The 72,089-nt window shown below is 37.5% G+C and overlaps 2 protein-coding genes across 12 annotated transcripts; one reads left to right on the top strand and one right to left on the bottom strand.

The window, feature by feature from the left end:
* The first annotated feature begins 18,792 nt into the window (after window positions 1-18,792).
* On the top strand, window positions 18,793-32,217 carry LOC149812900 (RNA-binding motif protein 25-like). Of its 11 annotated transcripts, XR_016428352.1 has the most exons (12): window positions 19,207-19,341; window positions 19,509-19,585; window positions 19,741-20,378; window positions 20,517-20,607; window positions 20,867-21,144; window positions 21,247-21,399; window positions 28,152-28,569; window positions 28,671-29,351; window positions 29,499-30,091; window positions 30,790-31,044; window positions 31,170-31,230; window positions 31,914-32,217. XR_016428352.1 is itself a non-coding variant. In XM_089992115.1 (8 exons), the coding sequence occupies exons 1-7, from the start codon at window positions 18,825-18,827 to the stop codon at window positions 31,039-31,041; spliced, it is 2,889 nt and encodes a 962-aa protein (XP_089848241.1). In that variant the 5' UTR covers window positions 18,793-18,824; the 3' UTR covers window positions 31,042-31,044; window positions 31,914-32,217. The 11 variants fall into 11 exon arrangements, 5 of the variants coding, with proteins under 5 accessions (XP_089848241.1, XP_089848237.1, XP_089848239.1 ...); XR_016428349.1 differs by lacking the exons at window positions 19,509-19,585; window positions 19,741-20,378; window positions 20,517-20,607 and having other exon boundaries at window positions 18,793-19,341; window positions 29,502-30,091; XR_016428350.1 differs by lacking the exons at window positions 19,509-19,585; window positions 19,741-20,378; window positions 20,517-20,607 and having other exon boundaries at window positions 18,793-19,341; window positions 29,502-30,091; window positions 30,790-31,049.
* Window positions 32,218-32,458: 241 nt separating this feature from the next.
* On the bottom strand, window positions 32,459-35,284 carry LOC149812899 (transcription factor MYB8-like). Its single transcript, XM_089992116.1, has 3 exons — window positions 35,152-35,284; window positions 34,069-34,198; window positions 32,459-33,173 (listed from the first exon to the last, which is right to left on the bottom strand). Exons 1-3 carry the CDS (start codon window positions 35,282-35,284, stop codon window positions 32,687-32,689), a joined length of 750 nt encoding a protein of 249 aa, XP_089848242.1. The 3' UTR covers window positions 32,459-32,686.
* Window positions 35,285-72,089: the final 36,805 nt, after the last annotated feature.

Genomic DNA, 72,089 nt, shown 5'->3' with positions numbered 1-72,089 from the left:
TTCAAAGTACCCTTAACCAATGAAAAATATATTAAACAAAAAGAGTTCTCTGATCAAACTATTTTTAAACGTATGAAAATCAAATATCTGCCTCCTTTAAACTTTGATCAAACTGAACCATTTGAACCATCACTCTCTGAACCCTCACCATCTTCTGTGACACCTTCATCTCAAGCAAAACGAAAAAAATTCTCTACTAGTCAAGACAATGATGAAGTTTTGCAGCGAATGGAAGCTTTGGAGCTGCATCAACACACTTTTCGTGAAGATGTGACTCAACAACTTTCTTCAATTCAGAAAGATATTGTTGAACTCAAGGAGATGATCAAGCAACACTTCTCTTGATCTTTGTTTTATGTCCTTACTGAACTTTGATACTTTATGGGTTGTAATATTTTGAACTTGAATTTGCATTTTGCTTATGCTATTTCTGCCCTTATTCTTTTTTATTATGACAAAGGGGGAGAAAAAGACAAAAATTACATAAGAAATTGCATCACATGGAAATGAGAAAAAGATAGAACTTGCATGAGAAATTACGAGAAAAAGATATAAATTGCATATTGCATCATGACATGGAAATTACATCATGTGAAAGCATTGAAAATTGCATTTATGAAAAAGTTTTAAAAATGCATGAAGTAATGATGGAAATGCAAACCAATCAATATGTGATATATGTGCTTTGAATGTACTAACTTTTAATGTTTTGCAGCATATTGATAGGGGGAGTAAAATCTCCATCTATGCATCTAAATGCTCCATCTTTGATTAGTTTGTCATCATAAAAAAGGGAGAGATTGTTACGACAATGAAGTCGTATATGATACTTCAAGTACAAGGTTTTGATGATGAACAAGTAAATCAACTGCATTTCAGCTAAGGCAATGAAAAAATATGACAAACATTGAAGAATTCGATGAAGAATCTTTGAAGACTAGTGTGCAAATGTCAAATTCATTAAAAGTCTTAGATTCTTGTAAGAGCCTTACTTAGAGTGCATATTTCGGTTGCATTTCACCTAAAAAGTCTTTAGAAAAACTTTTCTAAAAGAACCCTTCACGAAAATCTTTTTAGAAAACTCTTTATTTAATTTTTCATGTTTATTAGTCGACCAATAGACTCACCAGTCGACTAATCCTTTCGCGCCAAATTTTTTAAACAAAATGTCATTTTTGTCAAATTAGTTAACCGAAGGTTTTATCAGTCGACCGGACAGAATGTCTGTTTTCTGAAAATTTAGCAGCAGACGACTAATGATTTTATCAGTCGACCGGACAGAACATGTATTTTCAGAAAAATTTAGCAGCAGTCGACTGAAAGATTTTTCAGTCTACTGATGATATTATCAGTCGACTAACTTTTTCTCTAGTCGACTAAGTTTCAAAACTTTAGATTTTCAAACAGCTTGATAAACACATTAGTCGACTGACGATAATTGTCAGTCTACTAATAGCTAATTATCAGTCGACTAACTATTGTTCCAGTCGACTAATTTTACCATTTTTTCTGAAACTTTAAAAAGGTGTGTCTTTTCATTTTTTAAGCGTTTTGAACATTCAAATAGACTGTTTTGACACTCTTTCATACCCTCAATGTATGGAATCTATCAACTATAAATATGAGTGCATTCTACACTCAAAAGCAATCAAATCCAATCGAATTACATTGAATTACTCTTTGTTTTTCACTCATATTCGTTTTCTCACTCACTTGATATTTTTCACTTTAGTTTTTCACTCAAATTCCTTTGAAAGACAGTGAATTCGTGAGTAGAGTATTCCAACAACCTCAAAAGCCAATTGCATCTCATTTGCATTCATAAGAAGGGCTCGTAGGTTGTTTTGTAAGTTGTTACTTATTTTATTTTTCTGTAAAAGGAAGGACTCCTTGGTTTAAAGGATTTGTTTGCTTTCAGTAGGGTTGTTACTGAAAGTGGGACCGGATTTGGTCTGTATGATCTTGTAGTTACACAAGGTTGATAGTGGAAATCTCAAGCGGGTTTTGCTTGGGGACTGAATGTAGGTCGGGAAAGACCGAACCAGGATAAATTATTATGTTCTTTGTGTGATTGCTTTATGAATTTCAAAAGCCGTCAAAATTCTGCAGACGATATTTAAAAGCACTATTCACCCCCCCTCTAGTGCTCGTTGCCTTGATCCTACTGCACTTTCATTTTCTAGTGTCGATTTATGAGATATTATTTCGGTTGTTAATCTTGATTTGTAATATATTATGTTGAATTGTCGTATATCAATTTGTAAAATATTATGTGCTTTTCAGTGTCGATTTGTGAGATATTATTTTTTTTTGTTAAGATCGATTTGTAATATATTATGTTGAATTTCCGTACATCGATCTGTAAGATATTATATATTTTCTAGTGTCGATTTATGATATATTGTTTTGTTTGTTAATCTCGATTTGTAATATATTATGTTGAATTGTTGTATATCGATTTGTAAGATATTATGTGTTTTCTAGTGTCGATTTGTGAGATATTGTTTTGTTTGTTAATATTGATTTGTAATATATTATGTTGAATTATCATATAGTGATTTGTAAGATATTATGTGTTTTCTAGTGTCGATTTGTGAGATATTATTTTGTTTATTAATATCAATTTATAATATATTTTGTTGAATTGTAGTATATCAATTTGTAAGAGATTATGTATTTTCTAGTATCGATTTATGAGATATTATTTTGGTTGTTAAACTCGATTTGTAATATATTATGTTGAATTTTTGTATATCGATTTGTAAGATGTTATTTGTTTTCAGTGTCGATTTGTGAGATATTGTTTTGTTTGTTAATATCGATTTGTAATATATTATGTTGAATTATTGTAAATGTATGTGTTGGCTAACGCAAATTGATATTTTGCTCATGACAGTGTTGAGCATATCAACTAGTTGCAGTGAAGATGATGTGTCTCAATCACTGGAAAGTCATGGAGCAATGGACATCTGTACTATCAACTCACCTGAAGAAGTAAATATGTTCACTAATGATGCACATGATAAGAAGGGTGCAAACATTGGATTCACTCTAGACTTGAATATTCCAGTAGAAAAAATGCAATTCAATAATGATATTCCATCAGACGAAATGCAATTCGATAATGAGGTAGACGATCATGACAGTGCACTTGACAAAGTTGCAGGCACCTCAAGTCTACATGATAGTACACTTGACTCTGTTTCCGTAGAGGGAATGTAGCTTAATAATGAGGAAGTTGCATACAAATTTTATAATGATTATGCCTTAAAACTTGGCTTCAGTGTTAGAAGGTATTTTTGGGCGAAAAATGCACAAGGTGTCATAGTGAGAAAGGCATATGTTTGTTCTAAGCAAGGTTGAAAGAAGTCAAGTGGAAATCCAACAAAGAGCACGCCAGAATCAAGATGTGGTTGTCCAACGAGAATGGTGTTAAGAAGACTTTCAAATGGAAAATATGTAATTCGCACTTTAATCAATGATCATAACCATGAATTAGCCCATTCATTTATGACTCATGTGTTAAGGTCACATCATAAAGTAACCAAAGTGCATGCTGCAATTGCTGAAATAGCTGATAGCGCCGACATTACACCAAGGAAGACATACAATTTGTGCGCGCACATAGATGGTGGTCGCGGGAATGTACCATTTACACATATAGATCTAAGAAACCATTTAAGAAGGAAGATGTCAGACAACATGAAGAATGAAGAAATATGTTCTTTGGTTTATTACCTGCAGAAGAATTTAAGCAATGACCCTGGTTTCTTTAGTGCAATGCAACTGAATGAAGATGAGTATGCTGTGAATATGTTTTGGGCAGATTCAAAGTCAATAGTAGATTATGAATGCTTCAATGATGTGCTTGTTTTTTATATGACAGTGAAGATTAATACGAAACAGTGGTCATTTGCACAGTTTGTCAGTGTGAACCATCACTCACAGAGTTGCATATTAGGCGGCATTTTTTTGTATGACCAGACCAAGAAAATCTTTGAGTGGTTGTTCAGAGTATTTACACAGGCAATGAATGAGAAGCACCCTGAAGATGTACTTACAGGTGATGATCATGCAATTGCAGTTGCAGTGTCTCATGTATGGCCATATGCACATCATCGTCTATGTTTGTGACATATCTTTCAAAATGCAGCAAAGAACATAAGAAACATTTTTAATCAGAAGACAAGGTTTGATAAAATATTTAGAAAGTGTGTACTTGAGAGCATGGGCGAGGTCACTTTTCTGTCTAATTGGGAGCAAATGATTCAGATGCACGACCTTGAAAACTGTGTGTGATTACAAAATTTATATGCAGACAAAGAAAAGTGGGCATTGGCATATGGAAGACAATACTTTTGTGCAGGTATGATAAGCACACAAAGAGCTGAATCTATGCATGTCACACTGAAAAAAAACTTGTATTCATGTTTAATAATGTTTCACTTCATGGAACAATATGGATTATTTATAGACGGTCTTAGACAGAATGAGCTTAAACAAAATGTGAAATGCTTCAACACCCGCCCTGTAACTTTGGGCATGAAAATATTAACGTGACTTGCATATCTGTATACACTAACTGTATTTGAATGAACTAAGAAAGAGGTTATACATGCCATGAATTGCAACATAGAAGGACGTATGCAATATGGGAATATGCACAAATACCATGTTGTATGAGAGGGCAAAGAGCAACCAAAAAGAAAATAAGAACATGTTATATACAATATTGACAACAGAACAGTTAAATGCACGTGCAAAATATTTAAATTCAAAGGTATTTTATGTCGTCATGCATTAAAGGCACTTAATCAAGAGAAGATACAAGAAATACCTGAGTCATATATAATGCGAAGATGGACAAGGCATGCAAAGATTGAACTGCTGGATAGAAATAATGTCAGTCCATCTGGTGTTGATGAGAAATGCCACATAGCCTCCCGTTACCAACAACTATGTAGGTAACTTATGCATGCTGCAGATTTGACATCGAAAAGCGAAGAAGCCTATGTATGTATGAGAAAAATGTCAAGAGAATTACTTGAAAAAGTGTAGTTAATTCACCATGAGTCTATTGCAGCTCATGAAGACCAATCTAAGAAAATAAGATCAAACAGCGCAGGTAAAATTCATATTTTCCTTGACTCTTATGATAAGTTGCATTGAAATGTCAACATCATCTTCGATAAGTCAGGAGTAAACCTTGTAGATTATAACAGAAATATTCACTTAGCAAAGGGTATCAAAAGGAAACTTGCCTCTGATCGCAGTCGTCGAAGGACAAAGGGTGCACTGGAATTAGTTTACAAGAAAATGTGTAAGAAACAACCAACCTTTAAGCAACCAAGCCCTTCGCATGAACAGGTATGTAATACAGTATAGTGCTTTACATGTAAATTGTATTACGTGCAACTTATCAATATCTAACTTGTGTAATTTCCAACATGCAGCAACACCCTACAGACGTGTATTACAACGTTGAAACCTACAATCCCCCTGACCTGTTTGAGTGGAACAATGGCATAAGTTTGACAAGTCTTTTGGTATGTAACATTTTGGGGATGATGTTTGCATTTTTTGTTGAACTTAATGTAATGCTTGATATTGTTCTGTTTAATGACATGCTCAGTTCAATTCAAAAGTGAGCAACACAACACAGGAATCACGTGTAGATTCTTCAGCTACAAAATAGTTGTAGCATTTAACTTTCATTAGTGTAAATCGTTATAATGTTTAGCATTCTGTAATTATTTATTGTAATTCTATAATTCTTTGTTGTAAATCGATAATTCTTTCTTGTAATTCTATAATTTTTTGCTATAAATCTATAATTCTTTGTTGTAATTCTATAATAAAAATCATACTACAAATATCATAAAACTCATACCTAGAAAATACATAATATCTTACAAATCGATATACAACAATTGAGCATAATATATTACAAATCGATATACGGCAATTCAACATAATAGCTTATAAATCAATATTAACAAACAAAATAATATATCTCAAACCGACACTAAAAAATACATAACATCTTACAACTCAATATACGACAATTCAACATAATATATTACAAATCGATATTAACAAACAAAACAATATCACCAAATCGACACTATATTGAGAAGCTTCATTCTCAAAAAGGCAGGTTGCGGAGATGGTTTTGCCTCATTCATTTGCTCGAGAAAAGAGAAGGTGTGCTGACAAAAACAGTAATCAGACTGACATTAAGAAGCTAAAGATTAAACTCGCTGATGAACCTTTCCCTATTTCATCAATTAATGACAAAAAAGTTTTCATTTCTAAGAAAGGTGGTAAGAATTTTCACTTCTCTTTGTCTTGATTACTTACAAATCGATTTACGGCAATTCAATATAATATATTACAAATCGATGTTAACGAACAAAACAATATCTCACAAACCTGCTTGTTCCAAGAAAACACATAATATATGATTTGTCGTCTCGATGAGTTTCGTGTAACTATGTGTTTTTATGATTTATGAAGTTACAATTTCTCGTAAATCGACATTAGAAAACACATAATATCTTACAAATTGATTTACGACAATTTAGCATAATATCTTACAAATCGATTTACGATAATTCAGCATAATATCTTACAAATCAATATTAACAAATAAAACAATATCACTAAATCGACACTTGAAAATATATAATATCTTACAAATCGATATACGACAATTCAACATAATATATTACAAATCGATATTAACAAACAAAACAATATCTCACAAATCGACACTAGAAAACACATAATATCTTATAAATCGATATACGATAATTCAGTATAATATATTACAAATTGATATTAACAAACAAAACAATATCACCAAATCGACACTATATCGGGAAGCTTCATTCTCAAGAAGGCGGGTTGCGAAGGCGGTTTTGCCTCATTCATTTTCTCAAAAAAAGAAAGGGTGTGCTGAAAAAAACAGTAATCAGACTGACATTAAGAAGCTAAAGATTGAACCCATTGATGAACCTTTCCCTATTTCATCAATTAATGACCCAAAAGTTCCTATTTCTAAGAAAGCTGGTAAGAATTTTCACTTCTCTTTGGCTTGATAACTTACAAATCGATTTATGGCAATTCAACATAATATCCTCTAAATCGATATACGACAATTCAGCATAATATATTACAAATCGATATTAACAATCAAAATAATATCTCATAAATCGACACTAGAAAACACATAATATCTTACAAATCGATATACGATAATTCAGCATAATATATTACAAATCAATATTAACAAACAAAACAATATTACCAAATCGACACTATAAAACACATAATATCTTACAAATCGATATACGACAATTCAACATAATATATTACAAATCGAGATTAACAAACAAAATAATATCGCACAAATTGATACTAGAAAACACATAATATCTTACAAATTGATATACAACAATTCATCATAATATATTGCAAATCGATATTAACAAGTGATATGTATATAATTTTGTAAGATGTTTCGATTTATAAGATATTTGTATTATAATTTTGAAACGCGTGCCTACAGAATTAACATTGTTGCGATTTGCGTGCTTGAGGTAGCGATTTGTGTATTTAACACACATGTGTCAGTGCGTAATTTTGGTTTATTGATCAATGTACATTTTATACACAGTCTTACAAAATTTGTATACACAGTCTACAAAATCTGTTACAAATGTCTATACACAAAAGTTTTGTCATGTTCAAAAAATTGAATGTTGAACCAAAAATTGTTCTCTCTCTCAGCAGTAGAACGTAACCCTCTTCACGTTATCCTTGAGAACAGGTAGACGTTTAAATGGATTCCACTTACTCCTAGGGGCCTCATATCCTTCGTTGCTTTCTAGATAATTTTGCAGTCTAGAGTTTTGTATCTTTTGTAATTAGAAAATTCATTAATTTTTTGCATAGTTCTATGTAGAATCCAGAAATATCATCTTGAAAAAAAAAAACAAAAGTCAGACCAATATAGAAATGTAGTTAGCAATAATATAGGATAATAAAACATGTTTAAGTGTACAACATACAACGATGAATTCTGGTACTCGTCCATAGTATATTGCTTCAATATACTTCATTACAAAGAAGCCACAATCGACACTATTATTTTGTAAAGGAGCATCCTCAGCGACGTGAAGCCTCCACGGGTCAATGTCGACACCCAACATGTCTCTGAAAAATCTAACTTGTGGATTATGCAAAAGCAAGTAAATTTTGTGCCATGATAGAAGATACGGTAATCTTATAGATAGAAAATTACCAAATGCACAATGTCAAGGTCTACACCAATGTTATAGTCCAAGGAGTTGTATAATCATATTTTTTGTTTTCGTACATCCAACATGTATAAGACCCAATGCTTTTCTAATTGCCACAATGTAGGAATCAATATCTGAAAATCGATGTTAAGAATCAACGTATAAATCGATATTAAGAAACAAAACAATATCTTAAATCGATATTAGGATTCAACATATAAATTGATATTAAGAATCAGAAAAATATCTTAAATCGATATGTAAATTCCTATTGATAGCTTAAAATAGATATTAAGAATCAACATAGAAATCTATATTAAGAATCAAAACAATATCTTAAATCGATATTAGGAATCAACATATAAATGGGTATTAAGAATCAAAACAAGATCTTAAATCGATATTAGGAATCAACATATAAATCAATATTAAGAATCAGAACAATATCTTAAATCAATATTAAGAATCAACATATAAATTGATATTAAGATTGAAAACAATATCTTAAATCAATATATAAATTCCTATTGATAGCTTAAAATCGATATTAAGAATCAACATAGAATTTGATATTAAGAATCAAAATAATATCTTAAATCGATATTAGGAATCAACATATAAATTGATATTAAGAATCAGAACAATATCTTAAATCGATATGTAAATTCCTATTGATAGCTTAAAATAGATATTAAGAATCAACATAAAAATCAATATTAAGAATCAAAACAATATCTTAAATCGATTTAACATCTTGCAAATTGATATGGTCATAAACTTTTTCACTTGACGAAAAGTCTGCCATTTGGTCATCGTCACCCCAGTATTGTAGTCCATCTAGAAATCTAGTCGTGTATGGCTTCGGCGGACGATACTATGTTGAACGAAACAGTAATAATAGTAAGTTTAAAATACGAAAGTACATTAGTAAATCAAAAAAGAAAATAAACATATAAGATAACCGATATACCCTAAAATAATGGGTGACAACGCGGACCAGCATGAATAATCCCTTGCTTTGAATATATATGACGAAATCATGTATAGTTTGTTTACAACAAATATACACTTGTTAATATACATGAACACGACATACGTAAATATATAACTGATAGTGGTTTCATACGTACAAAATTACTGATAGTGTGTCATTCTGCAAATTCATCTCGCAACCGGTTGATGTTCTCTTCGAGCACTTTGTTGAGTTTTTTGGCACCTTGTTTTGTGGATGTTGCACTAAAATTAGTTGAATATTCAGTAAAGAAACTGTTGCATTATATTCAGTAAGCGGACTGTAAACGACATAAAAAAGACAAAGCATGTTAAAGAAATCAAAGGTACCTCTTTTTGTGGATGATAGACTGAATCGTAGCATCCTTCTTCGACATCGATACAGTGTTTACGACGACGATGGTTAACTGAAACGCCAGTTTTTCTGTTCATTGCTCACGAAGCAGGAAAATGAAATATCACCTATGCAAGTCCTTGCTCTTAAAGGAAACGTCTTGTGTTCCTTGCGGAACACACTACTGAAGTTAAGCGACATTTCATTTCACGTCCCACCAATTTTCAAAAGTTATGCCCAAAGATTATAATAAATAAATAAATTACATTTCGCATTCATTAAAAGACGTCGTTTCATTTGCTAGTATCATCAAAATGACGTTAGTACGTGTAAATGAATGACACATCTTATAACATCAGTAGTGTGTCAGATGACGTTTACCTAAACTCTAGACCCTAAACCCTAAATTAATCTTATGCAATGTTCCTTGCACTTAAAGGAAACACTACAAATAATAAACCCTAAACCAGAAATTGCGTAATGGTTGAGCAAACCTACGCACAAATCATGGTAACTTCATAATCGCTATACCTAGTAATTATAGGAATCGCTATACATAATAAACTCAAAACTAGTAATCGCTATACAATTTAGCAAATGTAAGTACAATTTGTGGTAACTTCATAATCGTTATACTTATTAATCACTATACTAAGTAATCGCTATCACAGGAAACACTATAAATAATAAACCGTAAACCAATAATCACTATACGATTTAGCAAACGTAAGTACAAATCAAGGTAACTGCATAATCGCTATACTGAGTAATCATTGTCACAGGAAACACTATAAATAATAAACTCTAAACCAGTAATCACTATACGATTTAGCAAACATAAGTATAAATCATGCTAACTTCATAATCGATATACTGAGTAATCACTATTATAAGAATCAGTATAAATAATAAACCCTAAACCAGTAATCGCTATATGATTTAGCAAACGTAAATAGAAATCATGCTAACTTCATAATCGCTATTACAAGAATCACTATAAATAATAAAATCAAAACTAGTAATTGCTATACAATTTAGCAAACGTAAGTACAAATCATGATAACTTCATAATCGCTATATATAGTAATCGCTATACAGAGTAATCGCTATCACAGAAATCGCGATACATAATAAACCCCAAGCCAATGATTGCTATACGATTTAACAAACATAAGTACAAATCATGAAAGAATTATATAATTACAAACCTAAGTTTATGTATTCTTGTCGATTTTTCATTGGCAATTCTGTGTTACACTTATTAAGGAAAGAATTATATAATTACAACAAAGAATGATAGAATTACAACATAGAATTATAAAGATACACAAATCAAATATATTTATTTAGTGGCACTTGATGACTCAGATGGACATACAAATCATCTCTTTACTTGCCTTGGTGAAGTCTCTTTATTTGGTGGCCTCTTTGTTCCCTTGATCTTATTAAATCCACTGATAATCATCTCAACCAGTGACCCAATTTGTCTCCCCAAATTCTGCATGTCCTTCTGTAACTCCTTATTTTCCCTCTCCAACATCGCTAACCTTTTGTCGGATGATACATTTTCCTTTAGGAGCAATGTTTGCTCCTTATTATGTACTGCAATAGAGGGAATCACAGGAAGTGCCAAAGAGACACGAGGGATGTTACGTCTATGTTGGAAGACGACATGATCGGGGACAAGAGTGTCCTTACTTTCAGGTTGCTTCTCCTCAATCTATCGATTTAGACGCATGGGTTGCCAATATTGTTTGAAATAGTTGGGGTCATATTGTCGTTCTTTATAATCATATGGTATGGCATAAACCTCATTTGTTCTAGCTATCCAATTATTTCCTGAAGCATTCATGCCAATTCACGTTCCTGGCCCCACCACTATTCATCTTCCTTCTCAATAGCACAGGCATTTTTTGTACCTATTGTCCCAAGCCAGCTTGTAGGAGTACTCGACTATCATGCTACAATTCGGCTTCACATTTGCTAAAGAGCCAAATATCGCAGACAGACAGTCTCGCAGCCACAGCAACAACCTCTTTGTCCTCATTCTCCCTATCTCCATATAGTCTCTAAACAACCTGTACAATCGAGATTGTGGTTTAGATATAGATATAATTATTCATGCAAAATGTTGAATGTGATAACGATTTGTACTAAGAAAGACAAAATCCTAAAGCGATGATTACTTAAGAATGCTAAACATTATAACGATTTACGCTAATAAAAGTTAGATGCTAAAGAGATAACGATTTGTACTAAGGAAGACAAAATCCTAAAGCGGTGATTACTTAAGAATGCTAAACATTATAACGATTTACGCTAATGAAAGTTAGATGCTAAAGAGATAACGATTTGTACTAAGAAAGACAAAATCCTAAAGCGATGATTACTTAAGAATACTAAACATAATAATGATTTATGCTAATGAAAGTTAGATGCTAAAGAGATAACGATTTGTACTAAGGAAGACAAAATCCTAAAGCAATGATTACTTAAGAATGCTAAACATTATAACGATTTACGCTAATAAAAGTTAGATGCTAAAGAGATACTGATTTGTACTAAAAAAGACAAAATCCTAAAGCGATGATTACTTAAGAATGCTAAACATTATAACGATTTACTCTAATGAAAGTTAGATGTTAAGGAGATAACATTTTGTACTAAGGTAGGCAAAATCCTAAAGCGATGATTACTTAAGAATGCTAAACATTATAACGATTTACGCTAATGAAAGTTAGATATTAAGGATATAACGATTTGTACTAAGAAAGCCAAAATCCTAAAGCGATGATTACTTAAGAATGCTAAACATGACACCAATTTTAAACCATTTACCTCATTTAATTACAGTCCATCTAAAATGAACTGAGCATTTTCCTTCTTGACATTTATTGAAGCCCACTGGTCGATCTTGAGAAAACCACAAACCGCAAGGCCACACTGAGGACGCAAGGCAACAATATGCTCTCACATCCAGGCCTACAAAAATAATATATTAGTAAGACTACAACCTTCAACGAGCTTAGTCTATAAGTACTAAATATTTAATAAACAATATCTGAACAAATGGCCAAAACTCCCTAACAGTTTTTATACCATTACTCGCACGGTAAAGTTGACTGTGCAAGTGTGCGAGCATAGCAGCACCCCATGTCCAGTTGTTGGCTTCATCTAAGTCTTTAAGGAACTACAACCACAAGTAACTTATTCTTAAACCAAAACAATCTAAAAATAAAGTAAGTCCAAAATAATAAAGAAGGAAGCCACGCAACTCTTGGTCAGCTGCTTCAGATGCACATGCAGTGGACCGACCTTTTTATTTATTACAGAAAAAATAAACTTTCATCATTGAGGAATTGCCTCCGTCAGAAATACACTCACGTCATTCCTCCATCGACATTCCTAGAAGGGTCATGCAATTGTCCCTTGAGTTATAGTTTGAACCCTTGTTAGGACAACACTTCCATGGCCCTTGAGACCTGTAATCTGTGGCGCATCTTCTAGGGTCATGGTTATCTCAAAACCCCCAAACTGGAACACATTCGTCTTATGGTTTCACTTATTGACCAAGTGGGTTATGGTGTTCCAACAATTTTCGAAATAATGTTGGTCCAGAAGGTCGCCGAAGTGCATCTTTCGTAATCGGTCCTTCTGATATTCATTTAGCTTTTTGTACAACGACAAAACTACAGACCACTAACATTGCCCTTTCAGTTTTTCACCTATTACTATACTTCTCTTCTGACCTGCTTGTAACACAAAATATCAAATCATAATTAATCGCTATACATAGTAATCACTATCGCAATAATCGCTATCGTAGTAATCGCTATACATAGTAATCGGTATACAGAGTAATCCCTATACATAATAATACCTATAATAGTACATCACAACATCCAATAGCGATTAACGTACCTTGATCATACTTTTCTCCTCTTCATCCCCTCCCTTTCTCTGCTTTTATACTTTTTCCTTCCTTCGCTCTTTCGCATCTATCATCTGCTTTTTCCTTTCCCTTTCCCTCTCTTCCTCTTTCTGCTTCTTTGTTTCTCTTTCCTTCTCTTTTTCGTCCTCATTCTCCTTCCTTTGTCTTTCTTTCTCTTCTTCAACCTCCTTCTTCCTTTGTCTTTCCTTCTCTTCCTCGTCCTCTTTCTCCTTCCTTTACCTCTCTTTCTTCTCCTTGTCCTCCTTATCCTTCCTTTGTCTTTCCTTCTCTTTCTTGTCCTCTTTCTCCTTCCTTTGCCTTTCCTTCTCTTCTTCATCCTGAATCTATTTCTTTTGCCTTTCCTCTTCCTTCTTCTTCAATTGTCTTTGCTTCTATTCCTCCTCCTCCTTCTTTTTCAACTGTCTTTGCCTCTCTTTTTCCTCCTTCATCTTCTTCAATTGCCTTCGCTTCTCTTCCTTCTCCTCCTCCTCCTTTTGCCTTCGCTTCTCTTCCTCCTCTTTATTCTTTCTTTGTTTTTCCCTCTCATCCTCCTCCTTCTGCCTTCACTTCTCTTCCTCCTTCTCTTTATTCTTCCTTTGTCTTTCCCTCTCCTCCTCCTCCTCCTCCTTTTGCCTTCGCTTCTCTTCCTCCTTCTCCTTATTCTTCCTTTGCTTTTCCTTATCGTCCACCTTCTCCTTCCTTTCCTTTTGCTTCTCTTCGTCATTCTTCTTCTTCTTTTTCATCTGTACTTCTTCCTCATCATTCTTCGTTGGATCATCATCTTCAATATCTGACGGATTAGGCTCCGCTCTATACTTTACCAACAATTGCTCTCTTTCTTTATCATTCTCAATCATCATTATTTTGTAGTACGCTTTTAATTGCTCATACAAAGTATATTGTTCAACGATTTCATCAAGAGATTTTTCCTCTAACGATGAAGTGTTTCTTCACTTACGAATGTAAGCCATTGGTAACTTGCACAACACAAAAACTCATCGAGACGATAAAGGGTGCTTCGGCGAAAGAAGACGAAGCATTAGATTTTTTGTGAAACATTTATGGGGTAATATTGTGAGGATCTTTTTTTATAGCAGAGAAGTTTAATGCTTATGTGACCCGCCAAAGATTTTATAATAAAATAACATATACCTTAAATGGTTCATGTTTTAGGCGGTTTACGCAATGACGTCTTTGTCACCCACAAATCGATATGAAAATTCCTGTTGATAGCTTATAAATCGATATATAGAATCAAGATACAAATCGATATTAAGAATCAAAATAATATCTTAAATCGATATCAAGAATCAACATAGAAATCGATATTAAGATTCAGAACAATATCTTAAATCGATTTAAAAATTCGTATTGATATCTTAAAAATTGATATTTAGAATCAAAACAATATCTTAAATAGATATAAAGAATCAAAACAATATCGTAAATCGATATTAAGAATCAACATAGAAATTGATACTAAGATTCAGAACAATATCTTAAATCGATTTGGAAATTTGTATTGATATCTTAAACATCAATATTTAGAATCAAAACAATATCTTAAATCGATATTAAGAATCAAAACATTATCTTAAATCGATATAGCAATTCCTATTGATATCTTAAAAATTGTTGTAATATTTAGTCGATTTGCCTTTGTTACAAAAATATTGTCATAGTATCACACAAATCGATGGTCAAATATTATACAAATTGATATGAAAATTCCCGTTGACAACATATAAATCGATATACGGAATCAACATATAAATCAAGGGTTTAGGTTTAGGTTTTAAGGTTTAAGGTTTAGGGTTTAGGGTTTAGTAATATATTAAGGGTTAAGGTTTAGCGTTACAGTTTAGTAAGATATTAGGGGTTTAGGGTTATGGTTTAGGGTTTAGGGTTTAGGGTTAAAGGGTTAGGCTTTAGGGTTAGGGTTTAGGGTTTAAGGTTTAAGATTTAGGGTTTAGTAATATATTAAGGGTTTAGGTTTTAGGGTTTAAGGTTTATGGTTTAACAATATATTAAGGGTTTAGGGTTTACGGTTTAGGGTTAGGGTATAGGGTTTAGGGTTTAGTAATATATTATGGGTTTAGGATTTGGGTTTAGTAAGATATTAAGGGTTTAGGGTTTAATATATAGGGTTAAGTATAATAATATATTATGGGATATATGTATCGATTTGTAAAATATTAAGTGCTTTCTAGTGTTGATTTGTTACATATTGTAATATGTAATTGAAAACTGTGCGTGAGAAATTAACATTGTAGCAACGTTAGGTGGCCATTTGCGTGTTTTAATCATTGCTCATTTAGCGATTTCTATAGAAATCACTTCAAAGCTTTATACCTGTAATTAAATAGCTGTTATGTGAATCACTGTCGTCAACAAGTATAAATCGCTATTTCATCAAACGTATAAATCATTTCTGCTTTAAACATACAAATCACTGCTTCAAACGTACAAATCGCTGCTTCAAATCGATGTAGAAATCGCACCCTTCATAAGTACATATCGTTGTAACATTTGGGCTTCAATAGTAAATGTCGTTCCACATCCCGCTCGTTGTCAAAAAATCGATATGCCTTGTGAGACCTGGATTCTGGTTGACGATTTATGCGATTTACGCAATGACGTACATGTTGACCACAACAATTTGCCTTTGTATAGAAAATATTGGAATAGTATAACGCAAATTGTGGTTGTAGTAACATACTATCGATTTGAGAGAGATTGTTTTGTTTGTTAATATCGATTTGTAAGCTATTATGCTATTTTTTGTATCGATTTGTAATATATTATGCGATATGTATATCGATTTGTAACATATTATATATTTGCTAGTGTCGATTTGTAAGATATTTGTATTATGATATTGAAATGTGTGCGTGTGACATTTATATTGTTACACGATTGCGGTGACAATTTACGTATTCAAATCACTGTTCATTTAGCTGTTAAAATTGGAATCGCTTTAAAGCGTTGTAGTTGTCATCAAATCGTTGTCACGTGAATCACTATCATAAATAACGAGAAGTCATTTCTTTTATTAGCAAAGTAAATAACAACTCAATGCATAGTATAGTGCGATGCAACTAACGATCATGACAGATAACATGAAGAATGATGTGCATGTAGATTTAATTTTGCATGGTCGGCAGGAAGAAATCCTTTTGCCTCATAAGTGCGCATAGTTTTCATTCTCCTCCGCCTTCTTCCTTTGCTTTTTCTTCTCTTCGTCATCCTTCTTCTTCTTCATCTTTAATATATGATGTATCAGACTCCGCATAATAAATATATAACAATTTGTTTCTGTCTTTTCATTCTCAATGTTCATTATATTTTGGTACTTTATATAACCCTCATATATATCGGATTGGCAGGTGATTTCTCCAAGAGTCATCTCCTCCAACGGCAAAGGCTTTCTTGTCTTGCGAATTATAGTCATTGCTAACCTGCACAACACATAAATTTAACTGCAAATCGTTGTAGAAATCGAACCCTTCATAAGTACATATCGTTGTAAATCATAAATCGCTACTGTATTAAATGTATAAATCGTGACTGCTTTAAATGTATAAATCATGAATCATAAATCGGCTAAATCGCTACTGCTTGAAACATATAAATCGTTATTGCATCGAACAAATTGCTATTGCATTAAATGTATAAATCATTGTTAAATTCAAACTTACAAATCGTTGTAGAAATTTAGTCCTAATAAGTACATATCGTTGTAATGTTGACCTTCATAAAAATAAATCGTGCTAACTATTTTTCGATGCTTAGAAGGTGGATAGATACAAATTGATTTGTTTCAGTATGAAGTATGTGTTATTTAGCAAGAATAGTATAACCAGTTGTAAGATTTAACATTCAGATTTACATAACGAAAATCAATTTGTTTACATAACGAAACCTTACACAAAACTCACCCAAAGGACACAAGTTTTGCTAATCTGACAGTGGAGGAGAAACACCCAGAAGGTAGATGCAGTCGATGGTGACATCGGTGCTCCTACTATGCTTCGACGACAGTAGACGACAAAAAGGGGTGCTCTGGCGGCAACAAATGATGTCAAAGGCTACGTCGTCAAAGGGAGCTCCTATTACAACAGATGGTGCATCGTTAAAGGGTGAGCCAGAACGTTTAGGGCAACATATTGCGAGGAGCTCCTGTTAAAGCAAAATTGTTTACTCCGTAGGGCAAAAACGATGATGATTTTAACCTTTTTTCTCTTCCGACGGGAGAACATTTTTGTCCTTTACTCGAAAAATCGTTTCATGGCACTAATGGTGGGAAAGGGTAATTAAGTCTTTGCAAACAAACCAAACTTCGATGCTAAGTGATGCTGACACACACGGGGAAACTTACCCCATGTGCTTACATACGTGGCGCTCATTCAAACCCGAGAACACACACCTGCGTGTTCCGGGAGAACATATAACCTGCTTCGATCTGAGCGAGACAAAATAACTTGCATCACCCATTCACAACTAAATTGTATATACAAACAAGTATAGCAAATATATATCCACAAAAATATAGACAAATATAAAATGCCCTCTTCTATGTGGAGTTGGTGCCAATGAAAAGGTAAATGTTACAATAAAATCATGCAATCTTCAAACAAATGAAAATATCACAATTTTTTGGCCGTTCAGTATTGTTGGTAGAGTATCAGGATATTTTTGAAAATATTACGATATTTATCACACGCTAAGTCAAGAGGTGTCAACGGGTCAGACCTCTGCTAAAATGGGTGGGTCCAAGCTTGAATCAGGCTAAGTAATATGGATATCGGATCTGGATTGGGCTGGATTGGGGTTCAACCGGATTTTTCATAACCATACTCTGATCTGATAAGAATTACATAAACCAGATCCGCTCCATTCCTGATAAAATAATATTTTTTAATTTTTTTACTATGAAAAAATTGCGGATGTTAATCTGAACATGGGTCAGACTCGAGTTTGGCATAAAATTTCATAAACCATACCCGACCACGTCATGTGTCTGACTTGGATAGTTAATCAGACCCCTTCCTTGTAACCAAATCCTGCCCAGCTGCCCTATAAGATTCGGTACGGGTCGGGATCGGGTTATACCCGATTCATTGATATATTGGCGACATTGTCTCCCTCTCTCTCTCTCTGCTCCTCGTTAGGGCAAAATAAATACCATTATAAATCTGAGAATCCATCTAACCCTCACCTTCCCCTCTCTCTCTCTCTCTCTGCCATGGCTGTCGCCTCCCCTTCTTCTTCCTCCACCCCCGTTGTGATGGCGGAACCCAAACCAGACGCCCCACCACCAGAGAACCCTCCCTTTCTCCACTCTTCATTGCCCCAACCAGATCCCAACGACCCAAATCCTCCTCCCTCATCAAACCCTCTCCCTCCCTCTTCTTCTTCCTCCTCATTCTACCCCACCACCATCACCTCTTCTTCTCCTTCCTTCCCCATACCCTCACTCTCTGCTCCTACTCCCATGGCAACCGGAACCATTCCCCCGGCCGCTCCCGCCCCCCCTGCGCCCTCCTTCCCCTCTTTCCGTCCGGTCCCTTCGATGCCGGTCGGTACCCCTCATTTCTTCCCCATCCCCAACCCTTCCATCCAACCTCCTGGAGTCGTCCCCTCGATGGCTCCGGCACCAGTCCGTTACAATGTTGGGCCGCAGCCGTACCCGCAGATGCCCAACGGTTACCCGGCCGCGCCAATGCCCATGCACGTGCCGATGCCTTCGTCGATGATGCCTGGTGGGTACTTGGTAAACTTGTTGAATTATTGCGGGTATTTGGTGTTTTCAGTTAAATGTCTTAGAATGCTGGAAATTGAAAGTGGTTCGTCGCTATATTTGCATTTATCGGATGGGTAACAGTCGTTTCCTTTGAGTTTATGGGTGTTTCTATTATGGGTATTGCAGAATATCAGAAAATTTGTTGTGGGTTCTTGTTTTGATAAGCTGTTGGAAACTTGGTGCACAAGAGAATCTGGTTTCTGGTATGGATTGTTTCTGGATATCGACTATAGAGATGCATATATTAACAAATGGACAATGTTCATTTATCCAGTTGCTGCTATTCATTTCGCATTTCATGATGACTTTTTATACTCGTTGATCCTTGATATTGAGAATCATAAATTCATAATCGTAGTCAAGCTTGTGATGCTCGTCTGGATTTCAGTATTAGGAGAAGATCAGAAATTCATGCTACGTTCATGGTGATAAATAAAGGTTTTCTTCTTCAATTTTTGTTGCTTCATGTATGAAGTTTGGATAGAATATGAATCATGTTGGTTAGTGACTATATGGAAAAAGTTATGTGCACCAACCAATGCAATTTGAAGGTGGAATCTTACTTCCTACAGCCTAGTATCCTGAGAGCTCGGCCACATACCTCTTGCAGTCCGCATGAAAGTCTGCTTCATCTTTTCCGTTGGTATGATTAAAATTTTCCACATAATGTCCCTTGAGTGGCTTTCAATAATTCGTGAACTTATTTTTTGTTTTACTATTGTTGCTTTTTTGTTTAAAGAAGAGATAGTGTGAAGTAGAATCGGATGCTTGTGACTATATAGCATGTAGCTTCAAAACATTGTTTTTGCAAAATTAGATGGTGTTTCATTCATAAATTTTCGATCATGCTCAAAAACCTTGAATACAAAAAGTAACGTGCTTTTCTCAAGTAGGTTACCTTCACATAGATGTAAGGTTGCTTTGACTTTTATGGGTTCTTGATTTGCGCTACAGCTGATCATATTAGAGAGTCCTGATTACACCTTTTATTCCAAGGTACCCTGATTTACTCTTATGTTATTTTTTTTCCATTTGTTTTATTTTGTTATGCTTTCCTTTCTATGTTGAATTTTCTATATATAAAAAGCGACATTTTAATGAGCTTAAAGGTAAGAAGACATTCATATTCTACAGTTATGCCAACAACACCTTTGGTGAGATTCTGCATGTCTCTTGAATTCCCAATACCACAATGTAGGGCTTGGTGTTCGAGAAGATAAATAAGGTAAGTCAAATCTATGTATAATTTGTTTGAGTATCACCATTCCCTTGGTTCCATTGGCTCTTATTGAATTAGTTTGTATACATGATGTATTTATGCGGTGCACCTGATATAATTGCGCTTTTCTTTGATAATGGCATAAAATGGAGTCATGAAAAGGTTTTACCATTCTTTCTATCCCTTTCTGATACACTGATATGTTTCAATATGTTATATCTACTTTCAGTTTTACTGTATCCAATGTGCTGACATGCTTCTGTAGCTACTGGTTTTGTGTCTGCAGGAATTCCTCGTTATCCTCCTCCATACACATCTATTGTACGACCCACCTTCCCTCCACGCCCACCTGGAGCAGTTGGACCAATTCCCCCATTGTCACGCCCACCAGTTCCGGCTATTCGTGGAGTGCCTTCAATGGTTGGTCCTGTGGCCAGGCCAGCAATACCAATCATTCCATTGGCAGAGAAGCCACAAACCACAGTTTATATTGGAAAGATATCTACAACTGTAGAAAATGATTTCCTGTTGCCTCTGCTTCGTGTAAGCTTCTATGATTTGGTCTTGTATTCCCCTATATTTTCCAGATCTTCTTAATTGGTATTTTCAGGCTTTCAGCTAATGCTTTCCAATGAAAATGTATAGTTATGTGGGCCTGTTAAGAGTTGGAAACGTGCTCAAGATCCCACGACTGGATCTCCAAAGGGGTTTGGATTTTGTGAGTTTGAGTCTGCAGAAGGGGTCCTTCGTGCACTTCGCTTGCTGTCTAAACTTAACGTTGATGGACAGGAACTTGTGGTATGTCTAAGACTGTAAAATGATGGATTTCTCATACTTTTCTTTGCAAAATGTTGTCTGCTTAGGGTGTGAATATATGCTCCTCCTCTTTGTTGTACAAGTGCTGATTTAGATTGAAATATAGAGTTGTACCTGTTTTTATTATAAATTGGGATATGATTTTTATATGGGTGGCAGTTTAAACATTTTATATAAAATTTTCTACATTTAATACATCCTTATTGTTCTAGTTAGCATTTCACAGTAAAAATTAGGGCATTAAAAAGGACCGGAATTAGAGAAACAATATGCAGAAAAAGGAAAACTTGGTTATGTGTTGGGCGGTGGGTCCCACATGGAAAGTGTGCATCAATGTTATGAAAAGCATTGAGGTGTAGCGAGACGCTCCACCAAAAACCAAAGCAAGGCATAAGCCTCAAGCCGTAAAGCGTAGGCCTCAGATTTTTTTTTAAACATAAAAAATCTTTAAAAAAATATCTAAACATACAAATAAATAAAAAAAATGGTTTATTGATGAAGCAACAACCAATAAGAAATAGAAAATCTCAAATAAATATTGAAAAATGTGATATTATTAATGTGTAAAAGTAACATTAATGCAACAATTTGATCTAATATAAGATTCACAAACTGGTTAATTTTTTTTTCCTCAGAAGAAAACCAGTGATAATAGCATACAGAAAAAATCTTAACTTAATACATGTTCACTTACTTAATACATGTTTAAACAATAGCATACAGAAGAAATCCATATTCACTAAGTTACAGGAATGGAAATCTTAACTTAATAATACATGTCTATGATTCCAGTTTATGAAAATCTTAACACTGCTAAACCAATTCTCGTATGTTGATGGCCCTACTGACAATATAATTTAGTTCTTTGTGTTCTAATATCACAAACAGGCACAATTTCAAGGCACCATCAGATCTGGATTTAAATTGAAAAAGGTGAAAAGTGAAAAAGTGAATAGAACATTCACGAATAGGAGTAGGACATGCAATCTTTACCAAAATTAACACATACACAGTCAATTACATGTGCATACATAATCACATACAACAACAACAACAACAACAACAACAACAACAACAACAACAACAACAACAACAACAACAACAACAACAACAACAACAACAACAACAACAACAACAACAACAACAACTACGCCTTCATCCCAAAACAATTGGGGTCGGCGATATGAACCAACAAAGAAAATCATTCTGGGTCTTCCATATGAATCCTTCTCCTCCAATCATTTCTATCCAATGCCATGTCCTCGGTGAGGTTCAAAGCATTCATATCCTTTCCTATCATCTCCATCCAAGTCTTCCTAGGCCTACCCCGACCTTTTTTAACTAATATATTTTTCCATTTCTCCATCCTTCTAACTTGAGCATCATTAGGCCTTTGCCGAATATGTCCAAACCACCGTAAACGATTCGCTCTCATCTTATTTTCAATGGGTGCAACGCCTACCTTCTTACGTATCTCCTCGTTCTGAATCTTATCTTTTATTGTATTTTCACAAATCCATCTAAGCATGCGCATCTCAGCTACACTCATTTTTTGAATATGATGTCTCTTGGCAGCCCAACATTCCGTACCATATAGTAAAGCGGGCCTAATAGTCGTCCTATAAAACTTTTCCTTCAACCGCAATGGCATTCTACGATCGCACAACACTCCAGTTGCACTTTTCCATTTCATCCACCCAACCTTTATCCTATGATTTACATCACCATCAATTTCTCCATTCTTTTGAATGATAGATCCCAAATATTTGAAACAATTATCCACCGGTATTTCTTGCTCACCAAGCTTCACTACACTCCCATCACTACTTCGTTGCTTACTAAACCGACATTCCATATATTCTGTCTTACTTTTACTCAACTTAAAACCTCTTGCTTCCAATGTCTGTCTCCATAATTCTAACTTAGCATTAACCCCAGCTCTAGACTCATCAATCAAAACAATATCATCCGCAAACAACATACACCACGACACATTTTCTTGAATTGATCTCGTAAGCTCATCCATCACTATAGCAAATAGGAAAGGGCTTAAAGCAAATCCTTGATGTAACCCAACCGTTATAGGAAAATTGGTTGTCACCTCTCCATAAGTGCGGACATTGGTTACTACTCCTTCATACATATCTTTAATTATACTAATGTACTTGAGAGAAACAATCATCCACCGGTATTTCTTGCTCACCAAGCTTCACTACACTCCCATCACTACTTCGTTGCTTACTAAACCGACATTCCATATATTCTGTCTTACTTTTACTCAACTTAAAACCTCTTGCTTCCAATGTCTGTCTCCATAATTCTAACTTAGCATTAACCTCAGCTCTAGACTCATCAATCAAAACAATATCATCAGCAAACAACATACACCACGACACATTTTCTTGAATTGATCTCGTAAGCTCATCCATCACTATAGCAAATAGGAAAGGGCTTAAAGCAAATCCTTGATGTAACCCAACCGTTATAGGAAAATTGGTTGTCACCTCTCCATAAGTGCGGACATTGGTTACTACTCCTTCATACATATCTTTAATTATACTAATGTACTTGAGAGAAACACCTTTTTTCATCATTGTCCACCAGAGAACGTTCCTAGGTACTCTATCGTATGCCTTCTCCAAATCAATAAAAACCATATGCAAATCTTTGTTCCTCTCTTTATTTCTCTCAATAAGTTGTCTAAGAAGATGTATAGCTTCCATAGTTGATCTTCCAGGTATAAAACCAAATTGATTCTCCAATATCATGACAACCTTCCTCAACCTAGACTCAATCACCCTCTCCCAAAGTTTCATAGTATGACTCATGAGTATTATACCATGATAGTTTGTGCAATCTTCTATATCACCCTTATTCTTATATAGAGGCATCAAAGTACTCTTCCTCCACTCATTAGGCATCTTATATGTCTGCCAAATCTTGTTATAAAGATTTGTCAACCATTCTAAACCTTTCTCTCCCAAGCATTTTCAAGCCTCGATAGGTATACCATCTGGGCCAACTGCCCTTCTTGATTTCATTTTCTTCAAAGCCTCTGCAATTTTTTTCTTTTGAATCTTGCGCATGAAGTCACGATTCGTCTCATGAAAAGGAATGGAGAAGTCTCCAAGATCCTGAGCATGACTTCCATTAAATAGCTTATCTAAATAATCTTTTCATCTCTCCTTATCTTTGACTAAAACCCTTTGCGTTTCATCTTTGATACATCTAACCATACCCAGATCCTTCGATTTGCTATCTCTCATCTTTGCAAGCCTATAAATATCCTTCTCGTCCTCTTTGATATCCAACTTGTCATAAACCTCCTTATATACCTTATCCCTCGCGTTTCGAACTACTTTTTTAGCTTCTTTCTTTGCTATCATATACTTCTCCAAATTCTCATTATCACGACTCTTACTTAGATTTCTATAACACTCTCTTTTAACCTTAAAAACTAATTTGACATCCTCGTTCCACCATGATGTATCCTTACCTAGCGGTGCACCACCTTTAGACTCACCCAATACCTCCTTAGCCACCTTTCTCATGCCACCTGCTATCTTATTCCACATTGATTCTGAATTCTCCTTGAGACACCAATCAGCTTCCTTAACTACTTGCTCTACAAACATTCCTTGTTTAGCTCCTTTCAGTGCCCACCACTTAATTCTACGATCTATCCTATCTCTATCCCTTTTGTGGCATTGTCTAATTCTAAGATCTAAAATTAAGACTCTATGTTGTGTAGCTACACTTTCTCCCGGTATAACCTTACAATCGATGCAACAACCCTTATCTCTCTTTCTAAGTAGGAAAAAATGTATCTGACTGGTATTAACCCCACTTTTAATGTTACTAGGTGAGGCTCCCTATTCCTAAACCAACTGTTTGCTAAGATCATATCATAGGATAAACCAAAATCTAAAATTCTTTCTCCTATACCGTAGCCTCTATGGATACTCTCAAATTCATCCCTACTAATGCCTACATGTCCATTAAGGTCACCACCGATGAAAATCTTTTCTCCATAAGATAACATAATCACATCCACAATCAATTAATTTCACAGGAGAAAAAGAAGAAGAAAGAGGAAAGAAGAAGTGGCAGTGGAGGAAGGGAAGAAGAAGAAGAAGAAAAAGGGGGGAGGAAGAAAAAAAAGAAGAATAGAGGAAGAAGAAGAAGAACAGAGAAAGGAGGAGGAGGAAAGAAGAAGGAAGGAAAAAAGGACGAAAGAAGAAAAGGCGGCAAAAAAGGAAGGGAAGGAGAAAAAGGAGCAAACAAGAAGAACCAACAATAGAAGAAGAAGAAGGAGAGAGAGAGAGAGAGAGAGAGAGAGAGAGAGAGAGAGAGAGAGAGAGAGAGAGAGAGAGAGGTTCATGGCTTCCGCCGGTGGTGGCTGCCACCGTTGGTAAAGCAGGCAGGGGTTGGGGAGTAGAAGGGAGGAGATGAAGGGGGCCTGCCCTAACATTGGGTCTCCCTCCCCCTTTTGTTTCATTTTTTTTAATTTAATGTTGAGGCATGCGCCTCACCTTGAGGTACCTCGCCACGAGGCATGCACCTCAAGGCGTATGAGGCGCATGCCTCAAGCATAATAGCACCTTATGCTTGTGCCTCAAGGCAAAAAGCCCCTCGCCTTGAGATGAGGTGCTTTTTGAACAACGTTGGTGTGCATTGATGCACTTTTGCTATACTCGGTCTAGGACCCATGCGACATAATTTTGGTAAAGCTTCTGCCTTCACTAATTGATTTGGATCAGATCTGATTGGGGCCTGATACCCATTATATAACTACAATACAAATTGAACAAGCATACAGAGACATATCTAGCACACACACACATGCCAAACTCATGACCCCGAGACAATATATATAGTAATTCCATGTTTTAGCTTTTGAATATGTGTGTCCATGCATGTTAAAATATGAAAAGCATCACTTTGAAAGGATGTTGCAAATGAGTAATCCAAGACACTAGGGTAAGAAAATATATTTTAAATTGTGACATAAAAGTTACTTCAAAGAAACAAATATCCCTTCCAGCCTGGATATGATGGATATGGTTGTGCTGGTATTTATTGTATCTGACATTGTTTCGACCTTTTCCTCCTCAGTGTGGTGCATCTTGTGTCCAGGTCTGTGTCCAGTCATGGAATATGGGACATGGATGGATAAGTAGGTTTGCCTGTTTGACATAGAGAAAAGCCTTGGTTGCGTGAAATTGTGTAGTTAATGAGAGGGAACAATGGAATCTTTTGGAAAATACTGGATGTTTTGGAACACGGATCGTATCTATGTATTTCCAGCCAAATGATTTCTTACTGGCCAGAAGAGGGATGGAATTTGTGAAATTGCCAGCTGTGTCCATTTCTCTGCTCTGCTAGGCTTTGATATATCCCAGATTCAAGTTTCCTGTTTTTTCATTGAGGCCGTTGATCCAAGTAGGGTCTGAGGGCCCTACTTGAAATCTGGCATCTGACATGGGGACTTGTGACAAAATCCTTCTGTTATCTTTGTTTGAGAGAAGGCCCTTGAGGAGGGTTTTGGGAATTTGATGAATTTGGCCTTTATATGCATGTTGAACAAGAGTGTCATTAAATCTCTCCTAGATAAGAGACTTGTAAGATCCCCTTTTTTGATGCTGTCAGTTTCTCCAACACCCAACTCCTTCCATTGCCCTCCAAAGGCCCCTCCCAAATAGAGTCTAAGGGAAAACACACTTGTCAATTGCATCTGCATCTTTTTTATGTTGAGGAAGAGGGAAACTTGGCCTAAAAGAATTCTCACGTTACTATAACAAAACGAGTAAATACATTTATTTTTTATGTTACTATTAGCGAAATGAGTAAATACATTTCTTTTTTAATCCTATTAAATTTGATTAGATTGTTTAAGAAAACAGTCAGGTTTACAGTTAGATTCAACAATGTGTTGGTTGACTTTATAACTTGGTTTTGTTCTTTAAAATATTGCAAGAGGAAGTAACATTATTTAAGTTTTTCTTTTAGTTTAAACATATATGGAAGTTGCTGCAAAGAGAAATTACCACCATACAATAAGGAAAAAATGGCAAATTTAAAGAAAATAAGCAACTGTGCTTCTTATCACAAAAGCAAAATAAGGATAAGAGAAGTAATGTGTTTGCTGTGACACATGGTTCTTTTGATGAAATTGAATCAATGACAAGTTCTGATAATGGACTTCTGTAATGGAACATATTGTACTAATTTGCCATTTGTCCATTTGTTTGGCATGTTTGGATAACAAAATGTGCCCCATGGCCATTTTTTGGAGTTTTCTGTTAAAAATAGTGTATAGAGGGAGATAAAGGTGTCATAGTATGGGGTAGAAATGGAGTAGCTATGTGACAGAGTGATCCCACATATTTTACAAGATAATTTTCTAATATTAGAACACACAGCTATACTAAACAATATGAATTGTGTGTTCTATCAAACCCACAAACAACACTCCTAAAGTATCTCTAGTGGATTTCTCTCTATTTTCCACTCAGGTTTTTATCATGTTTCTCTATGCATCTGTTTTGAATGAATGACTAGCATTCAGTTAGAAACTGGAAAATGTCATTTATGCATTTTAATCAAGCCACATATCCTGTGACAAAATCCTATAATCCAGTATCTTCTTTCTGTCAAGGACTTGAAAGTTAAAAAATTTGGTGACTCATTTGGCACCGGCATTCATGTGCCTTTTTTTTTCCCTTTCCTTTCAGTTAAATGTCAATCAAGCAACAAGGGACTACCTTGAGCGTTATGTTGAAAAGAAAGTTGAGAGACAAAAGACACTTAAGGAGGAAGGTTCCGAAAATGCTGAGAAAGAGGAAACGGCTCCTGGTGTTGACAAGACTGAACCTCCTAAGCCTACTTCAACAGATGAATCAAAGGAGAAAAACGACTCGATTGACAAGCCCGATGGAGATGCTGCTAAGAAATTTGGCATTGTGACTGAAGATGACAGAGAGGGCGATAGAGATGCTTTGGAGAAATTTACATCCATGTTAGAAGATAGGGCAAAGAACAGACCTCCACCCCCTCCTGTGCAAGCTGCTGCTGATGTTTCTGGAAAGTCCAACTCTGAAGTGCCATCTAAATCGAGAGATGGGGATTCTGATGTGGACATCATGAAAAGTGGTGAGTATTTTCAAAGCCAAAAACTAAGCTTTGAAATATCAGTGGCATTTGATGTTATATTCTTGTGAAGGTTGTGAATGTTCTCGTTGTTCTTGGTGCAGATGCCGCAGAAGACAAAAATGATGATGAGACGAGTAGTGAACACAAACCTTCCACTGAGCATGAAAGGCTTGAAACAAGCTCCTTTGATAAAGGGAGAAGACAGGATAAAAGGAGCAAAGAAAGTGATCACGAACATGACATGAGGCGAGAGAAGGAGCGAGAACTAGAGAGGTATGAGAGAGAGCGGGAAAGAGAGAGAGTGAGGAGAGAGAGGGAGCGGGAACATAAGCTCCGAGAGGCTGAGCGATTGTACAAAGAGCGTGTGAAAGAATGGGAAGCTAGAGAGAGGGAAAAAGAGTACCAACGGTTGCATGAGAAAGAGAGGGAGAAGGACAGGGAACGGGAGCGCAGGAGGGAGATAAAAGATCAAGAAGATGAAAGTGATGATGATGACTCAAGAAAAAGGCGGCGCAGGGGTAGCACATATGAGGAGAGGAGAAGAAAGAGGCAACGGGAGGGGGAGGATGATTTGGAAGATAGGTTAAGAGAGGAAGAGGAAATAGTTGAGACTAATAGAAGATCAATTGAAGACCAGAAAATAAAGGTTGAGCTCAAAGTTCCAGCCAGTGAGTTATCAAATGGGAATGACAAGGACATGAATACTACAGAAGATAATGGCATGGAGGACAGAGATAGAGATCAGAGTTATGAAAGTGATGCTGGAGATGTTAATAATTGTGGTATGGTTCTAATCCTCTGCAAATTCAGCCTTTCCCCTGCAGCCATTCACCTACACATCTTTTCAGTTTCTGAATTAATTGACTTTTTCATAGGCTCAATTTTATTGCGTCAATCTTTACTTATTTCCTTTTTCTGTTTGGCAATAGTAGGTTCAAGAAACAGCAATGTCATTGTATCAGGTGATGAAACAACTGCAGGGTCAGCTGTTGCATCAGACATGAGGCAAACCAGTAATGCTCCTTCTCGGAAGCTGGGTTTTGGACTTGTAGGTTCAGGAAAGCGTACAGCTGTGCCATCTGTATTCCAGGAAGAGGATGATGAGGATGCTGAGAAAGAGAAGAAGATGAGGCCTTTGGTACCCATTGACTACTCCATGGAGGAATTGCAGGCAGTCCAACCTGCAGTTTCTGGGTCATCTGCAAATTTAGTTGCAGCTGCTGAGTTTGCAAAACGCATTTCAAGTAATAACACCAAGGAAGAAAAGTCAGAACCAGAAAGGGAAAAAAGTAGGCGAGCAAATAATAGATTGAGCCAGAGGGAAAAGGACCGGTCTGATGAGGAGATGAAGGAGAGAACCCGCGACAAGGGTCATGACAAAGACAAGGATCGTGAACATGGCATTGATAAGAAGACTCCAGAAAATAAGAAGCTTTTGGATGCAAAACAGTTGATTGATATGATTCCAAAGACGAAGGAGGAACTGTTTTCTTATGACATAAATTGGGCAATATATGATAAGGTGAGAAATATACTGTTTTATTTCTGGATTATTCTTTATACTCATAGACACTTAACAAAATATGCTACTATGTATGTTGAAGGGTGTTTACATCTGACAATAGGGTTGAAAGAGCATAAAAGAACATTAGAAGGAGAAAAGAGATTAAGAGAGGGGAGAAGTAAACAAGGCTACACTGTTAAGGAAATAACCCTCATTTCTATTGATTAGATGGTGTTTCTATCTAATTTCATTAGGTTTTAAGGATACAAATAACTAAAAAATACCCATAGTAAACTGTGTATCACACACAAAAAAGACAGTATTGCTAGAAAGATAAAAATACCCCTGTAAAATGCTTCTTCAAGCTAGGAGCTTGTTTCAACACATAGAGGAGTGACTAGTCAGTTTTCATTAACCGAACCTGATGTGATGTCTTTTGGTCTAGTTTGCCAACAAACATGTTCTAGCAATAGGTCAAATACATTTCACTGATGACACAGGATATGTGGTTTTAGGTTGTCAAGTTGTGTTAAATCATTAGTTACTCTTAGTGATCAAAACACTGCCAGTGGCTGCGGGGATGTCCCTCAAGGAGGTTCCAGTACTACATGATTGGTTCTATTTCTGCCATACACAGTGTATCACTTGTTTGAATGCTTGCTTTTTGATTACTGTGATTTTTATACTATGATTATGACGATTTGCCTTATCCACAGCATGAGCTGCATGAGAGGATGAGACCATGGATTTCAAAGAAGGTAACCGAGTTTCTTGGAGAGGAAGAAGCCACACTGGTTGATTATATTGTATCCAGTACAAAAGAGCATGTGAAAGCCTCTCAGATGCTAGAGCTGCTTCAGTCTATTCTGGATGATGAGGCTGAAATGTTTGTGCTCAAGATGTGGAGAATGCTCATTTTTGAAATCAAGAAAGTGGAGACAGGACTTTCCTTGAAGACAAGGACATGAAAGGTAAGGTGTGTTGGCCTTTCTTTTCCCTTTCTGTTGCAATTATTTCAGAATTTTAAAGGCCTGCAGCCTACTACAATTGTTGCACGATGGAGATGGACTACAGCTGAACTAAAATTTATGCGCAGTCACTTCCTGCATTAGTGATATCAGAATGTGTATTAATCCAGTCTTAGCCAGAATGATCAGGTACTCCTTTTCCTCCCTGTAAATTTGGACCTCAAAAATTTCATGTTGTCAATTAGTAATTTTGCAATTATAGAATTTCAGTATCTTACAAATTAAATATTTCCCTCCATTCTATTCATCTCCTATGGCAGATAGAGATGAATTTCTGTATCATTGATGTTTATTGCCTGGTGCAACCATTGATATTGTGTTTGGTAGTCTTGTCTAGACTTGCAACCTATTAATTTGGTTCCACGTTGGAACTGAGTGCCTTCATTTGGTCCCACTTTTGTCGGTGAACTGGATTCTGAAACTGTTGGTTTCTCCGGGCTGAAGTCTTGAACGCATAGGAGGATTGTTTATTAAGCATATTTCTATGTTGGCAGTTTGCGTATCCTTTGCTGGAGGCTTAGGTCGTTTGTATGCCTCACGGGTCTTCAGTTTCGATATGTCCAATAATCGGGCTTTCAGCCAATAATGTGGTATTCGACTCGTTCACTGGAATCTGATGGTAGCAACTCATGATTTGAGAAACAGTGTCAGGAATCTATCCTTGTCACTCTTCATCAGACCTACCAAATGGCTGCTAGCTTGTGTTTAGGCCTTTCATCTGGTTTTGTAGTTCCGTTTCCCTTTGCCACGAGAAAAATTGGTTTGGTTTGTTTTCCAATTACTTTAATATTATTGAAATGATCTTGTTGTAGGATCTGGATGAATGCACAGTTTTGGAGGCTAGCGTTACTTATCACAATGTGCTAAAAACAATGGCTTTGTCTTAAACATTATCAATCCATTGTCGGGAGAACGCTAGCTGTTACTTTCTAATTTAATGCCATTCTAGAAACTCGTGTTGAGCTTGCCTGAGGGTGTATTGCTTAGTGGATACTTGTTTTTTTATCAATAAAAACACCTCCTCAAACTGTATAATCTTCTTCTGGAGTGTACAACTTTCTGGATGTAGCTGATGATATCTAGACAGATGGATCTTGCATGATTTTTATGATCAAATACCATGAATTGATACATGTGAGGCTGAGAGCAGCTTGATATGTGTGCTTAAATTAATATCTTTCTTTAAAACTATGCTGAACAAATGATGTGGACCAAAAATTCATTTTTGTACTGGAAAAGGTTCGATCCATCTTGGGGGAACAATTCTTTTACTCACTGCAAGGTATTCTCATTTTCATATGACAATGGGTCGTTTTCTCATGCATTTGGGTTAAACAATCTCTGACTGTTTTGATTGTAACATACAACTCCAGTGAGAAAATTGGATATGATTTGGGAAAAATTACAGTTCGAGTGATATGAGAAACACTGCAAACAAGGTAGAAATCGATCTTTCTTTTCCAGATCTTATTTCAATCCCAGCTTATATGAACAGTTACTTCAATATGGGTTATCCAGCCATGTACACGTGAATGAGGTGAAAAGAGAAAATACCTATTAGAATATTTCCACTTTAGATTGGTCTCTAAAAGCTGTGAGGATTTGCATCTCCATCACAGCCAAACATGTTTGTCCAATACTCACATTTCCCTTCAATTTCACCATTGGCTGTTGCTTCTTCATAAACCATGATGCTCTTTTGCATCTCATTATCTGCCATGGTGCCATTGCCTGTGCCTCCATATATGCTTAACCCATTGAATAAGCCTGTTCGCACTGAGGGTTCGAGCTCATGGATGTTCGACTGGAGATCACATCTGATCAGCGTAGGTGCTAAGTTTCTGCATGTTTCCTGCAGTTGTGTTCCTGGTTGATCCCACCTAGAGGCCTGGTTCAACAGACTTGATAGGGGGAGATTGGTACCAAAATATTGTGCTTGCACACCAGGGATGGCCTTGTGGGTCACAGGATCGATACCCATCTTGATCAACTTTTTCTTGATGTGTGTATTCCAATGGTTCTTTATTTCATTGTCAGTCCTTCCAGGCAAGCTTCCAGCTATCGCTGACCACCTAGAGAGAGAGAGAGAGAGAGAGAGAGAGAGAGAGAGAGAGAGAGCCGTCCGACCGGACACAAGAAAAGTTACAAAACTTAATTGGATGGATCAACCAAACGGGAATTTGAGATCCTATGATCCTAGATCCATTGCCTTGGATTTGAGATCCGAGGCAACTCAAACGCACCGTTGTAAGTTTTGGTTTTAGTAGTTGTTTCTTGGCCACTTTTAAGGTTTTTCTGTGGTTTTTATTGTCATTAAAGATTTAATAGACAGTGAAAATGGTTTTGTAAGGGGGTATTTGGAACAGTGAAAACCAAAGATTAAGGAATTAGCCCAAGGTAAGGGAAATGGAGCTTAAATTCATAAGTTCATTAAAACTAAACAAGCCTACTTGACCTAAATGGAATTTTCCCAAATACAAACATAATCAATTAAAGATTTTATATGTTAAAATATACACAATCTTTATTGATTAAGTTATTGACAAAATAAAAAGAAAATCCATGTCACAGCTTTTTCCAAGAAATGTTTGAACTCGCATCTCGAACTTGGTTCGTGTGTCGGGTTGTGAGCGCATATCTCTGTAACATAGAGAGAGAATCACAAACAAACATCTCAACCAACTAAACTTACATGTCAAAGGCCTATTTCACAATTAAAAAAAGGCAAAGATCATTTTGGTAGTTTTGATAGAAATTTTACAAGACCTATAATTTCCGCACAGTAAAGGATTAATGAAAAGAAAATCCTTTCCAGCAAACAGGAACATCACTCATTTAAAACTTTGCCATGATAAGAGAAAGACCATTTTTTGACAAAAGGTCTAAGTTAAAATGAAACTAAAAGATTTGCAGAAGATGCAGGAAAAGAAGAGAAAAAGACAATGGACGGTTCAGATCAACTCCTACTTGTTTCCGAGGACTGAATGCAGGCTGATGATGGTGGTTTCCTCCTCAAAGGAGAACTGCCCTCGTTTGATATCCGGTCGAAGATAGTTTGTCCATCTGAGTCTGCAACTCTTCCCACACCGTTGTAAGCCTGTAAGAGATGAAAAACTATCTTTTTTTTTGTTTTCTTTAGAGTAGATAGATAATTGACTAGAAAAAATTAACAATAAATGCACCAAAAATGCCTTTTGTTAAATGTTTAGAGAATTAAGGAAAATACTAAAGAACTGGAAAAAAACATTTTATTTCCTCAAGTAAAAAATACTTGGGAGAATGATAATCAATTCCAAGATGCCATCTTCTTGAGAATATAAATTGGAAAAGGAATGCTGATAATATAAAATTTTAGTGTTTATGCACTGTCTTTCTAAAAATATACAAGGGAAAAACTATCATCATTGAAGACTATAGTTCTTTCTGTTCATGGAAAACAAAAAATTGGTAAAAACCAAGTTGGAAAATGGTCATGTAAAGATATGATTCTCCAGCAAGCAACTTAACAAAAGGAATAGAGTAGGCCCAGGGGCGGGGTCCTAGCCTTGGAGTAGTTTTACTCTACTGGCATGATGTCTGTAGGTATGACAGACTGAGCTAGTGCGACCAGGTCTTTGTGCCAGGTATGGTTTCTTTGAGTTATAAAAAGAAAAAAAAAACTTAACAAAAGAAAAAGAACAAAGAAATACTAAGGACAAAAAAATACCAATTTATTTCAAGCAACTTTGGTACACATCATATGAAAAAAAGCAAAAACATAAGATCTAAAAAAAGGTATTAGATGGCCCACAAGGGCTCTTCTCATTTGGTAGGGCTGAGGTGGTATCATGAGCTCGAAACCCATGGGTACACATCCCTGGCTGCTAGGCCGAAGCTGGGTGTACTTCCTGATGGACAAAGAGGATGCGAGGTTTTTACACCAATGAGCTCGTGAATGAGGTGGTTAGTTTTTTCCATTAAAAAAATAGAAGAAAACTATGAGACAAAAACCAACTGCCACTTCTTTAAAATGAAGTTGTTTGGAGAAGAGGGTAACGGGTATTTTTTTGCCTGCTTTCTTGGGCATCGCTCTCCAACTTCCATGGCCATTCTTGCTAATGAAATCAATGAGCTTTTGATCCTCCTCAGGTGCCCATGAACCCTTCTTCAGTCCAGTCTTCTCACAACAAGGAGTTCTTGCCATCTCTTTCTCACAAAACTCTTGCACTTCAAACCACTAAGATCAGCTTTGCTGCCACAGTCTCTCAATCAATAAATAAACTGTAAGCTGGTGCCTGTCTTTATTGCCTTCACCGAAAGGTGGACACGTGGTAGGGATACTTAGCAGATTGGGTTTGTTGTAAACTCAAAATAGGCTAAAAGAATAGGGTAGGATGCCACATTAGGACTCGGGGAGTAATTGTTTTTCCATATTGACATTAGAGATAGCAATGTATTGGGGCTGGGGCTGGGGCTGGGACAAGGACTGCACCCCTGCTTTGTCTCAAAATTCTAACCTCCATCCCCGCACGGGGATGAATTTTAACCTCCACCCCCACCTCCATTCCCATTTCATGTCCTTCATCCCCGGTCCAAACTGGACCAGGCGGGATGGGGCCCCGTTTTCCCTCGGTCTATTGTCATTCCTTAGAAGGATTAGGGATGGGGGGGATCGAGACTGGGTAAAGCGTAAGTCCAAACCCGCCTCCATCCCCACACGAGGATGGAATTTTAACCTTCATCCCCATTTCATGCCCTTCATCCCCGGTTCACACGGGGCGAGGCAGGGCGAGGCCCGTTTTCCCTAGGTCCATTGCCATCCCTAATTTACAATTCCTAATTTAGGAATGCATTCTCGTACTTGGGGATTCAGGGATCTCTTTTTCGATCTTTTATGTTCTCCAACCAATCATATGGAAATATTTTGAGTGGGGCCTGTATTTTGTTGATGAGGTTCATGAAATGCTGTCATGTGATTGACTGGGGCGCATAAGAGATCAGTTAATATTTTTAGTACAACCCTATTTATTGGTTTCAACTTGAAATCATGAACTTGATCTCTTATTTTTGGTGTATTTTTTTTTTAATTTTTACTCAGAGAAAGAAACCGCCCCAGGCAAGTAGACCTAACTGCACTGGCTCAGTCTCAGCCTGCCGCACTTACTGTCTCTGTCCTGTCAGCCTAAAACTCCGAGGGCTTAGTTCATGAATTTGAAAATGTTTCAGGTCCATGCTTGTTCAGGCATTATGGAAATCATCAAGGTAGCAATTTGAAAATTTTGCCCCAAAATAAAAAGACAGAAAACAATGTCAAAGGTATTTATGATATTTTCTGCTGGATAAAAAAAGAAAGTGTGGGGGTGATAGGCAATTAATAAGGGGGGTGACAAAAGTGAAGGAATTTTATTACATTCACCACATTTCTGCCTTTTTGTGAACTTTTATTTGGAGGTGATAAAAAGGGACTAAAATCACATGACTTTTATTACATTCACACACCGGACTCTTTCTTTCTCTGGCAATCTCATTCATGCAACTTTTGTACAATTCTCGTGTTGGTAAACTAGAGACGTGGTTGTGTGTTGGGGCCAGAACACTTTATAAGTGTTAAGGGGCAGTACACTAGCCTCCCTCTTTAATAGGGGGGGTTCCCCTTTCTTTATAGGGGGTAGCCAACTACGTGTCTCCTCCTAGTTGAGCGAAACACTTAATAAAGTGTTCTGTCCAGAACACTGGATCTGCTTAAGGTAAACTGGTAGCTATACTTGGTTTAGGGGTAGTGATGTGCACAATGCGGGTTTTGGGCAGATACCCAACCAACCCGAACCCGTTTAGTCAGGTTTGGTAAAAAAAGAAAAGGTAAAATTTGAGTAAGCAATCTGATTAGATTCAGTCTTGAATGGTTGAATCTGATCAGCATCTGGATTTGGATTTGGATTAGGGATACAAACGTGTCACATTTGGGATGAATCTTGCCATATCCGAATTTGAATCTTAAAAGAAGATCTGAATTTGGATCCAGATCTGAATCAGATCCAAAGATGTTTAGTTGAATCTAAATTCAAAATACATGTGGTAATATTGGAGCCGGAAAAAATAGAACAAAAGCAAGCTATTTACATATAAAAAATACAATTTGGGTTAGATTCTGATTCGGATCAACTCCAGATCTGACTTCAAATGCTGACCGGAATCTGACACAAGTCTGAAAGTAATCAGATTGAACAGATTCAAATCCAATCTGAATGTGCTGGATTTTACTTAAAGGATCCATATCTGAAAATAACATATCAGACTCAGATCAGATATACGATCGGTTTTGCTGCCCTAACATATCAGACTCAGATCAGATACACTGCTCGATATAAAGAAAAAAACAAAGGTCAACAAAAATATACGAAAAGATTTAAGACTAAAAAAGATATGTCGTCACCTGCACTTAGACAGAAGCGATGCAACACTGAAGAAATTACATGCAAAATATCTATTTTTTAGTTTCTTGATTGGTTGAAGGATGCGAAGTTTTTCAATGGCTACACATCTAACATTGGGCGATGTGTAAACATAAATAATGCTGATTTTTTGAAAATGAAGAGTCATGATATCCACATCTTTTTCTATTGCCTACTTTCTATTGCAGCTTATGGATATCTAAAGAAGACAATCAACATGCCTTTAATCAGTTTGAGCGATATGTTTAGGTTGTTATGTGCAAGGACGTTGAGAGCATATGCTTTAACAAAGATAAAGAAAAATATTCCAGTAATCTTATACACTTTAGAGAAGATATTTTCACTTGCATTTTTTACCATCACGGTGCACCTTGTCATTCATGTATCACGTGAGGCCGAACTTGCTGAACCAATATAATATTGTTGGATGTATTCGATTGAGAGATTCTTTGGTAGATTAAGGTGAATTGTGAGAAACAAAGCATGAGTGAAAGCTTCCATTGTTGAGGAATATACTTCAATAGAATGTGCGACCTTTTGTTCAATGTATCTTAGTGGTATTGATACTAAATTTAACTATCGAGATCGACATGATGATAGGCCTAACACGACAAGGATAATCATTTTGTCTGTATTCTCACATGGCATTCACATGAAAGTCGAAAACAGTTTACCACTTGTACTTTTAGATTTAGAATGTGCGAGAGCTCATTGGTATGTACTGAACAACTACGTTGAATGTGAGTCATATATAAGAGAACACAGACAAATAATTCACAGCTTGTGAAACAATGTTTAAGAAGCTACAATACGTCATGATCAAGATTTTGCATGTTGGTTTCTATAGAATCATGATGATGCTTCTCCAGAATTATGATTCTCGTAAGACGACCTGAGCGTGAATCACAATGCTATTAAACTTGTGATGTGAATAAAACCAGGTTTTATACATTGTCTCAAAGTGAAGACCATAATTCTCAGAATAGTGGGGTAATGGTGATGTGTGAAGGCAATTTAGGGGAACCTGATGTAGAATATTATGATGTTTTAAAAGATATTATTGAATTTAAATATATAGGATAGAATTGAGTATATACGTAAGGCAAATACTTTACATGTGTCAATATATCTCACCCAACATTGCACTAGAATCCCTTTATTTTAGCCTCTCAAGTTATGCAAGTATTTTATATTAGAGATATCATAAAAAATGAAATGCATATAGCACAAAAGATAATACCAAAAAATATGTACGAGATTCTACCATCTTCATCTAAATGAAATGAAGAACAAAACAACAATGTGTATCAAGAGGATGATTGCGAATGAATTGATTCATTTACCCCTACACTGTCAATGAAGGTCCCATGCCATTACACTGAGATAATTCATAGGATGATTGATAAATATTCTTATGCATAATTTCGTGAAAGATAAATGTTACAAAAGAATTCAAATATCATTACCACAACCAGACTGACTTTTGTATATCAGAAGTAGATCAAGCAACAAACAACTTTAATAACTATCAAGCCTGGTACATCTTCGTACATACAAAGGCATCATAAAGGGTAAGTTTCTTATTCTCTAAGTTTATTTTTTATATAGTATAATGCTAAATATATTTGATCTAATAAATTTTTAATTTGCTATTTGAAGACTGAAATAGATGGACAAGAACCAATAATAAGTGTGTTCTATAAACTATTGAATCATCTTCGTATCTCCAGAAGTATCATACGAGGGTAAGTTTCTTATTTTTTAAGTTTTTTTTTTTATATAATATAATGCTAAATCAGTTTGATCTAATAGATTCATAATTTGTTGTTTGCAAATTGAAATAGATGGATAGGAACCGACAATGAGTGTATTCTATAAACTAGTGGATCATTTTCGTACATCTAGAAGTATCATATGAGGGTAAGTTTCTTATTCTCTAAGTTTATTTTTTTCATGTAGTATAGTGCTAAATATGTTTGATCTAATATATTCTTAATTTATTGTTTAAAGATTGAATTAGATGGACAGAAGCCAACGATGAGTGCATTCTATAAACTAGTGCATCATCTTTGTACCTTCAAAAGTATTATACGAGGGTAGGTTTTTTATTTCTTAAGTTTTTTTTTATATAATATAGTGCTAAATATGTTTGATCTAATAGATTCTTAATTTGTTGTTTGCAAACTAAAATAGATGGAAAAGAACTGATATGAGTGTATTCTATAAACTAGTAGATTGTTTTTGTACCTCCAGAAGTATCATACGAGGATACATTTTTTTATTTTTTTTATGTAGTATAGTGCTAAATATATTCAATCTAATAGATTCTTAACTTGTTGCTTATAGACTGAAATAGATGGACAAGAACTAATGGCAAGTGTGTTTTATAAACTAGTGGATCGTCTTTGTACCTTCAGAAGTATCATACGAGGGTAAGTTTTTTATTCTCTAAGTTTATTTTTTTTATATAATATAGTGCTAAATGTGTTTGATCTAATAAATTCTTAATTTATTGTTTGCAGACTCAAATAGATGGACATGAACTGATTGCAAGTGCATTCTATAAACTAGTAAATCGTCTTCGTACCTCTAGAAGTAGCATACGAGGGTAAGTTTCTTATTCTCTAAGTTGATTTTTTTCAGAAAGTATAGTGCTAAATATATTTTATCTAATAGATTCTTAATTTATTGTTTGCAGGTTGATTTATGTGAATATTAGAAGTGTATATATTTGTTGCATACTTGAAGATGATGTAAGGAGTGTAAGGGGTTTGTATTTGAAGTATGTTTGTCGCAGGCTTTGAGATGATGTAGTGGGTTTGTAGTTTTAAAGTGTATTTAAAGTTTTTGTTAAATGTATGTTTGAAATGAATGTTTGAGGATGTAGTGGGTTTGTATTTGAAATGCGTTTGTTGTAGGCTTGGAGGGGATGTAGGGGGTGGGGGGTTTGTATTTTTAAATTGTATTTGAAGTTTTTGTTGAATGTATATCAATAGTTTGAAGTGTGTTAAATGTTTGAGGATGTATGTTTAAAGTGAATGTTTGAGGTTCTATGTTTAAAATTGAATGTTTGAGGATGTATATATGTTTGAAATATATTTGAAGTTTTTGTACAATATATGTTTCAATTGAATGTAATTTTTTTTTTAAAACTAATTTTTAGTTTTAATTTTGCAGGTTTAGAGCCTATAACAGTGACATTTCTATGTCGTTGTTATGAGAAATCCCTATTTTGCCATTATACCCAGCCTATAATGATGAGTTAATTCTTTCCATTATAGCCTATATTGGTGAGCATTAATTCACTGTTGTAGGCTATAATGGTGACACCAGAATGTTCACCATTATTGGCTATCTCACCATTAAAATAAGCTCATCGTTATAAACTGCCTCACCGCTACTAGTGTTCCCAGTTATCACGACCATTCTCGCTGGCGTTGGGTCACCTATAACGACGACCTATAAATATTGCCGTTATTGGTCAACAAAATCTATTTCTTAACGATGACTTATTAGTGAGAAATATCGCCGTTATAGGCCAACAACGACGAGAAATAAAGCAATAGAGGTGAGAAAAATTGCCACTATTAACCCACATCCTTATAGTGTGAATAATATGGTCGAACTTGAATTTGATTCGAGTTTTTTTACATTTGATTTCAATTCTAAATCTGACTCTTATTAAGATAGATATTAAAGGACCCAATCATACCTATATGGAGATTGGATCCCATCATCTGACATATCATGATGTCCATTTTACATTCAATCCTAGCCATCCAACCAATGAATGGATCATTCTATATTCTCATGGGTTGTGGATGAATCTAAGCCATCTGCATGAATTTGGCATCTAAGATCAACATCGATCTTTTGACATCATATGTCAGAGGATAAGATCCTTTTTTTTAAACAATGACCTAGTGTCCAAATACCAATGTTGTCAATATCGACCGATACATATAGCATCGATAGAAAAATCGTTACGCTTCACCCTTGAATCGACTATTTTTTAATAAATATAAAAATGACTTAAAATTATTTTAATAGCTTTAACATGTGTCATGTTATGATTGACACCTAATATTTTTTAATTATTTTTTTGGCCAATTCAAAATGATTTACTTGAGTATTGGTATTAGCCAATTCACTTGAATTGTTAGTAAAATGATATAAGGTTGATACTGATACTGACAACATTACCATATACTATTAGTGCTCTTTCATTTCTCGTTTTCATTTGTTGCAAAAAATAAGGAAATTTTTAGTTATGCTCTTATATTTGTTTACTCAAAATGTTAACTCTTGACAATGATTTATCACATGTTCTAAAATTTGAGTTGAGAGGTCTCCAATGCATAATTTGGAAGATATCAATCTTAATTGTAAGTTTAAATAACACATGTCCACCCACAATTAGCAAATCCCCTCTTAAAGCATATATTTTTTAATAAAAATTCAAAAAAAATGAAAATTTGCAAAAAAATTAATTTTTGAAAAAAGAAGCATGAATCTCAAATATGATTCCAATTCATCTGATCTTTGGTTTGAATCACATTGTCTTAAATTTGAGCTCCATAATATGCATGCCTAACTGTATTTTCAATGAAAAATCTAATATGTATGTCCATCTTTTTAATCTCATTTTACAAAAATAAAACCAAAATATACCTGTACATACTATTTATCTATTCTTCCATAACTCAATTTTGTGTCTTTTTCTCATCCATGCCTTTTGAGATAAAACCTTTTTAATAATGCATTCATTCTTTAATGAATGTTTGTTGTTTCATGTATTGCTAACAAATTCTCTTTCCCACAAAAGAGGAAATATTTCTTTGACAAACATGATAATGTTGCTAAAGTTTTAATTGGTTAGGGTTGCACCAATATCAAATTGCTTACTTTTTTTTTGTTCTTTTGAAAATAAAAACTGCTTACTTTCAAGCAGACATCCAATGTTTTACTTTAGTTATGATGTAATCCTTGAACACTAGTTTTCTATATGTACTTTTGATAGTTCAACATTTGTTTATTATACTTTGAGTTAGCAATGTTTAGATATTAATCAAAGAGGCTATTATGTTTGACTAGTGACAAATTTGTGCTCGATTCTATGCCACTCTGACACAAGTCCGATATGTCATGTCATGTTGAAACAAACCTGACACATAATGAACTTTATTTTAATCATTTTACTAATTTTTAATATTTTTGAATGATTTTTCAATAAGCATATATTTTTATATTCTAAAATATCAACCAATAGATTTTTATTGATTAAAAATAAAAAAAGTTCATAACTTATTTGTCAAAAAAATTTTGAACTCATTTGTCTTGGGTTCTAATAATATCTTTTGTCATAAATTGCATATATTCCTCAAATTAGTATTAGGCCCTTTAGACCAGTTATGGTGTGTGTGTGTCTCAGTTTAGTGAACCATTGGAATGTTGTTGCATCATCTCCTTGGACCTTCCCAATTAGGTATTTTTATGTTATGATCATAATATAACATATATATTGTCTTATTTTATTGTGTTTCAATTATATTATCTATTTTAGACATTAAAGATGTGTATAAGTTGAAGCTATCAACTTTCTCTTGATGTGCATAAATTGAATTATTTGGTTTTCTATTGCTAACATACATATATATATATATATATATATATATATATATATATATATATATATATTGTTGTCATTGCATGTTTCTTTGTTGATAGTAGTATCAATTATCTTATTCTTTAACTGATTCAACAAGTGAACATGATGAGGCTGAAATGGATGCTTGTGGCAGTGGTGTTGAGTATGGGTATTTGAAATTATTATACAATGAGAGAAGTTGTTGACATATTGATGGTGGTGGCAGTGTTGAAGTAGAAGATACTACAAGTAGTGAAAGTGAAGAGAAAAGAGATAGCCTGTCGCAAGTTAGTTGCTCTCTTGAACCTTATGTTGGACTGATGTTAGTGTCATTTGAAGCAGCAAAAAACTTTTATAATACATATGCCCGGCATAAAGGACTTAGCATTCATACCAAGAATAATGCTTGGTTAAACAAAAAACAAATCATTGATTAAACAATATTTTTTATACTTCAACGAAGGACAAAGAAAGGTACACTGACCTTTTTTATTGTTTGATGTTGTGATTTCACAGACGAAATCCTTTTTAAGGAGGGTAGGACGTAAGACCCACGATTTTTTTGAGAAAATTCAATACAAGATGAAATTTTGTAATGCAATTATCTATGTATATATATATATCATATGTATTTGTATATATATATCATATGCATGTGTGCACATTCGTGTATATATATATATATATATATATATATATATATATATATATATATATATATATATATATATATATATATATATATATATATATATATATGTCAGAAACCCTAGAATGGATGTATATATATGTACATCATATGGATATTACATTGAGTCCCTACATTTTATTCAAAAAACACAGAATTACTTGAATTGCTAAATTGAGAATTTTAAATGCCTAAGTTAAAGGTATTCTAAGAAATTCTGACAAGAATATGGGTTTTAAGAAATTTTTTAGGTTTCACTGGAATTTGGAAAGATCAGTTCAAAAACCTTAAGTATAAGTTTTAATAAAACAAAAATCGATTCTTTTTTTTAGGGTTCGGTTGGGCTTGACCCAGAGGCTCGAACCTAGCCCTGGCTCGACCTCACTAGGCGTCACCCTGGTGAAGAAGACCAGTGGGTCACATTTGACCATGCTAGGCAGTGGTAAGAAGGTAAGAAATGATGAAGTTTTTGAAAAGAAGGATCTGATTGGCCTTATGGGCGGCAACCCTATGGTACCCTTGTAATTTGCAAGGGGGGTCATTATGAGAGAGGTAAGCTCTTATTGGGTGCATGGGACGACAACCCCATGACACTTTTGAAATGCTAAAAAGGAAATTTAAATAGAGGTTAACGATTGGGGGTGTGGGCGGCCATGCAAGAATATTGCATTCTTGCCCATGCCTAGAGGGGTGTGAAACACACCATGGCCCTTGGATCATCTGAATTGATCCTAGCCCTCCATCTACCATGCAACCATATAAAAGTTTTTTGAAAAAAAAAGAGGGATCCCAAAATAGACGTTTTTGGAGCTCTCTCTCTCTCTCTCTTCTCTCCTCTACTCTCTTATCTCTTCTCTCCTCTACTCTCTCTACTGAATTTTCGGTTGGTGTTAGTAGTTGTGTGTGTGTGTTGTTGAGCATTCGTTGCAAGCAAGAGAATAACATCTTCTTCTCCTTCCTTCATCCGATCAAGGTGAGATTCCTATCTTTTTCTACCATTTTATTTGGAAAAATATTTGTTATGTATGAATCATTGAAACATGAAGCCAAAACCTTCGTTGCATCTGATGTGTGCAAGGGTTTTTGGTGGATTAAGGTTTGCTAGTGATGAAAATGTGTTTTCTCCATGATTTTGGCACCCACACACACTTTATTGTATGTGCAAAGGCGTTCTTTGCCAAGGTTTTAGTCACTTGTGAGAGAATAAGTTCATTTTTGGTCTTTTGAAAGGCTGAGAACCCGGGGCACCCTTCTTTCGTTCTGTGGAATGCAAGGGGTTCTAAGTAAGCTACTAAAGGATGTCATTTATGGTTCTTGTGCATGATGGAAACATGTTTTATTCTTTCATTTTTTTTCTCAAAAAGGTTATTCCTTGTATATCTTTCCCTTCTTTTTTCCCTGCTCACAGCCGAGCTACAACAACCCTCAGTTTGGGGCTCTGCTATAGCTCCTCGCCCTCTGATCTGGTCGGTCTGAACCATCCTGGTTTAGACCCTGCCAAGGGCTCCCTGGTCTGAACAGGGTTTGGACAGGGGCTCCCGTCGTGAAGCCTTGCAAAGACTGCTAACCGGCTGCAGGCTGCACCCAGGTCTTGGTGTTGGCTGCGTGCCTTCTAAGCGTAGGCCACAACCTATACCAGTAGAGCCTGGTCCGAACCACCCTGGTTCAGACCAGGGTCTCCCACTCTCATTTTAGCCAGCAAGGTCTGGTCCTGCATGGACTGGACCCGGCTAGTGTGTGTGGTGTTGGAGCACCCAGACTGACGCAGTTTGGAGCTGTTGACCATGGGTTGTACCGCACCCCTCTGGTCTGAACCACTTTGGTTCAAACCAGGGTGTGGGTGTGGTTCAGGCTGGTCTGGTCCTGCATGGACCAGACCCTTTTTCATTATCGTTTGAGCTTGGACGCCCAGACCGACGCAGTCCAGGGCAGTCTGCGACAAGCTGGCCTTGCAACCTTGACCTTTGTTGCTGTTGGCGTCGACAGCAGGCCTACTGTTGACCGTTCCCTAGTGTGTGTGCAGGGCCGCAGCTCTGCCGCGTTAGCAGTGTGTATGATGTTGTGCGTCGTAGTCTCGTGGATTGATGCGATGAGTGGCTCAAGGCAGCGGGTTGCGAGCTGCTTTGGCACCTTTTTCTCTACACACTCGCGCTATGTGCATGGCTGTTGAATGCAATCCCTTATTTCCAACATTTTGGCAATGAGTCATGGTGGTTTCATAGTTTTTCCTTGTGTGCAATAATGCAAGCAAAGTCGTATGTGTATAAGCACTCGTCATAGCGCGATAGTCGTTGATAACACCTTGGCGAGTTAATTACAAAATGTCGCATGCATATATGTATATTCGCATTTCAAATGTTTAGAACATTGCACACCACTCACACATATGAAAACGTGCATGGAATTGTTACGATAAAATGTGTTTAGTGTCGTAGTTACAAGAAATTGGTGGAATCACATATTTGATTCGTGTATTGCATATTGTTGCCAAATTACACCTCACACTTGCACATGATTGCACATTGCAATATGGATTGAGTGTGATATGCATAATTGCCATTGTTTACATTTCGATATATGTGCATGAATATAGAAAATATGATGTATGCCTTTGCACTCACACTTTGACACCAAGACACTAAACTAGATTGTCTTTTGCTTACATCGAGTGTCGTATTTAGGTTTTGTGTGCTATCACTACACTGATGCATTATCACACACTATACACATGATGTATCCCAACAAAGGGTTGGGAATTGAACACCACGTAGGTTATTGGCACATTTCCCAATTGATAATGTTGAATCTCTATATGTGTTGCGTTGGGCAATTGTCCCACGTTCGCGAGTGAGCTCACATGTTGTAATACCCTTAAGACATAAAATGGTGTTATGTCTCCTCCATCGGCGAAATGCTCCTCTTGACGTTGTTGTGTTAGAGCACATGAATGGGTGGGGCAGATCTTTGTATGTTGTTCATGTTGCCTTGCGAGGAACACAAGACCAGATGATCCTAAGTACCTCAGAATGAGGGAATGTTGCTATAAGTCTCACTGCCCGATCGCCCATTTCATAAAACGGTTCATTTTGAAGAGTGTAGTTTGAAATTCGTTATCTATGTGAGTTTCCTTCGCGTACCCGAAGGAGTAAGCAAGAAAGAACATAAACATGAAACTATCACATACTCACTCTGACTTACCAGTTACACTTGTTTCTTCATGTTAGAAATGTGTAGTTACATGTACTTTCCTTCGTAGTACATAACTTGTTATACGTTTCTATAGATGCCTTACTTTGGTTAAATGTTTCTAACTGTCTCATCAAGATGCACCGAGCTTTACATTGTTACTTTTGCTAGTTTTCGTACTTGTCGCACGATGCACATATGCTCACATGCACATATACTTTGGTTGCATATTTCTAGCAGTTCCATCATGTTAGTTGTAGTTCTGTTACGTACTTTTGTTTCATGTCATAACTTCTATCATGTTCATGCTTTCCTGAAAATGGTATATTGTGAATGGTTTATCTCACCAACTCGTAAGAGTACTCACCCTGTTTTATGAGGATATAGGTGATTGACAGGTTGTGTGATGGGGCTCGATGTGCTGCAAGGATTGGATCCCACACTTCTAAAACTTCTCACGATTCTGACAGTTATTTGGGGTAATGTCCCTTCTTTTGAGAGGCATTTTGTAAAGAAATGAATTATACATCTTTCTGTTTCATTTTGCAAACCAATGACAATGTGTTGTTTCTACTTGTTGGTTCATCCTGTAACCCGCTCAGAATTTCCAACTGTTTTTCTTTATGGTTTTCTGCTTTGCGCAATATTTCAAAAAAAAAATTTACTCTAAAAATCTATGGATTTTCTAAGTTGGGATTTTGGGGCATTACATAGTAGAACATAGGAAGCTTACCATAATTGTGGCCATATTGGGAATGCTTGTGCTAGTTTTCTTGTATTGTAGTCTATGTTATTTGAGTGATTTATCCTCTATATTTTTTAATGCTAAGGCATATGCACCTAATATTGGTAGGTTTGTTACTAGAGTTTCTACGCCAAATATAACAAAATTTTGTGAGACCAATAACTTTAGTAATGCTATCAACTCTAATGGCAAAATGGAAGAAATTGAGGTTCTAAGTATGAAAGAGGTATTCAAGGCGTACATGAGAATGAAGTGAAGAGGTTCAAATGCAAACTAGGAGTGGCATTCCAATCAACGGCAAAGCCAAGAATTTAAGCTAGGGTGGGCAAAATGCGTAGTAAGCACATGCTTGTCTTTATGAGTGATGTGATGACTAGATTCTTAGAGGATATCATACGTTCTCATTAGGTTAATGAAAATAAGGAGGTGTGTAACTGCTAAAACACAATAGAACACATGGACAAAGAGAATTTCAAGATACTTGATGACACAAAGTCCTCTGTATATTACAACATGTTATCAGATAATAGGACATGAACTGCATTTTTACATCTTGGCAGCAAGAAAACTAGGAGAAGACTAGTTCATCCCATATACAATATAACAAAATATAATAATTTCATGATATAATGTTTAGTCATATAGTGTTCACTCATCAGTATCATAGTATCTCTGATACTTCTATTTTATGTTTTATTAAAAAATTTTGATGTTGGTTTCACCAAAATGTTATGCATTTCTTGGCTCTCAAAAAGCTTTGCAATGTTTTAAAAAGGGTTATGATCAAAACAAGAATTACCAAGTTACCCCACTCTAGTAATAATCTCATGACTTTGATAAGAATCAGTTCTTAGTTCACATAATCATGATTTATTTTTTTTGTAGCAACTAACTACTTCATGGCTATAATTGAGTCTTCATACTATTTTTTATATTTTGACAAATTTCTTATTTTTTATAGGTTTTTTTTATTATATGTTTTGATAAATTCTGCTTAGTAGTTAAAATATATCAATAGATAATCCTAAATGCATGCTTCACCTTAGTTGATTTTACAATGCATCTCTATGTGCATGGGTACATGTGTATGCATGCCTATAAGTGCATCTGTGGATGTTCGCATGCATGTCCTTCGCAATCTTTAGATCAAACATCACAAATGTTAAACATACAATTCAAATAGCCTATTCAATTAAGTTAGAATCCCAAATTTCATATTTGAAGGAAAGCCTTACTAGTGTTTTCTTCCCCTTTGGGCTTCCTAATGGTCGTTCCTTGCTAGATCGTTGGCCTTTGACTAATCGGCCAACCTCCTCTCTGGTCGTCTCCTCCCACCCAGGTACTGGTGTTCCCTATACAGTGATGTTTGGTCCTTTCCTCGTATGTCTACCTAGCAGGAGAGATAAAGGGTTAGGGCCACAAGACAATCGTGTGCCCCCTCCCCCTCGCCTCATGGGGGAGGGGGATATTGGAGTGCGACCACTGCATATTGAACATGTAGGTGGCTCTTTGGTATAATTGGTGTTATGATCTTAGGCTCCAAAGATGAGGATCTGAAGAAGATAGAGCTGGGTTTATCGTGGGTGGTTTCCCCTTTGACTGATGTGGTGCAGAGGATCATGCTTGGACCTACAACAATGGATCCATTGGGTGTTGATTCTCAGCCCGCACTATTGGAAGTCCCTGCAAGGGCGGCATTGCAAGAGCATTCCTTAATCATTGGGCATCATGACACATTTGTAGAGCTTGTCAATTTTGATCTTAAGGTAGAGGAGACGATTCATGTGGACATTCCTCCTTTCGTCTTGATGCATGTTGTCTCTAATGTTAGTTCGCTTAAGATGGGTCCTTTTTTTGGTCATGGTGAGCCTGGTGGTAGCCCTGGACATGACAACATTTGTTCTCTTTCAATGATTGACGCTGATCAGACTATTATTTTGTTGGCGCAACGGTCATGGGGGCGAATTGTTGGGTGCAATTTGATTTCAGGTAACCCTAATCTTCCCCCGCCATGTGTTGTCAATGGGAAGAAAACTATATGCATCCCACAAGCATTCTATGAGCAGAAGAGGAAGCGATGCAAACATTCCATGGTTTGCAAGTGGGATAGGCACCCTATGGAACATGCATTATATATTTTGAAGCTATGTAGAGAAGAAAGTGAGTTTGCGGTGCAGTTCGATAACCACAAGGAGTTGCTGTCCATTCTCGTAGAGTCCCTTCAACCTAGCAGAGAGAACCTTATTGATGCAATAAGGGGATCGAGCTGGGATTCCTAAATTTTGCAGACTATGTTTGATTTCTGTATGGGTACATGTTTTTGACCTCCCACCCGCGGTTTGGTATAGTGACATATTTGTTTTGATCACGAAGGCTTTCGAAGGGAAGTTGGTTGCCATTGATGATCAAACATATTCTCAGGTAAGGTTCCACTTTGTATGTATTTTGTTGGAGGTCCTTGTGAATTCTGAGTTGATTGAGTCAATGTTTATTGCTTTGGGTGAGTCATTTTGTGGAGATCTTAAGTTTGAGTATGAATCATCTTCAAAAGTCTAAGTGTGTGTCAGTCTCGTACGCATGGCATTGAAAGGTGTCAATCGATTATGACAGTTGCTAATAATTCTGTTAGGGACGGTTGACAATAATCTTGTAAGAAAAAAATGCAAAAGTCCTCTCCTAAGGATATCTATAACCCCTTTGATATTCTTAATGAAGTATCAGAGGATGCCAAACTGATTACTCGTAATGAGGATGTGATAGATTAGGTGCTTGTCGAGGAGGGCATGGGGGAGGAACATTCTTGTGTTGCATTGAGGAATGCTAGATGTGTGGTTTTTGAACCTGTATTGCAACTGTTATGATTGATAGGGTGGCCTCCATAATTTATGCAATTCAAAGTTGATTGAAGATTATATTGCAGTTTCTCATTCCATGTTGATCCTCTTAGCTGGTTGTGGTTCTCCTTTTTTTTTAAATCAATTGATACATTTATTCCTATTTTCTTGGATATGGTTGTTATGAGATCCCCTATAAAAATGCAATGTAATCTCATCAATAGATCAATTAACAAAATCAGAGCAACAAGCTCCCTTTATCGTAGATGTAAGCATAATGCTGAATCATGTTACCTCTTTTGCCATGTTTTATTTCTTTTATGTTCATTAACATGGTATCAGAGCTGGGTTTAACCTGTCATCTTTGTGTTTGTCTCTTGTTCGCATCCATGGCCAACTATTTGAGTCCCTCAGAGCCTGGCAATGGGAACTCCAGCAACAACAAAGGTTCTTGCAAAAATGATCAACAGGAGAACAACAACAACAACAACAACAACAACAACAACAACACACTGAATATCACTACCCATCTATTGAATGACTCAATTTACATAAGCTGGGCAAAGGCTACTCATCTCTTTCTCAATGGCAGATCCAAGTTTGGCCATGTCAATGGAAAGATCAAACAACGTGCAACAACAAATTTGATCTACAATGATTGGGTGTTAAATAATGACCAAGTTATGGGATGGCTTCTAAATTCTATGGAGCCACACATTGCCGACTCCTTTCTGTTCTAGGAGACTTCCAAAGAAGTATGGGACTCCCTTAAAGAACTTTATGGTGAACAAAATGCCATCGCAAGAGTTTATCAGTTTCAACAAGAAATCTCAAATACACAAGGGACGACAAGCCTATACACGTTTGCCTGAGTAGGTTGAAAGGACTCAGGGAAGAACTTGTGAAATATAGGCCATCCACCTCTGATCTAAATACCTATAGACAACGCCTTAAGGAAGATAAAATCTTCAAGGTGCTAGCTAGTCTTGGAGATGATTATGAAGAGCTTAGGAGCTAGATTTTGATGAGCAATCCATTACCAAGTTATAATGCTGCTTGTCAGACCATTTAACATGAAGATGCTAGGCACAAAGTTATGAGTTCCAGCACAAAATTTGAAAGCAAGGAGGAAGTCGAAGAAAAGGTAGTTCTCCAAACTCAAAAGTACCATTTTTTTTAGGAGAACAACAAAAAGAAAGCAACAATCGAGAGCAAAGAAGCCACACAATACCAAGTTGTAGCCATTGCAAGAAACTTGGTCATGTACGTGACAAGTGCTGGAAGATCATTTGAGATAAACAAACTGCCAGAAATTCAGAGAATGCAAATTTCATCACTAAGGAGGAGTTGGAGAATTTTCTTCAAAAATTTTCCAAGACTAATCTCGTCACGTCCCAGACCATCAATAAATCAGAAGGTAATAGTTTTGCTCTTCTTCCAAATTGTGATAATTCCAAGTGGATAGTTGATTTTGGAGTGATTGATCACATGACCAATACTCCGACTCAACTAAGTAATCTTTGCAAAATCAATAATAAGGATATCTATATTGCTGACGGCTCCCATATAGCTATCAAAGGAATTGACAGCATAATTTTTTTTTTAAAAAATCATAGCTCAGAGGTTTTATATATTCTCAATATATTTGCTAACTTGGTCTTTGTGAGCAAGCTTACCAAGACATATAATTGTCTTGCTATTTTTTCCCCCAAGAATGTGATATTTTAGGAATTGGGAACGAAGAGGGAGATTGGTAGAGGTCTGGAACAAAACAACTTGTATACCCTTGACAAGTCTCACTCAAGTTTTTTTGCTGCTAATGATGGGAATAAGTCTTACTGACAATGGCACTCACGTCTTGGACATATCCCATATCATGTGCTGAATAAAATCATCCCAAAACTGCATACTGACAGTCGGGCGTGCGATGCATGTGAGTTATCCAAGTCAACCAGATTGCCATTCTCAAAATCGGACACAAGATCTAAATCATTGTTTGAATTGGTCTACTCGAACGTGTGGGGGCCTGCTCCTATGGACTCACATGCTGGATGCCGATATTATATTACATTCATTAAAGACAAAACAAGGATATCTTGGCTTTATTTTCTTAGAAATAAGAGTGAAGTTCCCACTATGTTTGAAGAATTTTTTAATCTTGTCTCCACTCAGTTCAATGTCAAACTAAACTGCCCGCGATCTGATAATGGTGGTGAGTATATAAATGATGTCTTACATAATTTTTGAGAAATCATGGGATCTGTCCCCAAAATACATGTGCAAGAACTTTGCAACAAAATGGAATGGTTGAACAAAAAAATAGACAATTGCTCAATATTGCTCGCTCACTTTTGTTTCATATGAATGTGCCTCTCAGATTCTGAACAGAAGCTATTACAACAACATGCTATATATCAAATCGGATTCCCAGTTCAAGCCTGGATAACAAGGTACCATCGGAATTATTGTATAAAAAACTGGTTTCTATTAGGCACCTTAAAGTTTTCTGTTGTATGTGTTATATGAATGTTCAAGCTGACTTTAGAAATAAATTAGAAGAAAGAGCAACAAAGTGTATATTCCTCGGGTATTCAAGATCAAAGAAGGGCTATAAATGTTACAATCCCACCACTATAAAAATAATTATTTCGCAAGATGTAAAATTCTTTGAAGAAGAACCTTTTTTCCAGAAATCGAGCCAGGGATAGACAACTTGTCCTAGACCTACTCACACTAGTCCTGTCCTACCCATTCAAACCATGCCATCTTCTATTTTGACAGCCATGAAAATTAGTCTCAAGTCGAGTCCCACCAGCCTATGATTAGTCCAGCCGAACCTACTTTTGAATCCGTCAACTTTCCATCTGTCCCTGAATCAAGTCTCATACCTAAGCCACCCTTGAGAAGGTCCACGTGACCTACTAAACCACCATCTCATTTGAGTGATTACCAAACTTACATTACATCCAAAATAGACCATCCCATTGAAAACTACATGACCTTCTCCAAACTATCCAAACCATATCTCACTTATATTTTTAATACCTACTCTCATCAAGAACCCACCAAATTGGATGAAGCCCACAAGGACCCTCGATGGAGAGCTACCATGGCAGAGGAACTATCAGCCCTTCAAAAGAATAACACTTGAAAAATGGTACCATTACCCAAAGGAAAAAAGGTGGTAGGATGTCAATGAATTTATCGAATAAAATATAACAGTGATGGCAGTATAGAGCAATATAAAGCCCACTTAGTTGCAAAAGGCTTCACACAAAAAGAAGGAATTGACTACAATGAAACCTTCACACATGTTATCAAGATGATCTCAGTATGAACATTTCTCTCAATTGCTTCAAACAAAAATTAGAACCTTATGCAGCTTGATGTTAAAAACGCTTTCCTTCATGGAGATCTCATAGAAGAAATTTATATGGAAGTGCCTGCAGGTATCAAAAATGAACATGGCTATGTTTGTAAATTAGAAAAAACTTTATATGGATTAAAACAATCTCCCCGTGCTTGGTTCTCCAAGTTAAGTGATGCTCTCATCAGGATTGGTTTTAAGAAGAGCATGGCCGACTACACCATGTTCACTGCCAAAAAAGGGGTTTAAAACTTCTATATTGTTGGTGTACATTGACGATATCATCATGGCAGGTGATGATGTGGACTTCATGAAGAAGGCTAAACATTATTTGAATAAACAGTTTGAAATAAAAGACTTGGGCAAACTGAGGTATTTTTTGGGAATTGAGGTCACACATTCAAATAAAGGGATCTTTACTTGTCAAAGAAAATATGTTCTTGATCTCCCGAAGGAAACTGAGATGCTTGGTGCCAAAGCCGTTGAAACTCCATTAGAGATGAATTGCAAGCTTCAAATTAATGACGAGGAAGAAGTAGAAAAAGAAAGATATCAGAGATTGATTGAGAAACTTATATACTTGACTATGACAAGACCTAACATTACATATGTTGTGAGTATGGTTAGCCAGTTTATGCACAACCCTCAAACTATCCATGTTGAGGCAACTCATAGAATATTGAGATACTTAAAGGGGAGTCCTGATAGAGGAGTTTTACTAAAAAGAAATCAATCCCTTACTTTAATGGGATATGCTGATGCCGACTGCGTTGGGGATTCAAATGACAGATGATCAACCTCGGGGTATTGTACCTTTGTTGGAGGCAATTTGGTCACTTGGAAAAGCAAAAATCAAAGTGTTGTGGCAAGATCAACACTAAAGCTGAATATAGAGCCATAGCTGGTTGTACATGTGAAATTATATGGCTGAAAGCACTCTTGAAAGATATAAGAATAGAGATTACAGAACTGGTTGAACTAAAGTGTGATAATATGGCAGCCATATACATCGGAGTCAACTCTGTATATCATGAAAGAACTAAACATATAGAGGTGAATTGTCATTTTATCAGAGAAAAAATTCAAGCAAGAATTATCAAAACTCTGAATATGCCAAGTGGTGATCAACTGGCTGACATTCTTACTAAATCCTTGGGCAGTGAAAGACATAAAGATAGTCATCAACAAGTTGGGGCAGATTGATATATGCGCACTAACTTGAGGGGGAGATTGTAGGTGGCCTGTGTAATTTATGCAAATTCAAAGTTGATTGAAGATTATATTGCAGTTTCTCATTCCATGTTGATCCTCTTAACTGGTGGTGGTTCTCCTTTTTTTTTCTTGAAATCTATAGATCAATTAACAAAATCACTATAGATCAATTAACAAAATCAAAGCATCAGGCTCCCTTTACCGTGATGTAAGCATAATGCTGAACCATGTTACCTCTTTGGACGTGTTTTATTTCTTTTATATTCATTAACAACAAGTTGTCAATGTGCCGTTGGTGCAATCCCTGGTGCTTGCAGAGAAGGATCTAGTCTTGGATGTGGGGGCAGGCATGCCTGTGGTTGAGAATGCCCCTTCCAGCTCATATGTTGTTGGTAAGCGTCTGCCAATATCTTTGGTTAGGAATATTGAGTTATCCAAGGGTTGGCCAAACACTGTGGGTTGGAGCCCACATCTTTATTGGATGTCATAGGGTCTCAATCGAGGGGACTTGCGAGCATGGAAGTAGCTCGATCTGTTTTGTGCGAAGAGGGTGAATCCTTACATGAATCAGCAAAGCAAGACTCTAAAATAAAGGTAGGGAGACCGAAGAAGGGTGCTCCGTCAGATCCTATTAGAGTGAGTAATATCACTCTCAGGCCCCGTGTGGGATGGGACAACAAAAAATTTGGTTCTCCTTTTATGGAATCTTCGGGGCTTTGGACCAAGGGTCATTCAAACGTTCAATGCAAGCTTGACAAGTGCTTTATCAACTATCAATGGTTTGATGATGTTGGGATGAGCAGCAACTTTGAAGGTTTTTCCCAGGTCTTTGGCGGATCATTCTTTGCTCATTATTTTTTTACTCGAAGGCTGTGATCGGGCAAAAGAAGCAGCCACTTTTTAAATTCTTTTCTTTGGTAGCTCTCTGAACTTGAATATAAGAACATTATTGCAGATTGTTGGAGCAAGCTGCAACTAGGTTGCCCCATGATTCCTGCTCTTATTAAATTGGATGAGGTGAAGGCCAAGCTTTTTCTTTGGAAGAAGACCAGGATGGGCCGACTGGAGGATAGGGTTGGTTCCCTGCATAGCCAACTTTCTCAGGCAGAACAAAGGATGGATGGTCCTAATCCTTTTTTGAGAATATAGATTTGGAGATCTCCCTTAAGAATGAGCAGGAAAAGGTGCTCTTGCAGGAAGAATCCCAATGAAGGCAAAATTCACGTATTCAATGGCTCAAGAAAGGGGATAATAATACAAAGTTCTTTATGGCCGTTGTTAAAGGTAGAAGGAAATTTAATGAGATCTATAAGTTGTTGGTCAATGGGTCTTATGTGACTGATAGCACTAGGGGTGGCAATCGGGTCGGGTTGGCATGTCAGCATACCTCAACCCGAACCCGACCCATTTATTAAACGGGTCGGCTGTGGCAAACACGAACCCGACCCGTTTAATAAACGGGTAACCCGACACGACCTGCCAACCCATTTAATAAATGGGTTGGGTCGGGTAAACGGGTTTTCAGGTTGGCGGGTCAGGTTGGCGGGTTGATGGATCGGGTTGGCAGGTAGGCAGGTTGGCGGGTCGGGTTGATGGGTTGGCGGGTCGGGTTGGCGGGTTGACCCACCCGCCTAACCCGTTTATTAAACGGGTCAGCCGGGTTGGCGGGTTGGCATACCCCCAACCCGAACCCAACCTGTTTAATAAACGGGTTACACGGGTCGACCCGTTTATTAAACGGGTTGGCTTAAGCCCAACCCGAACCCGCCTAAGAGGCGGGTTGGCGGGTCGTGTCAGAAATTGCCACCCCTAGATAGCACTGCTATTGAGTAAGAGTGCTTGAACTACTTTCAAGGGTTTCTATCAGAAATGATAGAGCAGACTGTTTATCTTGTAAGGAGGGTCCGATTGTTACTCAATCACAAAACGTGAATTGTTGCTGGCCTTTGTCATAATGGAGGAGGTTAAGAAAGCTGTATTTCAAGCTAATGGTGACAAAGCTCCTGGACCTGATGAGTTTCCTTTCTTTCAAATGTGCTGGAATATTGTGGGGAATGATTTTTTGTAGTGAAGTTTTTTTTTTTTGCAAAGGGGAGGACAGTGAAGAATTTCAATTCTACACTTATTACTCTCATCCTTAAATCTTCAGGAGAAAACCAGCTTGAGGATTTTTGGCAAATTTCTCTTTGAAACTTTGTTTATAAAATCATACTGAAGGTGATGGTGAATCGGATGAGGAATATTCTTACTAGGGTGGTTTTAAAAAACCAAGGAGCTTTTTGTAAAGGTAAGGATATCCGTGAGAGTATTTCTTTTGCTCATGAGCTTAATCCTTGCATTTTTGGGTATTTGTACACAAGATTCACGTTTCTTGGAATCTTTATTCCATAAAACCTTGGAATTTAGAATTTTTATTTCAAAAATCCTTTATTCTTGTGGTAAAGCCCATTTTCTCATAAGAAATTGTCTCGTACGAACTCCAAAACTTTGTCAGAATTACATCTTGAACGTTGAGTAGAAGCTAAAGCGCTGCCAGAATCAAGAAGAGGCTAGGGTTTCGCCAGAAACTCAAGTTCTCTACACCCTCTTTCTTATTCATTTTCTTTATTTGTTTCGTATTTTCTTAAAATCTTGAAAATTTTGTTAATACTAATTGATAACACACTTTTCTTGTTCGGGTTAAGCTTGGGTGAGTCCACCATCCAAGCTTATCTCACATGTGCACATTAGATAATCAAGAAAGACTCAAGATCTTTAACCTTGATCCCGTCATCTCTTCCCATTTGGGAAGAAAATATTTGCATTTGTACCGCGCAAGCAGATCCCATCATTAGTTCAAGATGTAATTCTCGATTGCTGGAGCTTGCCTCCCTTGCCAGATGCCAATCATTCGTTCGACAACTGCTGGTTTGCTGAAATTCTTCGAACCTGGTCTCTCTCTCTCTCCTTGGAAACCTAACATGCGCTTGATAGCAAGGCATGAATCCCCAAGTGGGTTTTCACATGGGTATGCTATGGTGCAGAGAATGCCTTAAAAGACACATTGGTTAACCAAAAGAAAAAGAGAAAAAAAACCTCTACAATCTTTATATCTTAAAACTAGATTGGAAGAGCAATGAAGGGAGAGAGAGAGCCGAAATAGGATTTCAACATAGCCACAGAAAGGGTCAACCGAGTTGAACCCAAAGAGAACAAAAGCAGAAAAACAAAAACAAAACAGAAACAAGCAGGAGCCAAACAAAAAAAAAAAAGGCTCACGCAGGAGCCGTAAAACCAATACAGTCCGGAGGGAGCAGAGTGACAGCATGAGGAAACGTTAGATCGGAAAGATGAATATGCAGAATCGTGTAAACATCCACAAGGATTTTTTGAGCAAGATGATTAATGTCGACCGAAGATTCCCAAAAAAGAGCATTGTTGTGCGCTATCCAAACAAGCCACCAAGTGATAAACAACAACGACCTCCAGTTTAACCGCCATCGCTTACTGCGCCGAAGGCAGACCAGACCCAAGATGAGGTCTAGCGCAAAGAACTCCTCCATAACCAGGACCTATGAGTGCCTCCAAGTCCTACAAAAGATCTCCACAAAGGTAGGGCAAGACTAGAAGAGGTGTAACAAAGAATTCTTCAGCAGCATGACAAAGCACACATCAGCTCAGAAGCTGGAAGCCCCACCTCTTTAAGGTAGAGTGAGTTTGGACCTTATCGTGCAAGATTAACCAAGCGAGGACCCGATAATGGGGTGAAGGGCCCTTCGCCTAGAGCGCAGATTTGGGCAACCAGGCCGCCCTCGGGGGAAGCAACAATCTATAGACTTTGCTGGTCAGGAACTTTCCGGTAGGAGCAATAGCCCAATGCACCCACACTACAAGAAAAATGTTAATTAGCGACGGAAATTTGCGACGGATTTTTTCCGTCGCAAATTAGCGATGGATTAGCTAGAGAAAACTTTCTTCATGAATCCGTCGCTAAGTAGCGACGGATTAGCGATGAAAGTTTTCTATAGCTAATCCATCGCTAATTAGCGACGGATTAACGACAACAATTGTTTTGTCGCTAATTCTCAATACCGAAAAAACACTTTAGCGAGGGATTTAGCGACGGAATTTTTCCGTCGCTAATTCGTCGCTAATTTTCGATTTAAACCGAGCGCGAAATTTTCCCTCTCTCCCTTTCGAAATTTAAATCGATCACACTCGATTTAAATCGATCGCACTCGATCTCTTTCTTTATTATTATTATTCAACAGATCGCTTTCCTTTTTGTGAAGTGAACGAGGGCGGACTCATCGGCGTGTTGCATTCAACGAAGCAGGCCGCGGTGTTGAAAAGCAGGAAAGGGAAGGAAATCGTGCTTGACGCCCACGAGCTTCTCCATGAGCTCAACACCACGCAAAATCGCCTCGTCACAACCGAGGCCCATCTCTCCGAGGTGCAGAACCAGCTTCACTCCTCCAACACCCTCCTCGAGAACCTGCTCACGGAGCTGGCTCGGCTGAAGGAGTCGCTGCCGGAACAGGGGAGCAATAGCGGTCAGAACGACCCCGTGGTCCTTGAACAATATGATGGTGCCAAGACAGATCACCTGGCTGGTTGGGGCCCCGATGTCCCCGACGAGGTGAGGAACGTGGTGGGTCCGCACAAGCTGCCGCTGGGTTTCTCGCCCACCTTCGGCTCCGAGAAGATCTACCCACCGGTGGGTCACGCCTGCCGACGGTTCCAGGAGGAGCTGAAGCAGTACATGTCGTACGACATCGGGGGGACGTGCCCGGCGGATGACATCTTTGCGCAGCGGCTGATGATCAAGGGGTGCGAGCCCTTGCCCCTGAAGGCGGTGCCACGCAAGGTCTGCCTTCGGCGTCGTTCTCCGGTTCACGGAGGACGACGACGCTGGTTCACAGAGGACGACGATGCCTGTCGGGTGCGGTATAAGTCCGGCTTATTGCTGCCGGAATACCGCCCGACAGGGATCATTTTTTTTTTATTTTTTTTTTAAAATTTAGCGACGGATTAGCGACGGATAATGTCCGTCGCAAATTAGCGACGGAATTAACGACAAATAAGTTTTTTCGCTAATTAGCGAGCAAAAATTCGCGATGGCCTCTATCCATCGCTAATCCGTCGCTAATCCGTAGCTAAACTGTTTAGCGACGGCTTAGCGATGGATTAACAATGGATATAAGCCGTCGCTAATCCATGATTTTCTTGTAGTGCCAGTTACCAATATTGACGGGATCATCAAAATTGTCGCTGAATAAAGCTAAAGCGGACAACCATGACTTACGTAGATGGAAAAATGCTTCACGCTGCGAGCGGAGGAAAACCTGAAGGAGAGAAGGAGGCCCATACTTAGAGAGAAGAAAAGTAGCGCAAGGATTATCCGGTTGATGAGCAAGCAAGCATTGCTTAGAGACCAGAGCAATACTCCTGAGTCTGGGCATAGGAACACCTGAACCGGCCATAGAACGCGGCAAGACCACCGAATGCCAGCCAACTAGGTGGCGCTTACCCTTGAGATGACACTCGCACCAAAGGAAGTCTGCCAGCTGCTTCTACACACCCACAGGCATAAAAAACATGGACATGAAGAATTTCGGAATGGTCGAGAGAACGTGCTTCACTAAAGTTAGGCGGCCAGCATACGAGAGATAAGAAGCTTGCCACGAAAGTAATTTGTGCTTAACTTTAAGAAGCGTCGGAGCCCAGGCCACAGAGGAAAGGTGCTTAACTTGTAACGGCAAACCCAAGTACAACATAGGCAGCTCAGATATAATACAATTAAAAATCTTCATCCCAACAGCTAACATAGAGGGTTGGACGTAGAACATAGAAAGAAAACACTTTTACTCATTGAGAGAAAGGCCAAAAAGAGAGAAAAAAAAGTGAAGAATAAGCTTGAAACGAAGCATCTGCTGAACACTAGCGCGACCGAAAATGATCATATCATCAGCATAAATAAGCGCATGAGCATGAAAGTTTTGGACCGGTAAGGGATCAATGAAACTGCAAGCAGCGGCCCACTTAAGCAGCACAACAAGACCCTCAATGACCGCATTGAACAATAAAAGCGAAAGAGGGAAACCTTGACGCAGACTCCGCTCTAGCTTGAACCGTTCTTCGAAAGTGCCATTGATATTCAGTATAGCCTAGGCATTCGAGACTAGTTTCCTAACCCAACCAGAGAACCGACGACCAAACCCGAAGTTCAATAACATTTGAAATAAAACGAGCCATTGTACAGAGTTAAAGGCCTTATGAAAATCTAATTTAAGAACGAAAGAAGGCTAACCACAAAGATGCAAAGAGTGCATAATCTCAGTTGCCATGATAAAAAAATGATGAACCCTCTTATTATGGATGAAGGCGAACTTGGAGTCTGAGAAGATCTGATGAGCTACCAATTTCAGCCTATTTGCCAAAACCTTGGCAATCATACGGTAAAAAGCACTCATCAATCAATCATAGGGGGTGTGGTGGGATAACATACTGTAAAACCCATGAAATTTATGAAATTCTAAATGAATAAAAGTGGAGCATTAATGTGAAATAATGAAATTTTATGCTAAGCAATACAATTTTTGATGATTTGAGGCTTATAGAACGAAACCAGTAACAAACCCTCAAAAGTGATATTTGGATCCGAATCTTGGCAGGATACGATAATCCGACCCGGTTCACGGGATCCAATGGTAAATTCAACGGTTTCAGGATAATAGCGTGAGATCCGAAACACATTTAAGGTAAGAGAGGGCAAGTTTAGAACAAACAAGAGAAAAATCCATGTGAAAACGAAAGAAATCCATCAACAAGGAAAAACGTCCCAATATGACATAAAAAGATTTTTCTTGCAAAAGTAAACATCGAGTGATGGTGTGGTGTTGTGGTAGGACGCACGGTTGTGTGGAGCCACAACCTAAGTTCAAACCCAGAGTGCCCACTTTAGAAGTGAAAAGCATTATTTTTTTTCATGAAATCTGAAACGAAACAGAAAGGGTTAAATACAATTTAATCCACACACTTTACAATGAAAAACAATGTAGCACAAGTGGTGAGGTTTGTTGCCCATTAGGTGGAAGACCTTGGTTCAAAACCCCTTATGCACGGATTTTACCTTTTTGCACAGAAAAGTGAGATTTTTACTTTGGTAAAAAAAAAGAGAGAAAAAATTGTGGGTTGGTTAAACCCCTAACCCTCTCCCACAATAAAAGTGTGGGAGTTGGCCTTTCTTTTTCCTATTTTCCAAAAAAAATGGGGAATTTCACCAAATGGGGATGAGGGGTACCCATAAAGAACTAGTGGAGAAAGTTGAAGAAGATTTTGCTAAAGAGAGGAGACGACAAATTTGGGAATTTCAAGCACCCACTAAAAACGTGGGCTGGAGGTTAGATTTTTTTGAAAATCAAAACTCCCCCAAGTGAGGAAGGAAATTAAATGAGGAAGTTATGGTGGGGAGCTACACTAGATGACCCATCTTCTTTCCCTCTCTCTCTCTCTCTTAACATTTTTGGCCATCCACCCTTTCCTTCCCTGCTGATCGTGGGGACTCCATTATTGAAGTTGTGTGGGTCGCTCCTACAAAAGAACGAAATTACAGCCGTGCCATCGCGAGACTCCAACGAGGTAAGGAGTGTTTTACTTTATATGCTTGTGTTTGATGCCCTGCAACACATATATGTTGCAGTGCTGTCGATGTGGGTATGGGCAGCACCCACGACATGGGAGGTGGTCGACGTCATGAGACCTGATTGGACGTGGGTTGTCCGACCCCATTAGAAAGGGGCATCCACAATCACCACATCAACGTGGTTCTTCTGTTTTAACATTACATACAGGCTAGAAGAATGATTGAATCTAGAATATTGATTGGATGAATAGAATAGGTCTAGATTTATTTCATAGTTAAGCTCTTACATGCTAAGTATCATATACATGCTATTGAGCACATGATTCTTAATGGCATAATGACTACACACCCATAGTAACCAAATCTGATCTCACGTATATATATCAACCCTGTCAATCACCTGTAGCTAAAAAAAAAAAGACATTGCTAGTTGAGTTGAGCTTGCTGAGCATGATTAAGTAGTTATAAAAGAAAAAAAAGGGGTTAGTTTTCTAATGCATTTGGTTAACCTACCCATGGCTGAATTATTTGTTAGTACATACATGGATGTCAAAAGGATACACAAACTGCTCGTGAGGGGTACTATATTGTATGCATGTGCTCTTGCCCTGCGAAGCAAGTATTTAACTTTTCAAAGAAAAAGAATGCTGGTCACCGATCTATCTGACATTTCTATTGGTTTTCGAGAAGTAGGTTGCAGATTGTTTTTTTTTAGTATGCATATACCAATACATAGGTCATGGATTTATGCTAAATTCAAGTAACTGTGTGAAGGCACACGTAATGACCCAGTATGTTGATGATCAGAAAGATATTTTCTGAACTATGTATCTAGACATATGAAAGACTAGGTATGATCCCTACACAACACTTTGAAATTATCTAAATATCAATACGTCATGTAGAAAAAAAAATATGCTTTCCGCAACACATTCCTTTATGTAAAGTAGTAGATAACTGATGACTTGAACGACACACTCCATTATTCATATTTTTTTTGATGTTTTGACCCAATGTATAACTATGTATGCTAGTGCTTTATTGATTGTTCCATCATCCAAGTTTTTTTTTTTTGGAATGGCCATGCTTGTGAACTTGTAGCTTCTATTCGTGAGTGTATTATATCATTATATGCATAGATTGCTGGGATCATATCTCAGCCTTTGCATATGCAACAGTCATACTGTGACATAGGCAAACTTGCTGCGAACATGAATCCACTGTGGGAAATTTTGACAATCATACTGCAACACCTGTAAATCTACAATGAACAAGAAATTGTTATTGAAATCATGACAGTCATACTGTAGTATATATAAATCTGTTATGAACGCAAATCAGCCAATGCATTGGTGAATGCAGATTGGCCATGTATGTGTGAATCAGAAATTTGCACACAGGTGTACAAAAAAAAAATTGAGCAAATGATAAATTGAAGTATTTTAATCAGCCGGGGTTTGTCTGAACCCCTACTCGGTTTTGATTTATAACTGCACCCTCTTTGTGGGGAGTCCAGCTCTTTGTCAGGTAGCTGGCGGCGGGTTGTACACTACGGTGATGGCATGACTTGGTGGTGGCAGCCATGAGGCCTGACATGTCAAAGACTCGTTGTCGTCCAAGCCCAGTTGAAAAATACACTAAGTGCATAGTAAAACAACAACTACAATAATAATAATAAAAGGACTTGCTACGAGTTCACAAGTCTAAGGTAAGAGCATTTATAAAAGAAAATATATCTCGTGAGCCATGCCACATGGACGACATCGCTCGTGGGGTACGATATGTACACCCTAGAATATATATAAATATATAAATATATAAATATATATATATATATATATATATATTAGAAAAATAAAATAAAATAAAGACATGATACAATTTCATGCGATTTCAGCGATTCTAAAGAAGTAGTATATCAAGCAAACCATGCCATGTGGATGGCATAGCTCGAGAGTACGAATGCGTACTCCCTAACTCAGAAAGACAAAGGTTCAAATATGGGCTCTGGGTCGAGCCGAAATCTGACATATATATATGGTTGGTGCTTATGAGACACTTCAAATGATAAGAGGCATACCATGTGTTCGAACCCAGTTATGGGTTCAGGTTTTTGGAAAATCCCCTCTGGTGCGATGACTTGCACCGGTAAATAGACTAAGAATAAAAGTGTATGCAAAATCATAAAAATGCAAGGCTTTGGGTACACATGAAAGATGGTGTATGATACCGAACCCCTCGTGGTGCGATGGATCGTACATGGTTATACAAAAATGTGAAATGAAACATAAAACATAAAACCTTCAAGATTCTGGGTACACCTGAAAGACAGTGTATGTTATCGGATTCTTCGAGCTCTGGGTACACCTGAAAGATGGTGTATGTTACTGGACCCATGGTCTACCTTGGAGAGGGTAGGTGGTACAAGCTTCGTGGACATTCTTGTTTTAGTGAGAGCTAAGCGTCTCACGAGTTTCTCGAGTCCACGAAGTTAGGGGATCAGGACTACCAATGTGTCCTAGGCGGTAGATCCAAGTCTTTTGCAGAAGTTTCAAGGGTGCATCTTAATTTCTTGTTCTAGCCACTGGGGAGTTCTCTCTCGATCATGGATCGTCCCCTTTGGATGTTCGTATGGCTAGTCATACGGGTAATTAAATAATACACCCCCGTATGGTCTCGGTCTGCTACGAGGTCTATGCCTGTGCGTACCCACAGGGTAAGAGTAAGATAAACATTAAATAACTTAAGTTGACAGAAAGCTTATTTTTGAAGAATTACGAACTATTGATATGACATTTGTAGAACTTGTAATACTACAACTTATGCTTGTATGACTAAATGTACCTTCAGTCCAGTTATCACTCATACTGTATCATGAAATATAAAGCATGTTTATTTTGTTAGAATAATGCAAATTACCTGCTAGATGTAACTCTAGATATTTGCACATATTTGTACACAGGACACTAAGCACCACATATAAATATAATGCTTCTTACGCAGACAGGAGAGTCTGGCCCTTCTGCTTTAAATGTTTTTCAGGTAGCAACTAATCGGAGCATCGGGGTGTCGTTATGGATATAGCCAAGAGATGTCATTTAATTCAGTATTTTTATGTTTGAACTCTGATTAGTAGATTTACATTTCTGTTATGAGATGTAATTAATGACATTAATGCTTTAATTAATGAATGATATGCTTTTAGTACTTCTCTATTTTACCCTGTAATGCAACAAACTCTTGTTTTCACACTTTCGCTATTTAAAAAAAAATTTTACTCCAAAATTTTTACTATAAAAAGTTGGGGAGTTACAACTTTGGTATCAGAGTAGGTCTGAATAATTTGAGATCTTGGCTAATCCAGCGACCACAATGACTCTTTAAGTAGGGTATAATGTGATTCTAGAATTTTAGAAGTAAATTAGTAAAATTCTATATTGTGTTTCTATGAATATATATGGAGGTTGGTGACATATTCATTTTTTGTTATTTAATTTTTCGTCCACATAGATGATGTGGTCAAATCGTTGCAATGACATAATGGAGACATTGCATAACCTAGCCGAGGTGGTGGGTGAACAGGCTTCGGTAATGCAGCAGATGGGCAATAATTTACACCAAGTTGCCCACGAGAAGAGTACAAATAGTGGGATTATGTCCTACAAAAAATTCATGGACATGGACCCTCCTGCTTTCTCCGGAAAGACGGATCCGGAGGCTGTTAAGAGTTGGATACGAGAGATCAAACATATCTTTCATGTATCGGAGGTGCCCGAGGAGCGTCAGGTGGACTTTGGGACTTATCGCCTCAAAGATCATGCTGAAAAATGGTGGGAAACCACCAAGGCAGTCAAGTTCCAGGATGGTCCTGTATCTTGGATGGAGTTCCTAGAAGTCTTCAATGCTGCCTACTTTCCGAAGCACGAGAGGGAAAAGAAGATGCAATAATTCTTGGATCTGCAACAAGGTGAGATGCCCCTCGTCGATTACATCACTAAGTTCCATAGTTTGGAACGATATTGTCCGAATGTGTAAACATCGGACGAAGATCGGGCAATGAAGTTTGCTCGAGGCTTGAAGACGGGCCTGAGGATTCGTCTATACACTCGAGGGCCCAAGAACCTTGAGGAGGCTATTCAGGTAAAAGATCTTTTCTCTTCGTGGTATAAGTTGCATAAAAGTTTATAAGGTACCATTAACCATTAGATTATAACGGATTGTTCCTGTCTGTCCCGGATACACAGGTGGCGACGCTCCTTGATGACGACTGGAAGGAGGGACAAAGGACGCAGAAGAACAAAATCGGGGTTCAAAAACTCGAATTCAAGAAGAAGTTTGGTGGGAGGCGATTCCACCCCCAGAACAAGATGCCACGACACGAGAATGACACCAAATCTAAGCCAGGACAAAATCAAAAGTGTCAGATGTGCAACAACTTTCACCGCGGATAGCAGTGTCCCCGTGAGACAGGACGTTGTCTCTACTGTGGAAAGATGGAGCACTACATCAAGGAGTGCAGGAAGAAAATGGTCGACGATGTGTGACGTGGCACTGGAGGACAACAGCCTCAACAACACCGTGCACCACCACCACAGCCTCAGGCGGCCCCACAACACATAGCGGGATGTGTGTATGCCACTACTGCTGACCAACTGGAGAAGAGGGACCTTATGCAAGGTATCGTGCTTGTTTAGGGCCAAGCTGCCCTTGCCTTATTTGATTGTGGAGCTTCACATTCCTATATATCTGTTAATTTTGCAAAACAACTTAGTAATCCCACAGAATCACTGAACCATGAATTAGTAGTATACAACCCCATAGGGCTCAATGAAATCTGTGTGAACTGTATGCCAGAGGTAGAGATCATATTAGGGAATCACAAGCTACCTTCTAATTTAGTATTACTCTATATGACCGAGTATGACATCATATTAGGCATGAACTGGCTGTTTGAACATTACGCCAGGATCCTCTGTAGAGAATGAAAGGTTATTCTGTCTCGACCAAGTATGCCAGAGATTGTATTTCGTCTGGCAAGACCAGGTATTCAAAAAAGGGTTGTTTCAACCTTGAAGGCCCAGAAGTATCTCCGCCGGGGAGACATGGCTTTTCTAGTTAGTATGATTGGAGGTGAAACAAAACTAACTCCACTTGAGGATTTGGAAATTGTTCGCGATTTTACCGACGTATTTTCAGAGCAACTTCCTGGATTTCCTTCTCAGCGGGAAGTCGAGTTCGGGATAGAACTGATGCTAGGTACGAAGCCAATATCAAGAGCACCCTATCGAATGGAACCAGCAGAGTTGGAAGAATTAAAGAAGCAGTTATAGGAGCTGATGGAGCGTGGTTTTGTATGACCAAGCACGTCTCCATGGAGAGCACCGGTCTTGTTTGTGGAAAAGAAGGACGGGTCTATGACACTATGCATAGACTATAGAGTGCTGAACCAAGCAACTGTGAAGAAAAAATATCCTCTACCCCGTATTGAGGACCTATTTGATCAACTGAAAAGAGCAAAGGTCTTTTCTAAGATTGATTTGAGGTCAGGTTATCACCAGTTGAGAATAAATGATGAAGATATCCCAAAATCAGCATTTCGAACCAGATATGGGCATTTCGAGTTTGTGGTGATGCCATTTGGTCTCATTAATGCACCTGCGGCATTCATAGACCTGATGAATCAGGTATTTAGGCCATACTTGGACTCTTTTGTCATCATCTTCATTGATGATATACTGATATACTCATAAAATGCAGAGGAACATAAAGAACATCTAAAAATCGCTTTGGAAACCCTTCGTACACATCAGTTATATGCCAAGTTCTTGAAATGCAAATTTTGGCTTGAAGAAGTCATGTTCCTTGGGTATGTGATCTCGAAGGATGGAGTTTCAGTAGATCCTGCCAAGGTTGAAGCTGTGATGAATTGGTCACAACCAAAGAATGTCAGCAAAATGCGAAGCTTCCTAGGATTAGCTAGCTACTATAGGCGATTCATTCAAGACTTCTCTCGAATCACTATGCCAATGACAAAGCTTCTACGAAAAGGGGTAAAGTTCGAATGGAATGAGAAGAGTGAAGAAAGCTTTCAAACCCTTAAAGCTAAACTTACCACAGCTCCAATGTTAGCCTTACTGTCTGGAAGTGGAGGATTCGTGGTGTACACAGACGCTTCTGGTACTGGACTGGGGTGTGTACTGATGCAGCACGACAAGGTCATTGCCTACGCATCCCGACAACTGAAGACTCATGAGAGAAATTAACCCACTCATGACCTGGAGTTGGCAGCTATGGTTTTCGCTTTGAAGGTTTGGAGACATTATCTGTATGGGGAGCAATTTGAAGTCTTCACTGATCACAAGAGCTTGAAGTATTTGTTTTCCCAGAAGGAACTCAATATGCAACAAAGAAGGTGGCTCGAGTTCATCAAGGACTACGAATTTACAATCTTGTATCATCCCAGAAAAGCAAATGTTGTTGCTGATGCCCTTAATCGCAAGGCTGGGGGAAATCTTTCTAGCCTGGTAAGTCTTGCATGAAAGATGATTTCTGAGTTCACAGAATGAAGGCCTTTCTCCGACGATCAAGGCATACTTAGGCTGTCTAGCTTGATAGTACGATCAGAACTGCGAGAGCGGATCATGATTAAGCAAAAAGAAGACTCGCAGTACGGAAAGATGGAGGCATTGGCGTTGCAAAAAGACACCGCTTTCCAACGCAAAGATGATGGAAGTTAATGGTTTAAGGATCAACTATGGGTGTCGAGCGATTCAGAGACCAGAGAAGAGTTATTGGCAGAGGCACATAAGAGCAAGTATACCATTCATCCGGGCAATACCAAGATGTTTAAAGATCTACAATATAGGTATTGGTGGAATGGTATGAAGCGCGATGTTGCATGATACATCGCGAAGTGTTTGACGAGTCAACAAATCAAGATTGAGCATCAAAGGCCAGGAGGGACGATGCAGTTGATGAAAATTCCTCAATGGAAATGAGAACATATCACGATGGATTCCGTGATGGGGTTACCACGAACCCGAAAGAACCATGACGCTATTTGGGTAGTAGTTGACCGACTCACTAAATCGACACACTTTCTACCGATGAGGAAGGGTCAATAATTAGAGAGCTTGACCGAATTATACATCCAGGAAATAGTACGACTACACGGAGTATCAACCTCGATCATTTCCGACAGAGACCCTCAGTTTACCTCACGACTGTGGGGGCAGTTACAAAAGGATTTGAGAAGTAAGTTGAAGTTCAACGCTGCCTTTCACCCGTAAACCGATGGACAGTCAGAAAGGACCATACAGACACTGGAGGGCATGCTACGTGCCTGTATGCTGGATTGGAAAGGCAAATGGGACACTCACGTAGTACTAGCGGAATTCGCCTACAACAATAGCTACCATGCGAGTATTGGCATGGCACCTTTCGAAGCACTGTATGGGCGACCTTGTAGGTCACCAATATATTGGGATGAAGTTGGCGAGAGAACAGTCGAGTCGCCAATGGTACTTCAGCATTACACAGAGCAAATACAGAAGATACAAGATGGACTTAAAGCAGCACACAGTCGACAGAAAAGCTATGCGGATCAGCGATGCAGAGAGCTTAGTTTCGAAGTGGGAGATGCAGTGTTTGTTAAGATATCGCCAACCAAGAGCGATTTCAGATTCGGAAAGAAGGGAAAGTTGATCCCTAGATACGTCAGACCTTTCCTGATATTGGAGCGGATCGGCGAAACTGCTTATCGAGTTGAGCTACCATCTCAATTTGCCAAGATTCATAATGTATTTCATGTATCAATCTTGAGAAAATACATTCAAGATCCATCACACGTGATTCAGTTTGAGGACATCAGTGCGCAAGAAGATCTGACTGTAGATACGATGTTTAGTTACTTATATTTCCGTAAACTAACAATATAACATGTGTGGCTTTTTACCATACTTTGATTCGTGTGAGCAATATGAGTGGGCCTCTCGTCTCCAAGAAGAACAAAAAGCCCATGCAGAAAGAAATAAATTGCACTACTACACATTGGTAGGTTAAAAAGACCAAACTACCTCTGAAATTAATTTATATGTCGATTTATACATGTTGTGTTTAACAATAAGAAGTGTGAAACAACAGTGTCCCCGTGACAACAGTGTCCCCGTGAAACAGGAAATTGTCTCTACTGTGGAAAGATGGGGCACTACATCAAGGAGTGCAGGAAGAAAATGGCCGACGATGCACGACGTGGCACTAGAGGACAACAGCCTCAACAACACTGTGCACCACCACCACAGCCTCAGGCGGCCCCGCAATGCATAGTGGGACGTGTGTATGCTACTACAGCTGACCAACTGGAGAAGGGGGACCTTGTGCAAGGTACCATGCTTGTTTCGGGCCAAGCTGCCCTTGCCTTATTTGATTATGGAGCTTCACATTCCTTTATATCTGTTAATTTTACAAAACAACTTAGTAATCCCACAGAATCATTGAACCATGAATTAGTAGTATACAACCCCATAGGGCTCAATGAAATCTGTGTGAACTGTATGCCAGAGGTAGAGATCATATTAGGGAATCACAAGCTACCTGCTAATTTAGTATTACTCGATATGACCGAGTATGACATCATATTAGGCATGGACTGGCTGTTTGAACATTACGCCAGGATCCTCTGTAGAGAAGGAAAGGTTATTCTGTCTCGACCAACCAGAGGTTGTATTTTGTCTGGCAAGACCAGGTATTCAAAAAAGGGTTGTTTCAACCTTGAAGGCCCAGAAGTATCTCCGCCGGGGAGACATGGCTTTTCTAGTTAGTATGATTGGAGGTGAAACAAAACTAACTCCACTTGAGGATTTGGAAATTGTCCGCGATTTTACCGACGTATTTTCAGAGCAACTTCCTGGATTTCCTTCTCAGCGAGAAGTCGAGTTCCGGATAGAACTGATGCCAGGTACGGAGCCAATATCAATAGCACCCTATCGAATGGCACCAACAGAGTTGGAAGAATTAAAGAAGCAGTTGCAGGAGCTGATGGAGCGTGGTTTTGTGTGACCAAGCACGTCTCCATGAGGAGCACCGGTCTTATTTGTGGAAAAGAAGGATGGGTCTATGAGACTATGCATAGACTATAGAATGTTGAACCAAGCAACTATGAAGAAAAAATATTCTCTACCCTGTATTGAGGACCTATTTGATCAACTGAAAAGAGCAAAGGTCTTTTCTAAGATTGATTTGAGGTCAGGTTATCA

Source organism: Nuphar pumila, chromosome 16 (assembly GCF_984573655.1).
Source record: "Nuphar pumila chromosome 16, dmNupPumi1.hap1.1, whole genome shotgun sequence".
Lineage (NCBI taxonomy): Eukaryota > Viridiplantae > Streptophyta > Magnoliopsida > Nymphaeales > Nymphaeaceae > Nuphar > Nuphar pumila.
The sequence above is the reverse complement of the archived record's forward strand: the minus strand, read 5'-3'. Positions and strand labels throughout refer to the sequence as shown.

Excerpts from the sequence above, each read along its gene's own strand:
- LOC149812900 (XM_089992111.1), top strand. The coding sequence starts at position 18,825 with ATGGCTGTCGCCTCCCCTTCTTCTTCCTCCACCCCCGTTGTGATGGCG. Across the intron at positions 29,352-29,498 it reads TGGAGATGTTAATAATTGTG|TAGGTTCAAGAAACAGCAAT; the intron begins GTATGGTTCTAA and ends GTTTGGCAATAG. Across the intron at positions 30,092-30,789 it reads ATTGGGCAATATATGATAAG|CATGAGCTGCATGAGAGGAT; the intron begins GTGAGAAATATA and ends CCTTATCCACAG.
- LOC149812899 (XM_089992116.1), bottom strand. The coding sequence starts at position 35,284 with ATGGCAAGAACTCCTTGTTGTGAGAAGACTGGACTGAAGAAGGGTTCA. Across the intron at positions 34,199-35,151 it reads AGCGATGCCCAAGAAAGCAG|GCTTACAACGGTGTGGGAAG; the intron begins GCAAAAAAATAC and ends CATCTCTTACAG. Across the intron at positions 33,174-34,068 it reads CATTCAGTCCTCGGAAACAA|GTGGTCAGCGATAGCTGGAA; the intron begins GTAGGAGTTGAT and ends CTCTCTCTCTAG.